Below are 72,089 nucleotides of genomic sequence, written 5' to 3' on the forward strand. Positions count from 1 at the left end.
TGGACTTGAACGCAGCAAAACGGCCAAATCTACCGCATATCCGGGAACCCAAGTGGACAGGAACGCGATCAAAGCTAAAACTCCGCTAATAAGCGCCAACTAGAAAAGATAATAACAGCACCATTTTCGATCCGGGTAAAAGGAACACCCCCCTAGTAACCCTACCTGCAACTACCCCTCAATAAAGAAACAAGGTTCAAGCCCTCTAACACCACAAAAAGACCAAAAAACCACGGCCACAACTTCTCCCTACACATCGCACCTTACTACATATGAGTAAACGTGACTCTACAAAAATCGGAGGAAAAAATAACTCAACCACATTCAAAGAGCTATAACCAGACCTATGGGTCACCTAGAACCCCAACTAAAAATTCTACAGGAACCCACAGATGTCCACTCTATCCTCTACCTTTCCTGGACCCACAGAACCTCACCTCACCTACCAGAGCAGACCGCTCCCAACGCTAACACACAAGTCAATGGTGACACAAAGGTCAAACACACACTTTTTACAGGAGGATCTAACATACTTCTACAAATCACAGGAACTCCACGTATTGCTCCTCTTGACCCCTAGAACGTCTAGTCTTACTTAAAATTACTTAACTTACCACAACCCAAACAGCACCCCAAAAGCAAAGTGTCTACTACTCCTATACAATTCCCCATTGGAATCAACGACGGAGGCCTTTCCATCACATAACAGACTACTAGGCGCCTCTCCCCAAAAACCAAGCGATCTCATTGGACAAGCCACGGCCGTTCCTCTCACATGAACACCGCATGCACACCTCATGCACCAATCGGATTCGACACCTGGCAAAACCACACACCCCTCATTCCCTATAAAAGAGGAGCATCCCTCAGCCTCAGTACCATTCTGCCTGAACATCTTTTGAAGACACTTCACCTGGAGAAGACACAAGCTGGACCTCTACCAAAGAACTGCACCCAAGATGACTACTCCAACTGAAAGACCAGAACCCAGCTCCATGCTACACCATGGATACACCTCACCTGGACCAAGCCGCCAGCTGGTACTCCACACTCCCCACGAATATCCTTCTACTCCTTTTGAACAAAAGGCCCCTAAATAGCTTCATGCTACACCCCAAATCTGGACCACTCCGAGCCGCTTTTAAATCCTTGCGATTCCTCCCCTAATCTAGGTACTCCTACACCACGGAACCCACCTCCCAGAGAATCAACGCCCTTTTTGGCCTTTTTTCAACGGACCTTCATAGATCTCCAAGACCATCGAGCCTCAACTACACATTAACCCACACACACACCCCATTTTCCCTGGTCCAAAATACGGCCTTCTTACCGTACTACGACCAAGTGCACCTATTTTTGCACCTTTCTTTTCTCCTCCCTGCCACCTGATGAAGCCGAGTAAGGCAGAAACGCGTCGTGGCTGGGCTGCCCCTAGATCCGTGTGATGCTGTAAGGAAGGCAGATTCCACACGGACTTCGGGGGTATCTCCTTTTGGCTACCTATTTTCATTTGTACTTTTCTCTTACCCTTATTTTGAGTTTTACACAGGGACACACTACAACGGATGATCTACGAGACAACAAGGGCCCCGGGCACTCTGATGGCAACCCAGACCCCCTACTCCACCTACAAACCGGGCCCAAAAATTTTGACGGGGCATAGATAATCACTTAGACCCTCTACACCTTTAAAAAAGAGACGCTCAGAGGGGCCAGCCGAAAAAAGTTTAGACTGGCAACCTAGTCTCATTGTAGGAACGTCGACTTCGCCTAACATAACGTCTTTTTTTCAGGCTTCAACGAATGGCACAACAGGCTCCCACCACTACAACCCCGACCACACAGGACAACCCGGCCTCACAAACCCAAGACCAACCGGAACCGAGAACAAAGAAACCCTTCTAAAAAAGCGGCCAAACCCCCACCATACCAGAGGACCCAGAGACCCGGTCATACCCTCACAAGGTTGACATAGGGAAGGGCTCCTTTTGGGCAACACAAACCCTCCTAACCTTCCCCCACATCATACCCTGACCAGGGTGATTGAGGGAACGGAGCAGAGGCAGAGTGTTAAGGTGGCCTCTGCATTTTCATCTCCATCTCATACCCAGACCTGGGTGGTATGGAATGATAATCCGCAGGAACTCCACAACCATCTATCTCCACATACTCTTCCCAGTCAACACCATCATTCATGGGATTGCTGGACAGAACCATTGGATGAAATCCCCAGCAGGCAACCAAACCCACAGCCAATCCAACATGATGGGAATCCAGGACCTTCTAGACACCTAGCCCCTCGAGAAGGACACGCCTCAAACCTGCCAAACAGGTCACCCCTTCAAACAGAATACCACCACCGCTCACCACACCATAGGATGGAGAGATAGGACGTGGACACCCCAGAGGACGGTCCCCCACATAGGACCAGAGGGCACCAGTACCGGACCACCTTTATGAGCACTTAGACTCTGCGGGAAACTCAAAGAACACCAACTTCCTTCACCCCAACAGAAGCTATCCATTCTTGGACCCTGACTCCGTGCTTTGTCCCCCTCCAGAAACTCCACGGACCGGATTAACCCACCCACTCCATCAAAACAGCAAACCCAGCCAAAAGGCGAAGCCCTCACCAATCCAGTGGAGAGATAGGATGTGGACACCCCAGAGGACGGTCCCCCACACAGGACCAGAGGGCCCCAAAACCAAACCACCTTTACAAACACTAAAGACGCTGCAGGAAATTCCAAAAACACCATAAACTTCCTACAAACCAACAGAAGCTATTGATTTGTGGACCCTGACCCCGTGCTCTGTCCCCCTCCAGAAACTCCACGGACCGGATCAACCCACCTGCTCCATCCAGCAGCAAAACCCAGCGAAAGGCAAAGCCCTCACCGATTCAGTACCGCAGGGTTAATACCTCCACAGGTGGTACAATACCACAGCAAAATATAAGAAACCGTTTGGAACACCAGACCCCCACCACTACCACTCTGAAAAACACGGGACAACCTGGTCTCACCAACCCAAGATCCACAAGAACCAATGTTAAAGGAACTCTCCCAAGATAGAGGCCTAACCCGACCACACCCGATGGCCGACTTCCACCATACAACTCACCAAACTACCGGGTGGCGACCCACATCCAGAAGAGACTTCGGCCAAAATAACTACTCCCTCTTCACACACACCGATCCTGGCCTCCCAAATGAATAACAAAAAAAACCTCAAGGATTCCTTGGTATACAACCACCTCTAAAGACCACAACAAAGGTACCAAAGAATCTCACCGGGACCCACGGACCAAGGATGGACCTCCCAAACCCCTCGAGGACCAACACCACTTCCCACGGGAACCGATGTCTAAAGAACTCTCCCTAGAAGCGGATCAACCCCACCATACCTGATGGCCTACCCCCACCATACAACTCACCCAGCTTCCGAGTGGCTACTCGCATCCCCCCAAAAAATGATGTCTCAAATCCAAAAAACGACTCTCTCTTCAAAGGGAACACAAAAAACACCCCAAGGATTCCTTGGTCAGCAGCCACCTCCAAAATAAAACCACAACGTAGACATCAAAGAATCCCACCGAGACTCACGGACCAAGGATGGACCTCCCAAAAATAACCCTCCAGGACCAACACCACTACCACGGGCTGGATCACCACTGAGGCTTCCAGTACAGCGGAGGAACATCTGGACATACACTGCACCTGCACCTTACACACCCCACATCCCATACAAAAGACAGGGAGTCATTAAGACCACAAAAACAGACCTCCAATAGCACCAGAGAGTTACCATGACCATGGACTCTCAATATAACTTTCCTGTAGCTACTTTACTAGCACCATAGAGTTACCATGACCATGGACTCTCAATAACACTTTCCTTGAGCCACTTTACCAAACACTATAGAGTTACCGTGACCGTTTACCGTTACCGTAAAAAAATTTTTTTTTTTTAAATGTTTTTAAAAATTATATCTATATGATTTTTTCTTTTTTCTTTTTTTGTTTCTGGAAGTAAGGGTTACCATGACCATGGACCCTTGACGGAAAGAAACAATAAAATAGAACACAAATAGACCAAATTTAAACAAAAAACCTTCACCAACCTACCATCCTTCTAAAGTATTTTTTGGAGACACCCACCCCCCCAACGGACGAGAACCTTTTTTCTCCAACTACTCTGGGGACCCCGACCTTGGCGACTCCCCCGCAGCGATTACACCCTAAGCAATTGGGCCCTTCCATACACCAAGCAAGAAGACAGGAGGATATGGATAGACCGAACTCCTTCGGGACCTCTCGGGGTTCTGTTGGCAGACCAATCGGCTCAACCCTCCCAGCCCCTTTACACACGGGAGACTCACGTAACGCGCTGGACGACTATCTACCCCAGTTTAGAATTGGATTGGCAGTATGTTCAGTAGCGTGTGGGTGGTCCTAGCGGGTTGGGGCAGTTAAGTCCTCGAAAAGAGGGGCTTTTGGGTCAGGCGCTGCGGCTGGAGGACTCGCATTGGCCGTGTAATCCCTGGGGTGCCCAGATAATGTCTGGCGGAGAATTGGATCCCACTGAATAATTTCCCATGCGGGGATTCCTTACCCCGCCGTACTTAGCCTGGACAACCGATCCAATTTTTTTACATGGACTACAAACAAATTCACTGTCTAGGGAAGATATACCTCTGGAAACGTTACAATCCTGGAAGGGAGTAACTCCACTGGTCACTATCACCCAAAACCACTGAATCACTTACGACTGAGATGGTGGGGATAGAAACACCCAATTAACTTCTACTACTGCCGGACGTTTCATACGTAAGCCAGAGAAGGTTTGCCGGTTCCTAAACCCTCCATACACCTACCGAAACACAGGACGAAACTCCAAGGGCGGATGCATGACAACCCTATAGAGGGCTCGCCTTTCTGGGTTTTTGTCTGCTCAAACCACTGGTAGTTTAAAGACTGACCACTTGACAGGGACACATGGCAACCGACTGAGGTCCGGACCTGCACAAGGTACGCAACTCGATGGTTTTGCCTGATCCTACGCCGAGTATACCCATACAGACCAGCTGGATTTGACTAGACATGGGTTAATTTGGAATTAGGATCCTGGAAGGGAATAACTCCTAATTACACACATGATTGAAAACATCCAGGACCAAAGACTGACGAACACTGAAGTAAATACATAGACAACATGGAGCTTAAAAAGAAGGATCCGAAAGAGAGTAAAACTCCTAGGTTGCACTATGCTTTCCACTTCCGTTGACATAGCGGACCCAGACATCATGACCATACCACTCGACATGGACACATGGCAACCAACCGAGGACCGGACCTGCATAAGGTACGCAACTCATGGGTTTTGCCTGATCCTAAGTTGAGTTGACAGACCTACCTAAACCTAACCTTAACTATACCTTACCCTAACCCTAACCCTAACCTTAACCATTCCAAAACCCATACTTAAACCTAAACCCTAACCTTAACCCTTCTAAAAAACTATACCTTACCCTAACCCTAAGCTCTACCATCCTAAAAATCTATACCTTACCCCAACCTTAAACCCTAACCTTAACTATTTTCAAAAACCATACCTAACCCTAACCCTACAGACAGACAGTCCTTTAACCCAACCAACGGGTTAATCTACAAGTAGGCAACCATGGGGCCTACAACTTTAGCCGGCCGCGCCCGTACCCTCCGGCCCGCGCGTATATGATGTGGAGTGCAACCCCCCCCTTCCCCCCTCCGGTTTCCACGTGTCAGAGATGGAAGTGGATCAACCGACTCAAAACTAGAAACCTAACCCTAACCCTAACCCTAACCCTAACCCTACTACTTTGGCCGGCCGCGCCCGGACCCACCCGGACCGCGCGTATATGATGTGGAGTGCACACCCCTCCCTTCCCCCCCTTCGACTTCCACGTGTCAGAGATGGAAGTGGATCAACCGACTCAAAACTAGAAACTAACCCTAACCCTAACCCCTAACCCTAACCCTAACCATTAAAAACAACACATTGGCCGCCCTCCCTCCCATTCATCCAACACTCACAGACCACAGCAAATCATTCACCTCTCTTAACCTTAACCTCAATCCTACTCCTAACCTTAACCCCTCCCCAAACCTCATGCCTAACCTTAACTTTTCCCTTAACCCCACACCTAACCTTAACCTTTCCCCAAACCCCACGCCTAATCCTAACCTCTCCCCAAACCTCACGCCTAACCTTAACCTTTCCCCTAACCCCACACCTAACCTTAACCTTTCCCCTAACCCCACACCTAACCCTAACCTTTCCCCAAACCCCACGCCTAATCTTAACCTCTTCCCAAACCTCACGCCTAACCTTAACCTTTCCCTTAACCCCACACCTAACCTTAACCTTTCCCCAAACCCCACGCCTAAGCCTAATGTGTACCATTACCCTAACCAGGGTTCTCATCCTATCTCCCTCCCTTACCCTAATCCTGACTCCCCTATGGAAAGTGATCTGCACCAATCACTAAACCGAAACACTTCCTCTGTCTCTCCTCCCTTGTCATCAATACTCAATCAACAGACAATTATCATCCCCCTAGTAACCACATTTTCACATAGAATTAGACCACTACATCAATCAATCAAACACAACTTCTCTACAGTTCAGCACACTTACATACCACTCAAACCATACAGAATCATTTCAGCATTTAGAAAAAACAAAAACTTAAAAGGACCTCCTCACCAAAGCAAAATTCAGTAGTAAGCCACCACAAGACCTCAAACCTCATCATTTCCATTTTCGACAGATAAAGTTCATTACAAATATACACAGCCACACATCAGCACCAGTACAATAATCCTATTCATTGAACACACATAACACCATTTATATCATTACATGTACACTTTGCAATAAACAATACATTGGAGAAACCAAACACACCATAGAAACCAGACTCAAACAACACCTGTATAACATTAAAAGGGCACACCTACAAACGGAACTCATAACCCACTTCCAGGAGCACCCCATCACTCACCTTACCATATCAGGGTTACAGTCACATATAGGCTGGACCTGTGGGCAGCGAAAGAGGTTAGAACAGGAGTGGATCCAGCACCTACAGACAATAATGCCAAATGGCCTGAACGAGAGGTTTTAGAAAATGGGTTTTAACAGACAGCAAAATGGATGGAGAAGAACATGGTTTTATTCATATTTTATTTTTACTCTCTATATATTTATGGTTTGTTTGGTTTTAGTTTGGCACTTCCTCTTTTAGGTTTTTCCTTTCCTTTAACAAAACAATAAAACCATTTAAATACACAATATGGCGTTTATGTTCATATTTAACAACACTATGGTTGAATGAATCTCTCACCACATTGACTTCTGCACTGCCACCCAGAAAAAGAGGCAACTTGGAGCCTACCTCAGTTTAATTTATGATCCTAAGAGGACATCTACGGGCCTTTTTAAGTACTACACCTATTATATTAGATCATCAGAAATGGGAGGGATAAACAGGAGATAGGCCTGTGCACCGTAAAACTAACTAGTTGAAACGAAACACAATTATATTCAAAACCTAACCCTAACCCTAACTCCTAACCCCTAACCCTAACCCCCTAACCCTAACCCTAACCCTAACCCCTAACCCTAACCCCTAACCCCTAACCCTAACCCTAACCCTAACCCCAGCTGTGGGCCAATATGGGACTAATTGGACGGGGAAGGAGAATTTGACCATAAAGCTCACCTCGTTGTCTCTTTACTTGTGAAAGGTTGTTTGGCTTTATGGGTAGCGCACTTGCCTCACAATCAGACGGTCAGTGGTCGAGACCCGACTGGGTAATCAATTTTTGTTTCCACAGGGGCCTGGTAACCCCAAAAAGGCCCATAGGCCACAAAGCCACTGGCCTGGCCTGGGACAAAAGCCACTGCCCTGGCCTGGTACCTACATATCCCTAGTCGGGTTACATGTTTTTATCTGGGCATGAGAGGAGACAGACAGGCCTAAAGGCCTTACATCCCTACCCGGGTTACATGCCTCTATCTGGGCATCAGAGGACACAAACAGGCCTCAAGGCCTTATAGCCTTAACCGGGTTACATGCCTTTTTCTGGGCATGAGAGGACACAGACAGGCATAAAGGTCAGGACTCTCTCTCATGGGATGAAGGGACAGACAGGCCTAAAGGCCTTACATCCCTACCCGGGTTAAATGCCTCTATCTGGGCATCAGAGGACACAAACAGGCCTCAAGGCCTTATAGCCTTAACCGGGTTACATGCCTTTTTCTGGGCATGAGAGGACACAGACAGGCATAAAGGTCAGGACTCTCTCTCATGGGATGAAGGGACAGACAGTCCTAAAGGCCTTACATCCCTACCCGGGTTACATGCCTCTATCTGGGCATCAGAGGACACAAACAGGCCTCAAGGCCTTATAGCCTTAACCGGGTTACATGCCTTTTTCTGGGCATGAGAGGACACAGACAGGCATAAAGGTCAGGACTCTCTCTCATGGGATGAAGGGACAGACAGGCCTAAAGGCCTTACATCCCTACCCGGGTTACATGCCTTTTTCTGGGCATGAGAGGACACTTTAAGATATTACGATGGATGCAGATTGTGATTGTTGTGCAACTGGGAACCCAAAAAGGACCATGTGCATCTGGTAACCCAAAAAATAAAATATGGTTCTAAATGCATTTACCGGTCATTCTATTATTATAGCCCGCTATGGGAGCACCCCACTACGGCCTTCTCTCAGTCGGGGCCGTCCTGAGTGCTTTATGGACAGTTTAAGATATGACGATGGATGCAGATTGTGATTGTTGTGCAACTGGGAACCCAAAAAGGCCTGTGTGCATCTGGTAACCCAAAAAATAAAATACTGTTCACAATGCATTTAAAGGTACTCCTGTCATTCATGCCCGCTATGGGAGCACCCCACTACGGCCCTCTCTCCGTCGGGGCCGTCCTGAGTGCTTTATGGACAGTTTAAGATATGACGATGGATGCAGATTGTGATTGTTGTGCAACTGGGAACCCAAAAAGGCCCATGTGCATCTGGTAACCAAAAAATAAAATACTGTTCAAAATGCAAAAATTCATGAATGGAAAATTCACTGGAGGGCGCCAAAGGTACATCTATTTTAGAATCCTCCATATATTGTACCTTTGGCGCCATCCAGTGAATTTTCTCCAGTAGTGGGGCTTCATAGTGGGCAGTAATATTAGGAGTCCAGGTAAATGTATTTTGAAACACATTTTTTATCATTTTAATGCATAATGACACAAATACAAGGGTGAATTTCAAACAAATATGCTTTATTTAATCAGTTAATCATGGATTGATTTGTCCCTCAATCAGTGTCCGGGCCCAGCTGGCATTTTTGGGCAAATTATGGTACCGGTAGTGGCGTGCCTGCGTTTCCAGAGAGTGACACATATGGTCAGCCACAGTTCCTTGGTCTGTATCCGAGCCTTGGTTAAAGTTCAATGTGGCAACACTGCGTCGAATTGTACCGAAGGTCACTTTACTTCCAATGCCAAACTCTGCAAAGATTTGCCCCGCATACTCACACAGATTACCGTAAGGTTGACCGCAGGATGTGAAAAAGAAGAGTTCTATTTCTGAGGTCATTCCACTCAGATGAGGCCTGATTTGATGGAATCGTTTAAGCCAAGTGTATTCCTCCTGACATAGAACAATTCTGCACTCCCCGAAGCTATAGTTTGTTTTGTGGCTCGCTACGCACATCTGATAACCCCCACCTTCCGGGGTTACTTCAGTGAAATCACTCTCACTAAACATGGTGACTGGGGATCGTCGAGTGCCATTAAATATGGCCAACCGGCTGGACATGAGAGCTGCAAACCTACGCCTGTCAGAGCAGGTGGCACGGACCTCCAGCCTACTGAGAATTGAAGGAATGGCTTGATTGCTTAGCTCAACAAAGCGTTTTAACTCCGCAGCGCTGAGCACCTCGTCCCTGCAGCGTTGGCGGAATTTTGCCCTGTGTGTTGCCTGGCTCTGCCGCGAGTCCCTGTCCATCTTCGCCAAGCAGAGTAACATCTTTCGAATTCCAACGACCTTAGCTTGCATACCATTTGGCCGGAACTGAATAAGATAATTCAGGAAACCTCGAACATCGGCTCGGTACATTTTTAACGTGGATGGTGCCAAACCACGGTCATCACATTGACCATACCACTCAGACACACGTCTGTAGTTCCAGAAAACACAGTCCTTCATCGGCCTTGCCCTCTGACATAATGCGGAGGAATTCCCGTACTCGGGATATACTGGTGCGACTATTGTCAATTCGTTTAACTAAAGGGTGTATACCCGTAATATAGTGTTCATATTGAGTCAAAATTGCATTACTCCAAACCTCAATTCTGGACGGCATGCCGCCGTCTTCATCACTCTCGCTCTCCGTGGAAGTCGCCACGACACAGCCTTGCTCCCTCGGATCCGAGCACAGTTCACTACCGACCTGACTGATTGGCTACACCGCCGCCGACGCACCTGCCGTCTGATCACCCTCGTCCACCAGCTGCTGCTCCACGGACAACTCACTTTCAAAACACTGCAAAATCACAGGGTCCTCCGGCCGCGGTTCAACACCGTTGTCAGGCTGCATATACTGCCCTGATTCGGGCTGCTGTCTCTCACTCGAAAACCGAGTTTTCGAGTGAGAAACATTGCATAGCATTCGTCCATTCCATAGTACCGGACTTAAGTGCATGTACAGACTTGAAATGTCGGTCTAGCCGCACGATATTATGTTTACAACAAAGTCCACAGTCGCGTCTTGGTCTGCTGCTCATAGCTTCTCTCTCCTGCCTTCCTCCGTGTCTCTTTGTTTGCTCCACCAAACAACCTAACCCTAACCAATACACATCATCCGTCGATTACGATTAAATACAACGTTCAGCCGGAACGAATAGAATTTTTGGACACCGAGGTATTTTTTGTAGAGGGGAGTGATAACCTGAAGCAATTAGCAACAAAGGTTTATTTTAAACCCACGGACACTCCCTCTTACATAAATCCAGTTTTCACCCAAAACACACCTACAGAGGGTTGATAAAGTCGCAGTTTATAAGATTTCATAGGATTTGTACACAGGAAAAACATGTAAATGAGGCTATAGGAATTCTTTTTAAGGCTCTTAGACCCAGAGGATACTCAAAACGTTTCCTCCGCACTATAAGAGCGGAGGTGAACCCTATGGTGGCAACTGAACCTATACATGGGAGGACTAACAATGATGGATGTATTATCCCATTTGTCACCACGTATTCACAGTCTTCTATGAAGTTTAATTCCATAGTGAAGGATCATTTTAAGCAGACAAGGGAGGATGGGGACACCCTCCAACAGTTCAGAGTAATATCAGCATATCGGCGAAATAAAAATTTGAAAGATGTGCTGGTACACTCTGGATTCAAGGAGAAGCTGGTGCGGCGGGGACCACACTTTAGACAAGTTAAATACAGTGCCTTGCGAAAGTATTCGGCCCCCTTGAACTTTGCGACCTTTTGCCACATTTCAGGCTTCAAACATAAAGATATAAAACTGTATTTTTTTGTGAAGAATCAACAACAAGTGGGACACAATCATGAAGTGGAACGACATTTATTGGATATTTCAAACTTTTTTAACAAATCAAAAACTGAAAAATTGGGCGTGCAAAATTATTCAGCCCCTTTACTTTCAGTGCAGCAAACTCTCTCCAGAAGTTCAGTGAGGATCTCTGAATGATCCAATGTTGACCTAAATGACTAATGATGATAAATACAATCCACCTGTGTGTAATCAAGTCTCCGTATAAATGCACCTGCACTGTGATAGTCTCAGAGGTCCGTTAAAAGCGCAGAGAGCATCATGAAGAACAAGGAACACACCAGGCAGGTCCGAGATACTGTTGTGAAGAAGTTTAAAGCCGGATTTGGATACAAAAAGATTTCCCAAGCTTTAAACATCCCAAGGAGCACTGTGCAAGCGATAATATTGAAATGGAAGGAGTATCAGACCACTGCAAATCTACCAAGACCTGGCCGTCCCTCTAAACTTTCAGCTCATACAAGGAGAAGACTGATCAGAGATGCAGCCAAGAGGCCCATGATCACTCTGGATGAACTGCAGAGATCTACAGCTGAGGTGGGAGACTCTGTCCATAGGACAACAATCAGTCGTATATTGCACAAATCTGGCCTTTATGGAAGAGTGGCAAGAAGAAAGCCATTTCTTAAAGATATCCATAAAAAGTGTTGTTTAAAGTTTAAAGTTTAAAACATTAAAACATGTGGAAGAAGGTGCTCTGGTCAGATGAAACCAAAATTGAACTTTTTGGCAACAATGCAAAATGTTATGTTTGGCGTAAAAGCAACACAGCTCATCACCCTGAACACACCATCCCCACTGTCAAACATGGTGGTGGCAGCATCATGGTTTGGGCCTGCTTTTCTTCAGCAGGGACAGGGAAGATGGTTAAAATTGATGGGAAGATGGATGGAGCCAAATACAGGACCATTCTGGAAGAAAACCTGATGGAGTCTGCAAAAGACCTGAGACTGGGACGGAGATTTGTCTTCCAACAAGACAATGATCCAAAACATAAAGCAAAATCTACAATGGAATGAACATATCCAGGTGTTAGAATGGCCAAGTCAAAGTCCAGACCTGAATCCAATCGAGAATCTGTGGAAAGAACTGAAAACTGCTGTTCACAAATGCTCTCCATCCAACCTCACTGAGCTTGAGCTGTTTTGCAAGGAGGAATGGGAAAAAATGTCAGTCTCTCGATGTGCAAAACTACCCCAAGCGACTTACAGCTGTAATCGCAGCAAATCGCTACAAAGTATTAACTTAAGGTGGCTGAATAATTTTGCACGCCCATTTTTTCAGTTTTTGATTTGTTAAAAAAGTTTTTTAAATGTCTTAAATGATTGTGTCCCACTTGTTGTTGATTCTTCACAAAAAAAATACAGTTTTATATCTTCATGTTTGAAGCCTGAAATGTGGCAAAAGGTCGCAAAGTTCAAGGGGGCCGAATACTTTCGCAAGGCACTGTATATTCAGAATAAATGGTCGGGTCTAGGGGCCCCAGTATGGGAGGGATTCCAATTGAAGACCACCAACATTGTATATGGAATTGAGTGTCTGAAATGTGGGAAATTGTATATTGGAGAAACTAGGAATTCCCTGGAAGCCAGACTCAAACAACATCTATATCATATAAGTAAAGAGTCAGTTAAAACCACATTATACACCCACTTTAGATCTCATCCAGTAGCCCAGTTAAGAATAGCAGGGTTGGAATCTAACCAAGGGTGGTCGCTAAAACAGAGACAGATCAAGGAGCGAAGTTGGATCAAAAAATTGGGTACTTGTAATCCCACAGGTCTTAATGAAAAGTATTAGAGACCCTAACCCTCCCAACCTTGATCTGAACATTAAACCTGAACCATCCTAATCCCAGATTACCCTAACCTTAATTTGAGCAATCTCACTCCAAACCCTAGCCCAGTATCACATTCCTAATCTTAACCACAATCTTAACCTTAAGTCTATTTCAATCCATAACCCCTAAACCCCAAACTTCGGCCCCAATACCGAACCTAATTTCAACCCCAGCCTCAAATTTAGGTCTAATTTGGACCCCAAGCCTAACCCCTTGGCTCACCCTAACTTTAAACCTAAACCTAAGCTTAAAACCTAATTTTAATTCTGACTATAACCCTGACCCTAACCCTGACCTTAACCTCACCCTTAACCGTAGCAATCCCCACCCTAGCTCTAACCTTAACCCCGATCCTAAATTTAACCTCAGCCCTGACAATAACCTCAGGTCTCACCCTGACCCTAAATATAATCCTAATTTTAACCCCACCTTAATAAACCCTAATCCCAGGGCAATTTTTTCCTAACCCTAATCCTAAACCCTAACTCTAACCCTAACCTTAACCCTATAAGCCTAAACCTAATCCTAAAACCTAATTTTGACTATAACCCTGACCCTAACCCTGACCTTAACCTCACCCTTAACCGCAGCAATCCCCACCCTAGCTCTAACCTTAACCCCAATCCTGAATTTAACCTCAGCCCTGACAATAACCTCAGATCTAATCCTGACCCTGAACATAATCCTGAGATTAACCCCATCTCAAGATCTAATCCCTAATCCTGAACCTTGACCTAGATTCTGACTTGAATTCGAACCCAAGCCTTTTAAACTAACCCTAACCCTAACCCTTGGACTCAAAACGTGGACATAAGGAATCCCTTCAGGCCTGATAGAGATTAACCAGCCTAACCCTAAACCGGATCCTTAAACTTGAACTCGGGCTCCATAAAGAGGCATCCTGAAGAGCCTGGGAATTAGGGAGCAGGGGTCGATGCATTGCCTGGGGGTTTATCCTCTTGGAGGAAAAGGTTAATTTCATTTGCTTTCCTTCCGGTATGAACCATAACCCCTGCTCTTGGGGAATACCTCCTAATTTCCCATAGAACAATTATGTATCCTTAGGAGCAATAGAATTAGAGAACAGGTGCCCGTGTATTTGGTCCTCTTGAAGGGCAATTTTCTCCTAAACCTAACCCTAACCCCTAACCCTCTAACCCTAACCCTAACCCTCTAACCCTAACCCTAACCCCTAACCCCTAACTCTCTAACCCTAACCCTAGCCCCTAACCCTAACCCCTCCCTTCCCCCCTCCGGTTTCCACGTGTCAGAGATGGAAGTGGATCAACCGACTCAAAACTAGAAACCCAACCCTAACCCTAACCCCAACCCCTAACCCCAACCCCTAACCCTAACCCCCAACCCCTAACCCCTAACACTAACCCTATGTAATGCTTTGTAGGTTATCAGTAAAACCTTGAAATCAGCCCTTGCCTTGACAGGAAGCCAGTGTAGGGAGGCTAGCACTGGAGTAATATGATACTTTTTTTTTGGTTCTAGTCAGGATTCTAGCAGCCGTATTTAGCACTAACTGAAGTTTATTTAGTGCTTTATCCGGGTAGCCGGAAAGTAGAGCATTGCAGTAGTCTAACCTAGAAGTGACAAAAGCATGGATTAATTTTTCTGCAACATTTTTGGACAGAAAGTTTCTGATTTTTGCAATGTTACGTAGATGGAAAGGGTTTGGATTAGGGTTAACCCTTTGCACACCAGTATCTCTACTTGCACATCATCATCTGCTCATTTATCACTCCAGTGTTAATTTGCTAAATTGTAATTAATTCGCTACTATGGCCTATTTATTGCCTTACCTCATGTAATTTGCACACACTATATATAGACTTAATTTTTTTATATTCTGTTATTGACTGTACGCGTGTTAATTCCATGTGTAACTCTGTGTTGTTTGTGTCGAACTGCTTTGCTTTATCTTGGCCAGGTCGCAGTTGTAAATGATAACTTGTTCTCAACTAACCTGTTTAAATAAAGGTTAAATATATATATATTTTTTAAATCACCCCAACATGATGCTGCCACCCCGTGCTTCACGGTTGGGATGGTATTCTTCGGCTTGCAAGCATCCCCCTTTTTCCTTCAAACATAATAATGGTCATTATGGCCAAACAGTTCTATTTTTGTTTCATCAGACCAGAGGACATTTCTCCAAAAAGTACAAACTTTGTCCCCATGTGCAGTTGCAAACCGTAGTTTGTCTTTTTTATGGCGGTTTTGGAGCAGGGGCTTCTTCCTTGCTGAACGGCCTTTCAGATTATGTCGATATACAGTCGGGCAAAAAAGTATTTAGTCAGCCACCAATTGTGCAAGTTCTCCCACTTAAAAAGATGAGAGGCCTGTAATTTTCATCATAGGTACACTTCAACTATGACAGACAATTGAGAAAAATTCCAGAAAATCACATTGTAGGATTTTTAATAAATTTATTTGCAAATTATGGTGGAAAATAAGTACTTTTTTGCCCCACTGTAGGACTCGTTTTACTGTGGATATAGATACTTTTGTACCCGTTTCCTCCAGCATCTTCACAGGGTCCTTTGCTGTTGTTCTGGGATTGATTTGCACTTTTCGCACCAAAGTATGTTAATCTCTAGAAGACAGAATGCATCTCCTTCCTGAGCAGTATGATGGCTGCTTGGTCCCATGATGTTTATACTTGCGTACTATTGTTCATTCAGATAAACGTGGTACCGTCAGGCATTTGGAAATTGCTCCCAAGGATGAACCAGATTTGTGGAGGTCTACAATTTTTGTTCTGAGGTCTTGGATGATTTCTTTTGATTTTCCCATGATGTCAAGCAGAGGTTCTGAGTTTGAAGGTAGGCTGTGAAATACATCCACAGGTACACCTCCAACTGACTCAAATGATGTCAATTAGCATATCAGAAGCTTCTAAAGCCATGACATTATTTTCTGGAATTTTCCAAGCTGTTTAAAAGGCAAAGTCAACTTAGTGTATGTAAACTTCTGACCCACTGGAATTGTGATAGTGATTAAAAGTGAAATAATCTGTCTGTAAACAATTGTTGGAAAAATTAGTTGTGTCATGCACAAAGTAGATGTCCTAACCGACTTGTCAAAACTATAGTTTGTTAACAAGAAATTTGTGGAGTGGTTGAAAAACGAGTTTTATTGACTCCAACCTAAGTGTATGTATACTTCCGACTTCAACTGTACAGTATATAACATTCTATCGGTTGCAAGAATTTTGTATAATAATTTCAATCCGGCGTCGTTTTGTGTATCAGTTCATAAACCATGTAATCAGTACGAAAATCTCCTCCCAACTATTTTGCAACATGTATGGCACAGCTGTCAATTTAAAAAAATTAAACTGGTGTACTTCATTCATCACAATTATCTTTAGCCAATTTTGGTCTTTAATGCAGGGCCGACAGAAGTTCCTTACCTTCTCCCCTTTCCTTCTCAATTTTTGCAGTAATGCTGCAATCAGTTGGTTGTAATTTTAGATTGAGCAGACATTTCCACCCAGGTTTCATTGAAATGAATAGGAGCGTCTCACGCTCAGCAAGTCTAGTGTAGCAGGACATTAAGTTACGCCTCAACTGGGGAGGGGGGCATTGGAAAACACTTAATTGTTTAAAAAAAGAAGTCAGACACCAGAGGGCCATTGGAAAACACTTCATTGTTTAAAAAAATTCAAATAAAAACTACAATCATGAAAATAAACAGAGCAGATTGCTTGACAGAGGTGGCCTTGTTGTGAGGCAACGCAGCGGTCCCCATGGATGATAACAGTGTGGTCGGCTGGAGGGCAGGGGTCCCTCAGGTCAAGTCCACGGATGACTCAATGGCTCGGTCTGGTTCTATTCTCATCAGAGCAGCTCAGATAGTCACTTAACCGTAGGAGGCGTGTAGTGGGTCCGGCACCGTTCACTGAACACCTGAGGAAGGAACAGCACAGGAGGTCATTGAAGTGCATATATCTGTGTCTGTGTGAGAGATCCTGGGAGTGTGCTTGAGAGGTCAAACAGGCCATGAGATGAGAGGTCAGAGTGATGTTCTTACCTTCAGACTTCTGTCATTAACAACCTCTTCAACATTCAGCTCCGACCGCATGAGTTTTAACTGGAGGAGAAAAGACCGACAGACACTCAGACACACTACAACAAGGTAACACTGAACCCTGCTTCTAATACAGTCAAATACTGCCAACAACAGAAACCTGGAGACTATTGAGGACTAGTGTTAAGAATTCTAGCTCCTAGTTAGCAGTTTTAACAACCCTGAACTGGTAGTTTGTTCTGCTTGTCCATCACTCCTTATTTTCTTATTAGTGGTACCTACAAGTCACCTCACTTGTATCAGCCAATCACAGTTCGCCATTCCCAGTGTGCCTCACTGAACCTCGCTGCTGCCGTCAGAGTGAGATCGTGGACAGAATGGACTGACTTTTTGACCTGTGTTTTAGGGCATCGAAGTGTCAGTACTGTTATTGCTTCTTTAGGTCATTACTTCATTGCTGTTAAGGGAGCCATTGTTATGGCGAACTTTACCATGTTAATAATGTTTACAAGGTATTTTCCTGTTCCATGTGCGTCATGTCATTTCTAGCCTGCTAGCCAAGATGTTAGCCAGCCATGCTAGCTCATTTATGCTGTGTGACACATGCCTCGTTTAAGATATATATTATTCTGTTTGGTTAAGTTTATAGCCATTTATAACCTTTGTGACGCCTCAATCTACTGTGTAAAGTATTTAGCATGTAGCCTCACTTAGCCTGTGTCTTTCCTCGTGTGTCTTTTCCACATTAGTCATGGTCTGGTGTTGGCATTTTAGCTAACATCTGCTGTATCCAAAATAGGGATTTTGCAAGGATCAAAAGCAAATAATCTTAGCGACTGTTCAATAATGAAAACAAAATGGTATGCATATATAATTTAGTTGTTTTTATCTATAAAATATGTAGAGAATCTTATAAACCTAGCCTGGCTAGCTGGCTTCAACATAGTGTTGCACCGAATACCTGTTTTGCCCTATTGGTTAGAGTCTGTAAGTAAGTAAGTCACTGTAAGGTTATATTCAGCGTACGTGATAAATAAACTTGTGTTGTCAAAAAAATGGTAGCGGTCTACCGACATTACCATGGAGGGGTGTAGCAGCGGGAAGATGTTTGGGGGTGGGGGCAGCTACGTGAAGGGCTGTAGCTTAGTATAGTGTAGTATAGGTAATGTATTACCTTGGTACAGTGTGGTGTGGATCATAGTGTAGTATAGGTAATGTATTACCTTGGTCTGTTCCTTCCTGAGTAGTTTGACAGTTGTCATGTCTCCGTCCTTGGCCCTCTGCTCTCTCAGCTGGCCCACCACCTCAGAGGTCTGGGCTATACACGTCTTAATGGCTCGGTCTCTGCTCAGGTGGGCCTCCATCAGCTGCAACACAACACCACAAACACATCAGCAAACATAACAAACACAACATACACAAAAACACCAAACATGACACCACATATACACAACATCAAATACAACAAACACCACATACAGTTGAAGTCGGAAGTTTACCTACACCTTAGCCAAATACATTTAAACTCAGTTTCAAAATTCCTGACATTTACTCCTAGTAAAAGTTCCCTGTCTTGGGTTAGTTAGAATCACCACTTTAATTTAAGAATGTGAAATGTCAGAATAGTAGTAGAGAGAATTATTTATTCAGCTTTTCTTTCTTTCATCACATTCTCAGTGGGTCAGAAGTTTACATACACTCAATTAGTATTTCGTAGCATTGCCTTTAAATTGTTTAACTTGGGTCAAACGTTTCGAGTAGCCTTCCACAAGCTTCCCACAATAAGTTGGGTGAATTTTGGGCCATTCCCTCTGACAAAGCTGGTGTAACAGTCAGGTTTGTCGGCCTCCTTGAACACACACACAATTTCAGTTCTGCCCACATATTTTCCATAGAACTAAGGTCAGGGCTTTGTGATAGCCACTCCAATACCTTGACTTTGTTGTCCTTAAGCCATTTTGCCACAACTTTGGAAGTATGCTTTGGGTCATTGTCCATTTGGAGGACCCATTTGCGACCAAGCTTTAACTTCCTGACTGATGTCTTGAGATGTTGCTTCAATATATCCACATAATTTTCCATCCTCATGAAGCCATCTATTTTGTGAAGTGCACCAGTCCCTCCTGCAGCAAAGCACCCCCACAACATGATGCTGCCACCCCCGTGCTTCACGGTTGGGATGGTGATCTTCAGCTTGCAAGCCTCCCCCTTTTTCCTCCAAACATAACAATGGTCATTATGGCCAAATAGTTATATTTTTGTTTCATCAGACCAGAGGACATTTCTCCAAAAAGTATTATCTTTGTCCCCATGTGCAGTTGCAAACCGTAGTCTGGCTTTTTTATTCAGTTTTAGAGCAGTTGCTTCTTCCTTGCTGAGCGGTCTTTCAGGTTATGTCGATATAGGACTCGTTTTACTGTGGATATCGATACTTTTGTACCTGTTTCCTCCAGAATCTTCACAAGGTCCTTTGCTGTTGTTCTGGGATTGATTTGCACTTTTCGCACCATAGTACGTTAATCTCTAGGAAACGGAATGCGTCTCCTTCCTGAGTGGTATGACGGCTGCGTGGTCCCATGGTGTTTATACTTGCATAGTATTGTTTGTACAGATGAATGTGGTACCTTCAGGCATTTGGAAATTGCTCTAAAGGATGAACTAGACTTGTGGAGGTCTATAATTGTTTTTCTGAGGTCTCGGCTGATTTATTTTGATTTTCCCATGTTGTCAAGCAAAGAGGCACTATCATAAGCTTCTAATGCCATGACATTATTTTCTGTTTAAAAGCACAGTCAACTCAGTGTATGTAAACTTGTAACCTATTAGAATTGTGATACAGTGAATTATAAGTGAAATAAATCTGTCTGTAAACAATTGTTGGAAAATTGTCATAACAAACTATAGTTTTGGCAAGTCGGTTTACAATAAATTTGTGGAGTGGTTGAAAAACGAGTTTTAATGACTCCAACCTAAGTAAGTGTATGTAAACTTCTGACTTCAACTGTACACAACACCACAAATACACAACAAACACAAAACACAAAAATCACACCTCCACAAACACAGCACCACAGACCGCCAACACCACAACAAACCAGGGGTCGACCGATTAATCGGAATGGCCGATTAATTAGGGCTGATTTCAAGTTCTCATAACAATCGGTAATCTGCATTTTTGGACACCGATCATGGCCGATTACATTGCACTCCACGAGGAGACTGCATGGCAGGCTGACTACATGTTATGCGAGTGCAGCAAGGAGCCAAGGTAAGGTGCTAGCTAGCATTAAACTTATCTTATAAAAAACTATCAATCTTAACATAATCACTAGTTAACTACACATGGTTGATGATATTACTAGTTTATCTAGCTTGTCCTCGTTGCATATAATCGATGCGGTGCCTGTTAATTTATCATTGAATCATGCCTACTTCGCCAAACGGGAGATTTAACAAGCGCATTCGCGAAAAAAACACTGTACTTGCACCAATGTGTACCTACCAAACATCAACGCCTTTCTTAAAAATCAATACATAATTATATATTTTTAAACCTGCATATTTAGTTAATATTGCCTGCTAACATTAATTTATTTTAACTAGGGAAATGTTGTTACTTCTCTTGCATTCTGTGCAACAGAGTCAGGGTATATGCAGCAGTTTGGGCTGCCTGGCTCGTTGCGAACTGTGAAGACTATTTCTTCCTGACAAAGACAGCCAGCTTCTCCAAATGGGGGATGATTTAACAGAAGCGCATTTGCGAAAAAAGCATAATCGTTGCACGAATGTACCTAACCATAAACATCAATGACTTTCTTAAAATCAATACACAGAAGTATATACTTTTTTAAACCTGCATATTAAGTTAAAATAAATTAATGTTAGCAGGCAATATTAAACTAAGGAAATTGTGTCACTTCTCTTGCTTTCATTGCACGCAGAGTCAGGAAATATGCAACAGTTTGGGCCGCCTGGCTCGTTGTGAACTAATTTGCCAGAATTTTACGTAATTATGACATAACATTGAAAGTTGTGCAATGTAACAGGAATATTTAGACTTATGGCTGCCACCCGTTAGATAAAATACGGAACGGTTCCGTATTTCACTGAAAGAAAAAACATTTGTTTTTGAAATTATAGTTTCCGGATTTGACCATATTAATTTCCTGCCTAGCAACAGAGATGTATTGGCTAGTTGACTCCACCCAGTAGAGGGTATAAATATATATACACTTGTGGAAACATATCTTTGTCTTTTCAGCTGTTTGACACAGTAGGTGAATAAACTTGGTTTGAGCTTTTCTTAGTCGTCCGTGAGTTTTACTCTGTTTATTTAGAATCTAGCACTATCCAATGCAAAGGCTACAGCATGCCAGATATCACAGGCTTAAGGTATACTGGTGTGAAGGAGAGGTTAAAGGTATACTGTGTGGAGGGGGAGGTTAAAGGTTAAAGCTGTGACTCACAGACTCATAGAGCTGTCTGCATGTCTGGGAGGCGTCCACTCTGCCTGAGAAGGAGACAGTCGGCACGGTGGTGTTGAGAGAATGGACAATACGGTCATCTATGTTACGCATCACCTTCAGAACATCCTGGGGGTTAGGGAGGGACAGACAGATCGTTACTGACAGACAGACCAGACAGTTTATTGACAGAGTTTACTGACAAAATAGACACAGTCTACTGACAATATAGAAGAGTGCAGATCTTCTGAGAGGCCAACTGAGGCAGAGACACTGTCCTTAGACCCAGGGGCGGACTGGCCATCTGGTACTTCGGGCATCTTTAGCTCAGTGGGCCTGTATAAAAAAATTGTTGTTGTTGTGCAAAATCATTATTTTCTGAAAAAAAAAATTGGGGCTTCAAAGAAAAAAAAAGTTGTGTTAGGGCTGATTTTTGGTCCCAGTCCACCCCTGCTTAGACCACAAGCAAAAGGTTGTCAAGCGCTAACTACATATGGGGTGTGAAACATCCATTGACCCTAGCTATCTCTTCTTTAAAAGCATGAATGAATGTGTAGAACTCATAGCTAACTGACATAGACATTAGGCTACATATTTAGCTAGCTAACTGTAACACAGTATTACGTGCATAAATAATAGGTGTCACCTGACCATTCTGTTATGCACGTTGCACAATCTAAGCCAGGGGAAATAGTATGATTGCTAAAACAGCAGAGTGCATTCAGCATTCAATGCAAGTGAAGATGTTGCCTGACATCAGACTGTGATACCTCTGGTTTATGCATTTCTGGTTCACAGTCAAATTAATGCCATACATTATTTTGCAAAATTTCCTCTCAAGCTCTAGAAGCCAGAATGTAGAATAAAATTACATTTTAACTTACTTTACGGGTTGTCCGTGTGGTTGGTCCTTTTGCAGGTAAGAAAATATCCACAGGAAAGTATAATTAAATAACCTGGTAGTGCATTCAGATTTCTAACACCTAAAGCATGTGCGGAACCATGTAAACACGTGCACCAGCTCGTCAAGTATGTGTGCATGTCCTGCATGTATTAAAAATCTGAACACACAACCAGCGCTTTGAAAAGTTGATGTAATTATACATTCCTGTGGATATACAGTATTGTCTCACATTCCTACCTGCATAAGGACCAACCACACAGACAACCGGTAAAGTACGTTAAAATATAATTTTCTTCAACGTTCAGGTTTGTAGAGGTCGTGAATTAAATTCAAGTCAGGTATTCAGGCTATGGAAGAAGCAGAGTGAATTTGGCGTCACTAGCTAGGTTTCCATCCAATCCGTGACAGATTTTCATGTGAGTATTCTAAAATCAACATAAAGAAAATATGCAAATTTTCCCAACAGTGGTGTGTTTCCACCAAACTGACTTGTGGATAAAAATCAGTGCGCGATGATGCACACATTTTCTTATTTGCTTTTTTGCTCCAGTTTTCATGTACCGAATAACAATCTAAAGTTCAATGTGTTTCCATCGCCGACAGTAGTCACCTGAAATCCATTCCAGATCACTACCTCATGAAGCTGGTTGAGAGAATGCCAAGAGTGTGCAAAGCTGTCATCAAGGCAGAGTGTGGCTACTTTGAAGAATGTCAAATATTAAATATTTTGATTTGTTTAACACTTTTTTGGTTACTATATGATTCCATATGTGTTATTTCATAGTTTTGATGTTTTCACTATTATTCTGCAATCTGGTCTGAACACCAGTTCGTAAGCAATACGACGATACGAAAGAGAGGTTGAACAGGTTGGTAATAGAGGTTGCGACAATGGCGGCGGATAGTTTCAGAAATAGAGGGTCCAGATTGTCAAGCCCAGCTGATTTGTATGGGTCCAGGTTTTGCAGCTCTTTCAGAACATCTGCTGTCTGGATTTGGGTAAAGGAAAAGCTGGGGAGGCTTGGGCGAGTAGCTGCGGGGGGGGGGGGGGGGGGGGGGGGGTGGAGTTGAACCAAGGGCTATATCTGTTCTTAGTTCTGCATTTTTTGAACGGAGCATGCTTATCTAAGATGGTGAGGAAGTTACTTTTAAAGAATGACCAGGCATCCTCAACTGACAGGATGAGGTCAATATCCTTCCAGGATACCCGGGCCAGGTCGATTAGAATGGCCTGCTCACAGAAGTGTTTTAGGGAGCGTTTGACAGTGATGAGGGGTGGTCGTTTGACCGCGGACTCGTAGCGGATACAGGCAATGATGCAGTGATCGCTGAGATTCTGATTGAAGACAGCGGAGGTGTATTTGGAAGGCAAGTTGGTCAGGATAATGTCTGAGGGTGCCCATGTTTACGGATTTAGGGTTGTACCTGGTGGGTTCCTTGATAATTTGTGTGAGATTGAGGGCACTACAAAGGGAAGCACAGCCATGAGCTGCCCAGTGACAAGCCTAGCAGACGAGCTAAATGACTTCTATGCTCGCTTCGAGGCAAGCAACATTGAGGCATGCATGAGAGCACCAGCTGTTCTAGACGACTGTGTGATCATGCTTGCTAATTTGAGTAAGACCTTTAAACAGGTTATCATTCACAAGGCCGCAGGGCCAAATGGAGTACCAGGACGTGGACTCTGAGCATGCGCCGACCATCTGTCAAATGTCTTCACTGACATTTTCAACATGTCCCTGACCGAGTCTCTAATACCTACATGTTTCAAGCAGACCACCACAGTCCCTGTGCCCAGGAACACCAAGGTAACCTGCCTAAATGACTTTCAACCCGTAGCACTCACGTCTGTAGCCATGAAGTGCTTTGAAAGGCTGGTCATGGCTCACAACACTATCATCCCAGAAACCCTAGACCCATTCCAATTTGCATACCGCCCTAACAGATCCTCAACACGGTGGCCCCTCAGGGGTGCGTGCTTAGTACCCTCCTGCACTCCCTGTTCACCCATGACTGCATGACCAAGCACGACTCATTAAGTTTGTAGACAACAACAGTGGTAGGCCTGATCACTGACAATGATGAGACCGCCTCTAGGGAGGAGGTCAGAGGCCTGGAAGTGTGGTGCCAAGACAACAACCTCTCCCACAACGTGATCAAGACATAGGAGAGGATTGTGGACTACAGGAAAAGGAAGGCCGAGCACGCCCCCATTCTCATCAACGGGGATGTAGTGGAGCAGGTTGAGATCTTCAAGTTCCTTGGTGTCCACATCACCAACAAATCATCATGGTCCAAACACACCAAGACAGTCGTGAAGAGGGCACAACAAAGCCTATTCCCCCTCAGGAAACTGAAGAGATCTGGAATGGGTCCTCAGATCCCCAAAACGTTTGACAGCTGCACCATCGAGAGCATCCTGACTGGTTGCATCACCACCTGGTATGGCAACTGCTCGGCCTCCGACCGCTACAGAGGGTAGAGTGTAGGGCCCAGTACATCACTGGGGCCTCTATACCAGTTGGTGTCAGAGGAAGTCCCTAAAAATTGCCAAAGACTACAGCCACCCAAGTCATAGACTGTTCTATCTGCTACCACACGGCAAGCGGTACCGGAGTGCCAAGTCTAGGTCCAAAATAATTCTGATGAGCTTCTACCCGCAAACCGTAATACTGCTGAACAGCTAATCAAATGGCAACCCAAACTATCTGCATTAACCCCAACCCTTTTTTTTTTGCATGCTGCTGCTACTCGCTGTTTTATCTTTGCATAGTCACTTTACCCCTACCTACGTGTACATATTACCTCAGTTACCTCGACTAACCTGTATCCCCGCACATTGACTTGGTACTGGTACCCCCTGTATATAGCCTCCTTATTGTTATTTGAACTCTTCATTTTCATTTTTAAAACGGCACTCTTGGTTAAGGGCTTGTAAGTAAGCATTTGACGGTATTCGACACATGTGAGAAATAAAATTTGATTTGATTGTTGTCAAGCTTTACTGTATCAAAATTGGAGTTGTCTGTCCGGGGCAGGGATGGCTATCCACCGGGCTGCCAAGGTTAGTCAGGTGGACATGTTCATGTACCAAGCCATGGAGGACAGCAGGGCAGGGTTGTTTTTTGTTTTTAGGAGAATACCACAAGTATTTCTATTCTTATCTACCAAGGTGCATGGTGTACCTCGGCAGACCCTGGTGGACAGGCTGAGTGGCCAGGAGACCAATGGTTGTCGCAGTGGATCCCCCACATTGCTTGCACCAGAGGAGGCAAATTCTGTTGCAGCACTGTATCTAGCGACCGGAACAGGTAGAAGAAGGTGCTGGCTCTCAAGGGCACAAAACATGCAGCACAGAAAAGGAAAAAACCCACCAGCAACCTGTCACGCCACCACCCTCAGGTACGTTAATATTTGTATTCAGTATAGTAAACACTTCGGAGACGAGGTTAGTCTCTCTTTTTTTTAAACAATTAAATAGATATTGTAATTGAACACAGTTGTATGGTGGCCAATAACTGGGGACCGTATGCCGATACGGGATGTATTTTATTTGCTAAACCACTAATCAAAACAGCTGATAATATTAGTATTTCCACTGAAATGTCAAGCATGCTAATTGCTAACATTTTTTTGATCGCAGGATAATACCGTTGAAAATAATATATTTCTTAAACGTTGTTGAATATACCGATAATACGGGGTTGCACAAGTTTGAGAGCTAGGTCCATACAGGTGTCACTCATTCAATCCGATCACGACACAGAGCTTCACAATTATCCGTGTTTATCGGTTGTCGTGAATGTCATACTAAAATGCTATTCATGGAATACAAAAAGATGACACCAGTATTACCTGAAACATTGAAAAGTCCTCACAGTTTAAAGTTCCGTCGGGCGCCGCCATTGTGGACTACAAGGTCCTCCCGCGGGTCCTACATGCGCAACACGTGAAATACGTGCCCTGTCCGACTGCCTGAACATAATAAGCAAATCCAAATGATAAAAACGATATTTACTGAAATAACAAACCAATTAACATACATATGATAAAGAAATGTCCGTTCATAATTTTGAACCAAAGATTCGCCGAATTAACATGGCATTTAATTCTGAAAGGTGCCTCTTTCAAGCCCCATGTCAATGTACAGTACAGGTAGAACCGTGATTAAAAATAAGTGGCAAGAGTTGTGGAACAGGGAGAGTAAGTGAAGACACCTGTATTGAAAGTGGTCACTGTAAATGCACCTTGAAGTTGGTTGCCAACAGCCATATAAAATCCACAGAAGAAGAAGAACAGAACAGGTACTAAGTTACCAGCTGAGCTCTGTCTGAAGTACCATCAAAGACACTGAATAGCATTTTTTAATTTTTATAACACTTCTGAAATATGTATTGTAATGAAACAGGCAGGGAGCAGGCCTCGAATCCTCGACCTAAGCCCGAAGTCCAGCGCGCTGTCGACTGTGCCGCAAAAGCAGCAGAGTCGATATCCGCGCTTATAAACCCAGGGTCCTTACAATATCTTTGTATAACATGTTTTATTGAGCAGGCGATAGTAAGGCCCCCTGCGCTCATGTAGGGTCCTTCTTATTTCCCTGCGACGCATTTGTCCCTAGTTACCACAGCCACAAAGTCCAAATTGGCAATATCGTAAAACTTCATGAAAACTAACATTTGCTTTTTGGTCTACGTTGGGCATAATGTTAGCAGTGTGGTTATGTTTAGGGTTAGGTTTAAAATCAGGTTTTAAAGAGATACATTGTAGAAATAAGCGTGGTTTAGACATAATTCCCACTTTGTGGTAACTAGTGAAGAGCCTTCTCCACCCCCTTCGCAGTCGCAGTTATATATCTTGGGTCGTACATGTATTGTGCTGCGTGACTTTCAACAGCTGAAGGGAACTGTCGAATAACATTTTTGTTACGTTTTCATGGCATAAAAAGGTCGCATCTTATTTAAGACCTTTTAACATGAACTTCATCAGACCCTACAATGCCATTGGCACGACCATAGGTGAGTATGGCATGTCGGTGTTTGAAACGTTCTATATCTGGTTTGAAGAACATTGTGGGACAACTATCACGTACGACAGACGGTCGAGAACCGTGATAGTTGGTTTGAGATTCGATATTCACCAGACATTTGGAGTTTCAAACTTAAATAGCTCGTAAACGATTTGAAGTACAGTATTCAGGTTAGGAAAAATGTATTCAGGTTAGGAAAAATGGTGTACAACATTGGACATTTCTTATTTTCCCTATTCCGACTTGAGTGTCAGTATCACACGGCATGGAGTAGGCAGCCTGGCCCACGGTCTAATGCAACTAGTTAGGTACCGTCAACAAATTGCATAATTAAAATATTCAAATTTCAATCACTCTGACCACCTCGAGAAAATTCAAACAACTTTAAACTGTTCAGAAGGGAGGGACACATGCTGCACACCTTTTCGTTTTCCCATAAAGCAATTACACAATTATATCTGGAACTTTTTACAATTTCGGTATTCAAAATTTCACTTCAGCCATGTGATCTCGCAACCTCAGTGTGTTGCGCACCCCTTTTTAATCTCCTTGACCATGTGACACACCCAAACTAACTTTGAACTGTTCAAATGGTAGGAACAAACATCACACAACCTTTGGTTTTCTGAAAAATGCATGAATTTCTTTGACCCTTAATTTTGTTAGTTTTAGTTTGACTAATTTCAATAGCTTCTTGATCACATGACCTAGGCACATCAAACCAACATTAGATTGTTCACAGTGTAGGGAAACCCATTGCACACCCTTCGGTTTTCCCATAAAGCACTTGCACACTTTTATATAAATATTTGAAACATTACAATTTCATTAGCTCTTCTAATCTCTTACTTATTTATACCACGATATTGTTGAATACTAATTTCTGATTGGCTGGAAGGGAATTCTAGAATGGACATTATAACCAGATATTGGGGCACCTTGCAATCATGATACAATAATATACCAAAAGATGAAAGTATGAAATTTGCTTATAAATTAAGATGTCAGCGAAAATACATTTCTACCGTTAAATGTGTGCTTTCATATTGTTTTCTTTGGCAGCTGTAGTATAAGCGGGATAAATGCCTCAGTTCTGTACATTACCATGGAAAAATTAACTCCGCAAAGGGAGTAGAATGTTTGTGATTATCTCTTAGATAAGGAGGCAAGTTGCGCACAATTTAGTCTGCACAGAAAATTATTCCAACATTTGTGTGTATACATACATGCATACCGGTCAAAAGCTTTAGAACACCTACTCATTCAAGGGTTTTCCTTTTATTTGTACTATTTTCTACATTGTAGAATAATAGTGAAGACATCAAAACTATGAATTAACACCTATGGAATCATAGTAACCAAAAAAGTGTTAAACAAATCTAAATATATTTGAGATTCTTCAGAGTAGCCAACCTTTGACTTGATGACAGCTTTGTACACTCTTGGCTTTCTGTCAACCAGCTTCACCTGTAATGCTTTTCCAACAGTTTCTAGAAGGCGTTCCCACATATGCGGAGCACTTGTTGGCTGCTTTTCCTTCACTCTGCGGCCCAACTCATCCCAAACCATCTCAATTTGGTTGAGGTTGGTGGATTGTGGAGGCAAGGTCATCTGATGCAGCACTCATCACTCTCCTTTGTCAAATGGCCCTTACACAGCCTTGGAGGTGTGTTTGGGTCATTGTCCTGTTGAAAAACAAATGATACCCCCACGAAGCGCAAACCAGATGGAATCGCGTATCGCTGCAGAATACTGTGGTAGCCATGCTGGTTAAGTGTGCATTGAATTCTAAATAAATCAGACCTTGTCACCAGCAGAGCACCCCCACACCATCACAACCACGCATGCGGAGATCATATGTTCACCTATTCTGCGTCTAACAAAGACACGGCGGTTGGAACCAAAAATCTCCAATTGTGCCTCCAGACCAAAGGACAAATTTCCAACGGTCCATTGCTTGTGTTTCTTGGCCCAAGGAAGTCTCTTTATTGGTGTCCTTTCTTTGCAGTAATTTTACCATGAAGGCCTGATTCACACCTGAACAGTTGATGTGTCTGTTTACTTGAACGCTGAAGCATTTATTTGGGCTGCAATTTGAGGCTGTTAACTCTATAATTAGTCAGGATCGAGGGGAACGGTGAAAGAAGAGAAAAAGTACAGAGATCCTTGATGATAACCTGCTCCAGACCACTCAGCCCTAGTCTGAATTCCTAAGGTTCACCTTCCAACAGGACAACGACCCCAAGCACACAGCCAAGACAATGTCGGAGTGGCTTCAGTTCCAGACAGGGCAGGTCAGAGAAGGTTGAAAACAGCAGGGATCTAGACAGCCACCGACCCGAGACAATCCTCAGGCCCAGCCTCAAGGGCTAACCGCGTTGCGGGCTGTGTTCATGCCATCAAGAAAACCCTGCTAGGGTGATGGGCAGCTAGCCTAGCATCTATGCCAAATAGCTCCTCAGACCCGGACTTAGTTGTTTGCGAGCTATTAAGATGGGAATATCGGATCTCAAAGCAACTTAACTGTGCAAGAGGGCGGTAAACTAGTGAACACAGAGTGAGTAGCGCAGTATAAATATGACACAATTTGTGGTTTGGGTATGTTGTCACCTGCTGTTCCTAGCTAATACCTGATTTAACTATTTAAAAAAAAAAAAAAAAAAAAAGTAATCCGGGCCTCCTGAGTGGCGCTGCGGTCTAAGGCAGTGCTGAGGCATCACTCAGGAGGACTGGTATTGGTTGTCAATTCGGCAGTGTTTCCTCCGATCTTGTCTCTTCGCTGCAACTCTCCCAACGGGCTCGGGAGAGGTGAAGGTCGAGTCGTGCGTCCTCCGAAACATGACCCACCAAACCGCGCTTCTTAACACTAGCCCGCTTAACCCGGAAGCCAGCTACACCAATGTGTCGGAGTAAACACCGCTCAACTGATGACTGAAGTCTGCCTGCTGGCGCCCAGCCCGCCACAAGGAGTAGCTGGAGTGCGTTGGGCCCAGTAAAGCCTCCTGGCCAAACCCTCCCTTAATCCAGACAACCCTGGGCCAATTGTGCGCTGCCCTATAGGACTCCTGGTGAAGGGAGGTTGTGACACAGCCTGGGCTCGAACTGGGTTCTGTAGTGATGAAGTGCCTTAGACTGCTGAGCTACTCGAGACTTAGACTGTTCTCATTGAAGCTGATGCTGCTCTCTTTCTGTTGTGGAGGTTAAAGGTCTCTTCTGACTGATGTGGTGGTCTCTCACAGGTCAATGGTGCAGACAGGTGGGACTGATGGGGGGACGGAGCAGAGCTCTGGCTGAGCTGGGGGGACTGAGGAGGATGTGCAGTAAACCTCAGACAGGAAACGCAGAACCACCGCCTGCAGTCCCAGCACATGGTAGGAACACACACCTGATTTCCTGGTAAGGGAGGAGTTCAGCTGATTTAATTATCCTGATCCTGTTCTCCACCCTCTGACCCTGTCTGTTTTGTTCTCCAGCCTTTGGCTGTGTGCTCAGTCAGGAAGTAATTCCAGAGTATTTTTGTTCCCAGTGGACCCACAGTACATAACAAAAATAAATACTTATGTGGCGGAAGAGGTTCCTCCAAAAGATGGCACAGCTAGTCATGTCAACATCAGCTGTGTACTGGAGTTACCTGTTAGTAAATCACTGAGCCAACTCTTCATTCATATCTCAGTAATAATATTCATTAATCATCTGATCTCAGTCTAGTCTTAAGCCACAGAGGTGCCTGACATTTAGTAGCCATAGAAACTGGGAGAAAGTTCACTCCTGAGAATGAGGGAAGGGATGTAACCATGTAGGTCGACGCTAACAGCCGGAGCGTGTGAAATTCAATGATTCCTAAATCTGAGTCTTAACTGTCTCTATTAGAGGTTGAATGATTAATCGGCATGGCCGACTCAAATTAGGGCCGATGTAATGAAAATTTGAAAATCGGTAATCAGCATTTTTGGATGCCCATTATGGACGATTACATTGCACGCCACAAGGAGACTACGTGGCAGGCTGACCACCTGTTACGTGAGTGCAGCAAGGAACCAAGTTAAGTTGCTAGCTAGCATTAAACATATCTTATAACAATCAATCTTAACATAATCATTAGTTAACTACACATGGTTGATATTACTAGTTTTACTAGCTTGTCCCTCGTTGCAAATGATCAATGCTGTGCCTGATAATTTATTATCGAATCACAGCCTACCGCCAAACGGGGGATGATTTAACAAGCGCATTCGCAAAAAAAGCACTGTCATTTTACCTGACCATAAACATTAATGCCTTTCTTAAAATCAATACGCAAGTATATATTTTTAACTTGCATGTTAGGTTAAAATAAATTAATGTTAGCAGGCAATATTAACTAGAGAAATTGTCACTTCTTTTGCGTTCTGTGCAAACAGAGTCAGGGTATATGCAGTAGTTTAGGCCGCCTGGCTCATTGCGAACTGTGAAGACCATTTCTTCCTAACAAAGACCGTTATTAATTTGCCAGAATTTTACATAATTATGACACAACATTGAAGGTTGTGTAATGTAACAGCAATATTTAGACGTATGGATGCCACCCGTTCGCTAAAATATGGAACTGTTCCATATTTCACTGAAAGAATATACATTTTGTTTTCAGAGTGATAGTTTCTGGATTTGACCATATTAATTACCAAAGGCTCGTATTTCTGTGCTTATTATAATTAAGTCTATGATTTGATAGAGGAGTCTGACTGAGCGGTGGTAGGCAGCAGCAGGCTCGTAAGCATCCATTCAAACAGCACTTGCCTGCGTTTGCCAGCAGCTCTTTGCAATGCTTGCTTCACAGCGCTGTTTGACTTCAAGTCTATCAACTCCTGAGATTAGGCTGGCAATACTATTGTGCCTATAAGAACATCTAATAGTCAAAGGTATATGAAATACAAAGGGTATAGAGAGAGATAGTCCTATAATAACTACACCCTAAAACTTCTTAACTGGAATATAGAAGACTCGTGTTAAAAGAAACCACCAGCTTTCACATGTTCTCATGTTCTGAGCAAGGAACTTAAACATTAGCTTTTTACATGGCACATATTGATTTGATTTGACATATTGGACTTTTACTTTCAACACTTTTTGCATTATTTTAAACTAAAATTGAACATTTATTTGAGGCTAAATAGATTTTTATTTATGTATTAAGTTAAAATAAGTGTTCATTCAGTGTTGTAATTGTCATTATTACATATAGATAGATAGGCCGGTTTAATAGGTATGGGCTTTTTTTGGTCCTCCAATAAACGGAATCTGCGTTGAAAAGGGGGTGTACATACAGTACATCAAGCTGACTTGCTACAGAAACAGGTTATGGGGTCCTGTCCTATGGGCTGCTCTGGCTCGGACAGGGCTTCCGGAGAATGGATTAAACTATTTACCCATTTAATAACCAGACCTTCATTCAAACTTGCTATGCTGAATTAATGATGCACAACCAAACTGCTGAAATAGACTGCTTGGTTGGGGCAAACCAGACAAGGTTGGTTTAGATAGATGACACGTAAACTACATTTCTTCAATGTTTATTGAAACATGAATACATTTGCATAATGAGTGCATTTTAGCCATATTGGCATAGACATCAGTTAAACACCTCAAAACAAGACATGGTATCAACAAGCTAAAACGAGCCACCTAGATTCCTCACGTGGCAGTTTCTTTTCATTGTTGCTCGCTATCTGGCCATCCAGGATCACATGGTTTTCGTGACCTTGTCTGTGCATTGATTGTTGTGTCCTTTCCCAGATCCCCGTCCAGCCTTTAAACTCCCTGGCTACAGACCCTCTCCCATGGACCGGAGGATCCTGGTCTGGTCTGGACGCTTCAAGACCCCTGACCAGATCCCAGAGCAAGTGTCGTAAGTGGACACTTCCTGTTTACAAACAGACCTCCCAACACACCCGCCCCTGATTGGCTCTTAATAGTTCAAATGAGGTCTCGCTGCCTCTCACTCTTTCAGGTGTGTGTCTCTGTAGCAGGTAATGTTTTAAGTAATTGCTGTGGTTCGGGTTCCTGACATCTGAGAAATGATCTGCTGGTTTGATATGAAGCAGAAGTAGCACACTGGCACGTACGCACGCACACACACCCCTCTGTCCAATACACTTAATCACCCTCACAAGGATCCCTCTTTAACATGGTCACTCCAACAGGAAAACTCGTGTAGAGTTTTGAAATGTTCTTTCTGGTTTTATATATATATTCCCCCCCCCCCCAAGCAGACACATTGATGGCCCTGAACAAACTTTATTTGACTCTATGTAAACTGGAAACCACATATCCTGAGGCTGCATTCATTGTAGCTGGGGATTTTAACAAGGCTAATCTGAAAACAAGACTCCCTAAATTGTATCAGCATATAGATTGCGCAACCAGGGCTGGTAAAACCCTGGATCAAGACTTCGGTGTCTGCGACGTGGTTTTCCCTTGGTAGTCCATCATAGTACAGAGACAAACATTGTGCCTGTTTGATTGTCTTGCGGAAGGAATAGCTACACTGTTTATATTCAACCATATTCCCAGTCACCTTGCTGGGGTTAAATGCTGTGGTTCGCCCTCTGTTTTGCTCAAATGTTTTTTTTTTTTTTTTTCAATAGTCTGTGGGGACAACCTCCCCATATACACTTCATGATTAATTCAGTCACTGTGTCTATATTTGTTTTTGTGTGTTGCAGGTTTGAGATGCTAGATGCAGCCAGGAACAGGGTGAGAGTGAAAGCGTGTTACGGGATGATGATTGCCACCATTGCAGCCTGCCTGTTAACTGTCATCCTGGGGAAGAGGGTGAGTATCATTAGAGCCTGCCTGTTCACTGTCATCCTGGGGAAGAATGGGTATAAACCGAAGGTTGGTGATTTACTGCCCCCTGGAGTTACCAATGTTTGCTCAGCAGTATAATTCATTGGCTGATCCCTCCTGATGACCTGGATGGCATCATGTGATCCTTCCTTAACCCATAGGAAGTCCCACCCAGTTGTCTACTTCAGCCCATGCTAAAAATACTTTTGGTCACTAGAATCCTATATACATCTATATGGTGGGACATATAGCCCGGAATTCAATCCAATGCGATCGGATAATCTAATTGGCATTCACATAACTCTTAAATATGTTCCACGTGGACGGGGGATATTGGAAATGTAATCAAAGTTAAAAAATAAGTTGTCCTCCTTTTTTTCAGTATAATATAGGTTCAGAAAATCCCGTTATTGTTTGGGATACCTTTTTAAATAAATGTACCTTCAGGGGTCATTCAATATTCATCAATAATAAAAAAAGCAGTTTCTGGCTAAAGAAACAAGACTAACAAGGGAAATCCATGAACTAATAGTGCAGGTAGATGGCAAAAGTTAGAGGAAAAACAAAACTTGAGTAACTTATTCAAGAACGATCTAATGTAATCTATTACAAAAATAAAGCAAACTGGATGGAATATGGAGAAAAATGCACAAAATTTCTTCCTGAATCTCCAATACAGGAACGCTAACAAAAATAATTTGCAGATACTCGTTACTGAAGACGGAGTCATCTATGATTCTCAGAATTATATTTTAAAAGAGGAAGCTAATTATTTTAGGGAGATCTTTCATCCTCTCCCACTGAATGAAGATTACGGTCAGGAATTCTTTCCAAATAATATTTTTTTTTAAAATTGAAAATCAACTAAAATGTACAGAAAGATCAATGCGAAGGCCAAATTAGAGGAATAACTTCTTGAGGCTATTAAATCCTTTCAGTCTGGGGGAAAAAAAACAGGGCTTGATGGTATATCAAGTGTTTTTTTTTTTATATACTGTTTTAACTACGCCTATAGAAATGATAGTCTCAGGTACTCAGCAGGCTGGTCTGATTTCACTATTAAAACAAGACCCAGATGGAAAATATAAAGACCCAATCTATCTAAAAACTGGAGGTCCCTTACACGTCAATGTTGTGATGCTAAAATACTAGCAAAATGAATAGCACTCAGAATTAAAATGATTTTTACCAAGTATTGTTCATCCTGATCTGACATGTTTTTACATGGCCGATACATTGGAGATAATATACGTACGTATAAGAAGCCAGGAATGGTATTTATAGTGGATTTTGAAAAGGCATTTGATAACGTAAGACTGGATGTTAAAACCTGATTTTTAATTTAGGTAATTATCTTTTAAAAATGGGTATTTATAATGTATAGCAATCCCAGGTGTAAAATAGTAAATAACGGCTACTTCAGTTTTGAATTGTCAAGAGGAGTTAAACAAGGGTGTCCGCTGTCATCATATCTATTCGTTATGGCCATCAAAATGATAGCTATTAAAATCAGATCCAATAACATTAGAGGATTTGAAATCCAAGGCTTAAACAAAGGTGTCCATGTATGCCGATGACTCTAGTTTTATATTAAGTCTGCAAGCTAGATCCCTGCAATGTCTCATTGAAGATCTAGATAACTTTTCTGTACTTTTCTGTACTCTCTGGACTATAACCGGATTATGATAAGTATTGGATCCTTAAAATACCCTCCAGTTTAACTATAAAATGGGCTGATGGTGAAGTAGACATACTTGGTATTCATAACACAAAATGTATAAATAAGCTCTCCACAATGAATTTCAAAACAAAACTTGTAAAAATAGACAAGATCCTGCAACCATGGAGAGGTTAATACCTGGATTTGGGTTTATCATTGAAGGAATGAGCATTACACTCTGTACTCTGGAGCGGGATCGAGGTGGAGGGTCCTTCATGGTCGGGGGCAGTGTTTCACAGCATCATCGGACTGAGCTTGTTGTCATTTCAGGCAATCTCAACACTGCGTTACAGGGAAGACATCCTCCTCCCTCACGTGGTAACCTTCCTGTAGGCTCATCCTGACATGACCCTCCAGAGTGACAATGCCATACTGCTAGTCCTGTGCGGGATTTCCTGCAAGACAGGAACCTCAGTGTTCTACCACGGCCAGCGACGAGGCCGGATCTCAATCCCATTGAGCACGTCTGGGACATGTTGGATCGGAGGGTGAGGGCTAGTGCCATTCCCCCCAGAAATGTCAGAACTTGCAGGTTCCTTGGTGGAGGAGGGGGGTAACCTCTCACAGCAATAACTGTTACATCTGGTGCAGTCCATGAGGAGGAGATGCACTGCAGTACTTAATGCAGCTGGTGGCCACACCAGATACTGACTGTTACTTTTGATTTTGACCCCCCTCTTAGTTCAGGGACACATTATTCCATTTCTGTTAGTCACATGTCTGTGGAACTTGTTCAGTTTGGCTTTTGTTGAAACCTCTGTTCATACAAATATTTACACATGTCAAGTGAATAAAATAAATGCAGTTGACAGTGAGGACTTTTTTTTGATGAGTTTGGTAATTCACAAGTGATAGGTTATTGTCACCATCAGACAAGTAAAAAAACAAGTTTTATTTATTCTTGTCTTTACATACTAAATAATGTGACATTTGTTTTGATTTTAAAATGGACCATTATGCACCTGTATCGAAATGGGCAGCGGGGAAAAAATCCATGTCATCTTAAATAGAGATGTTGTGCAACATGGGCTCTCATGAAGTGTTTGATTAGGTTTTCGTTTACATTTGAATTGATGTCAAAGTGATTAGAGGGACGGTATAGTGCGGAGTACCAGAAAGTTTGGTAGGCTACAAATGCCCATCAGCAGCATCCGCGCTTGGAGAAACCTAATTACTGTGACTAAAAGGTCATGTGGCATTTTACTGCCTTCATGACTCGTGACTGCCAGTGTGGCGGTAATATGGTTACTGCAACAGCCCTAATCCGTAATAAATACACTGGACAGCCAGCAATGCCCCTTTTTTAAAAGTAATTTCCCTTACGTTCACGGAGTTCACATTCACAGGAAAATGCTGTGCATGTCACAGCCTGGTTCCTCTCTAGGTTTCTTCCTAGGTTTTGGCCTTTCTAGGGAGTTTTTCCTAGCCACCGTGCTTCTACACCTGCATTGCTTGCTGTTTGGGGTTTTAGGCTGGGTTTCTGTACAGCACTTTGAGATATCAGCTGATGTACGAAGGGCTATATAAACACATTTGATTTGATGTCGGCTCAAGCATAAATTGTCTGCTATAATGCGCCTGGAATTGAATCCCGGCAATCGTTTCGCTGCCCCAGGTGTGTGTGTGGTGAGAAGGATCGACTGACCAATTTTGTGTGTGTGTTCCCCAGGCTGCCGGCAGGCATGAGTCTCTAACCGCTCAGAACATGGAAAAGAAAGCAAGATGGAGGCAGGAGGCCAAGATGGAGAGGGAGGAGGCTGCTGCTGTTGAGAAGACTTCTTGAGGAAGACACCCTCCTGTGTCACACTGGAAAAGCTCCCGCACTTGACTCTTCCTGTCTGTCACACTCGGTAGAGAGAGGACTCCTCATGGATAAAACCCATTTTAGCATGGACATTGCCATAGAGGGCTTACACCATTTTAAAGTAGTCAACTGAGTGGAGAGCAATTGGCCAATAAGAAAATGTACTACTTTAAAATGGATATGGACTCAATGGCACTGCTCATTCTGTCACATACGCTATAATGGCATAGATACAAAGATGAGTCCTCTATCTACCTCTATGGTCACACTATAAGAACTCCCCGACTGGACCAACAGTGTTTCTGCAGCTGCTGTACCCAGCTACTCAACCTCGATCTCTAGTACCATAGGACTTTTTCCTCCAATCAGGAAGTAGGATTTCAGTACAGTAATTAACAGCCCATATTGCTCGCAGCTGTATTTCTTTCATATGTCTGGTTCTTTGTTTTCTTAAGATAACCTCCAACCGAAAAGTTGTTTTCCTTTTAAATTAATGGATTAAATATCAAAATGTCTCATTTAACTGGTGTCCTGTGTTTTTAGGGAGCCCGATCTGTACTGTTAGGAGATGGAAGGAACTGCACACTGGGTCTATGGACACTAAAGTCTATATTTAATAGAAGCTGCACTTGGGTAAGAGGGTCTCGCACACACCGGAGAGAGATTCTGGATGACTTTCCAACCCATTATACAATAGAATGTACCTGCAAGTTGTTTTCTTGATCTAAATGCATCAGCGTGTCAACAGTGTCTTGACCAATGGTTGGTCAGGATGAGAACTCCTCTCCTCTGGGTCCTTTCAAACAGACGGACCTGTCCGAACCATGTCGCATACCCATATTTTGCAGGTGCAGCGAAATGCCTGTTTTTATTTTTTAGCTCCAATAGTGCAGTAATACTTAACAATACACACAAATACCAAGAGATATCAGAATGAGAAATCAGTTTCCAGAATATAAATTATATATGGTGTGTGTGTGTATAGACTAGTTCTATAAGCTTGTGTGTGTAGACAGTAGTTTATTTAGGATGGTGTTGGGTTCTGAGAATAGGATATCTACTTATTCATGTCACTGATGGAGTGCTGAGGTTTAGAGGGTCTACACCAGAATTTAATGGTTATCTGCAGGGGCCAAATGGCTTTGGAATGTATTGGGTGGGTGGGAGGAAGTCGCAGGATTGCTAGAGGGGATACGGGTGGAGGTCTTTGGAATAGGCATCAAGGGGGTTGCGGTCAGGTCCGATCTCCTTAGGCTAATAATCTTCATGTCACCATGAAACCTGTAAGGATTGGAGTGCCTAAGGATAGGAGTGCCTAAATTGGGGAGAAAAAGTATGATACACTGCCGATTTTGCAGGTTTTCCTACTTACAAAGCATGTAGAGGTCTTATTTTTATCATAGGTACACTTCAACTGTGAGATGGAATCTAAAACAAAAATCCAGAAAATCACGTATGATTTTTAATTAATTTGCTTTTTATTGCATGACATAGTATTTGATACATCAGAAAGGCAGAACTTAATATTTGGTACAGAAACCTTTGTTTGCAATTACAGAGATCATGTGTTTCCTGTAGTTCTTGACCAGGTTTGCACACACTGCAGCAGGGATTTTGGCCCACTCCTCCATACAGACCCTCCAGATCCTTCAGGTTTCGGGGCTGTCGCTGGACAATAGACTTTCATCTCCCTCCAAAGATTTTCTATTAGGTTCAGGTCTGGAGACTGGCTAGGCCACTCCAGGATCTTGAGAATATTCTTACGGAGCTACTCCTTAGTTGCCCTGGCTGTGTGTTTCGGGGCGTTGTCATGCTGGAAGACCCAGCCACGACCCATCTTCAATGCTCTTACTGAGGGAAGTATGTTGTTGGCCAAGATCTCACGATACATGGTCCCATCCATCCTCCCCTCAATACGGTGCAGTCGTCCTGTCACCTTTGCAGAAAAGCATCCACAAATTCACGGTTGGGATGGTTTTCTTGGGGTTGTACTCATCCTTCTTCCTTAACACGGCGAGTGGAGTTTAGACCAAAAAGCTCTATTTTTGTCTCATCAGACCACATGACCTTCTCCCATTCCTCCTCTGGATCATTCAGATGGTCATTGGCAAACTTCAGACGGGCCTGGACATGTGCTGGCTTGAGCAGGGGGACCTTGCGTGCGCTGCAGGATTTTAATCCATGACGGCGTAGTGTGTTACTAATGGTTTTCTTTGAGACTGTGGTCCCAGCTCTCTTCAGGTCATTGACCAGGTCCTGCCGTGTAGTTCTGGGCTGATCCCTCACCTTCCTCATGATCATTAATGCCCCACGAGGTGAGATCTTGCATGGAGCCCCAGACCGAGGGTGATTGACCATCATCTTGAACTTCTTCCATTTTCTAATAATTGTGCCAACAGTTGTTGCCTTCTCACCAAGCTGCTTGCCTATTGTCCTGTAGCCCATCCCAGCCTTGTGCAGGTCTACAATTTTATCCCTGATGTCCTTACACAGCTCTCTGGTCTTGGCCATTGTGGAAAGGTTGGAGTCTGTTTGATTGAGTGTGTGGACAGGTGTCTTTTATACAGGTAACGAGTTCAAACAGGTGCAGTTAATGGAGTGGAGAACAGGCGGGCTTCTTAAAGAAAAACTAACAGGTCTGTGAGAGCCGGAATTCTTACTGGTTGGTAGATGATCAAATACTTATGTCATGCAATAAAATGCAAATTAATTAGGTAAAAATCATACAACGTGATATTCTGGATTTTCGTTTTAGATTCCGTCTCTCACAGTTGAAGTGTACCTATGATATAAATTACAGACTTCAACATGCTTTGTAAGTAGGAAAACCTGCAAAATCGGCAGTGTATGAAATACTTGTTTTCCCCACTGTATATACTTGTGGTGGTGGAAACATGTTTTGTCTAATGCAGCTGTATTGATCCTCGGAGCAGAATAAACTTTGTTACGCTTTCATCTTGTCTGTAGAGTTTTTTAAATATTTATTATATTTTTTTTACTCATAATTAGAAACTAACAATGGACAGTAGTTATTTAGGATGGTGTGTATAGACAGTTATATAGGATGGTGTGTGTATAGACAGTTATATACACTGCTCAAAAAAATAAAGGGAACATTAAAATAACACATCCTAGATCTGAATGAAATATTCTTATTAAATACTTTTTTCTTTACATAGTTGAATGTGCTAACAAAATCAAACAAATTATCAATGGAAATGAAATTTATCAACCCATGGAGGTCTGGATTTGGAGTCACACTGGAAAAAAGTGGAAAACTACACTACAGGCTGATCCAACTTTGATGTAATGTCCTTAAAACAAGTCAAAATGAGGCTCAGTAGTGTGTGTGGCCTCCACCTGCCTGTATGACCTCCCTACAACGCCTGGGCATGCTCCTGATGAGGTGGCGGATGGTCTCCTGAGGGATCTCCTCCCAGACCTGGACTAAAGCATCTGACAACTCCTGGACAGTCTGGTGCAACGTGGCATTGGTGGATGGAGCGAGACATGTCTCAGATGTGCTCAATTGGATTCAGTTCTGGGGAACGGGCGGGCCAGTCCATAGCATCAATGCCTTCCTCTTGCAGGAACTGCTGACACACTCCTGCCACATGAGGTCTAGCATTGTCTTGCATTAGGAGGAACCCAGGGCCAACCACACCAGCATATGGTCTCACAAGGGGTCTGAGGATCTCATCTCGGTACCTAATGGCAGTCAGGCTACCTCTGGCGAGCACATGGAGGGCTGTGCGGCCCCCCAAAGAAATGCCATCTCACACCATGACTGACCCACTGCCAAACCGGTCATGCTGGAGGATGTTGCAGGCAGCAGAACGTTCTCCACGGCGTCTCCAGACTCTGTCACATGTGCTCAGTGTGAACCTGCTTTCATCTGTGAAGAGCACAGGGCTCCAGTGGCGAATTCGCCAATCTTGGTGTTCGCTGGCAAATGCCAAACGTCCTGCACGGTGTTGGGCTGTAAGCACAACTCCCACCTGTGGACGTCGGGCCCTCATACCACCCTCATGGAGTCTGTTTCTGACCGATTGAGCAGACACATGCACATTTGTGGCCTGCTGGAGGTCATTTTGCAGGGCTCTGGCAGTGCTCCTCCTTGCACAAAGGCGGAGGTAGCGGTCCTGCTGCTGGGTTGTTGCCCTCCTACGGCCTCCTCCACGTCTCCTGATGTACTGGCCTGTCTCCTGGTAGCGCCTCCATGCTCTGGACTCTACGCTGACAGACACAGCAAACCTTCTTGCCACAGCCCGCAATGATGTCTCATCCTGGATGAGCTGCACTACTTGAGCCACTTGTGTGGGTTGTAGACTCCGCCTCATGCTACCACTAGAGTGAAAGCACCGCCAGCATTCAAAAGTGACCAAAACATCAGCCAGGAAGCATAGGAACTGAGAAGTGGTCTGTGGTCACCACCTGCAGAACCACTCCTTTATTGGGGGTGTCTTGCTAATTGCCTATAATTTCCACCTGTTGTCTATTCCATTTGCACAACAGCATGTGAAATGTATTGTCAATCAGTGTTGCTTCCTAAGTGGACAGTTTGAATTCACAGAAGTGTGATTGACTTGGAGTTACATTGTGTTGTTTAAGTGTTCCCTTTATTTTTTTGAGCAGTGTAGAATGGTGTGTGTGTGTGGACAGTAGTTATATAGGGAAAGTGGGATAACCTAGTCAGTTGTACAACTGAATGCCTTCAACTGAAATGTGTCTTCTGCATTTAACCCAGGGGGCTGCCTTAATCAACATCCACACCATCCTATATAACTACTGTTAACTGTCTTGCTCAGGGGCAGAATGACAGATTTTTACCTTGTCAGCTTGGGGATTCAATCCAGCGACCTTTCGGTTATTTGCCCAACGCTCTAACCACTAGGCTACCTGCCACCCCTGTTGAGCATAGACAGGATGGTGTGTGTGTATAGACCGTAGTTTTTAGGGTTGTGTGTGTGTGTGTACACACAATCTTGAAGCATAGATTGGTCAGACCAACATTGAACAGTCCTTACCACAGGTGCTTCCTGTTTTGAATTTCTGCCTATAGGAGGGGAGAAACCAAATGGAGGCATGATTAGGACTGTGGCCGTCCTGAAATTTTGTCAGCCGGTTATTGTCACGCAAAATTCTGCCGGATTCACGGTAATTGACAGTTAATTAACAAACCCGTTTTAGCATCTCCAGGCATACAGGTGCCTTTTGGAACATATTTTTTTTAAAGTCAATATAATATCCACCATCACAAATCATTTTCTTTATTTTAGTCCGGTTTAAAGAAACATGATATGAAGAAAATTAATTTCAGAAGAACAGAATGAGTTGGCCAACTATGTTATCTGGCAATGCTTCATGCTGTAGGCTTGTTCATTTAGCTGACAAGATATGTTTATAAGTCCTGTGCCATTATTTTATATGATTTAATAGTAAGAATATAAATTTACTTAGCAGAATAAAATAGTGATGGGTACTGACTTCCAAAATTGAAATATGAAATGTCCTTATTCACATGAGGGAGAGAGGGGAATGCAGAGAGTTTACATTATGTCAGAACATTGAGGAGGGAGGAATTTGGGCTGAGGTCAGGTCAGATGAAGTGAGAGAACAGGAATCACTAAAGTCTTGTCCAGCAACAGAGATGTAGTGGCTGTCCAGATGTGGAAGGAGGAGACTGCATATGAGGAAGGTTTAAGTACCAGTGCTTGTGTAAATATATGTTTGTCTTTGCAGCTGTTTGACGCAGTAGGTGAATAAACTTGGTTTGAGCTTTTCCTAGTTTTCCGTTAGATTCTAAATAAACAGAGTAACATCTAAAAAGAGAAAGGATATGTTTCCCATTACGGAGCGCATATGAAGTGGCTATGTTGAGTGTAAAAGTGATAATCTGAAACCAGTCCTTATACTTGATTTATAATTGTTTGGCAACTTTAGTTGTGAATGACACAAACCTAGGAATGTGTTACAAATCAAAACATATATGTGCTGCGTGGTGTGACTATATCCTGCATTGGTGTGACTATATCCTGCATTGGTGTGACTATATCCTGCATTGGTGTGACTATATCCTGCGTGGTGTGACTATATCCTGCATGGTGTGACTATATCCTGCATTGGTGTGACTATATCCTGCATGGTGTGACTATATCCTGCATTGGTGTGACTATATCCTGCATTGGTGTGACTATATCCTGCATTGGTGTGACTATATCCTGCATTGGTGTGACTATATCCTGCATGGTGTGACTATATCCTGCATGGTGTGACTATATCCTGCATGGTGTGACTATATCCTGCATGGTGTGACTATATCCTGCATGGTGTGACTATATCCTGCATGGTGTGACTATATCCTGCATTGGTGTGACTATATCCTGCATGGTGTGACTATATCCTGCATGGTGTGACTATATCCTGCATTGGTGTGACTATATCCTGCATGGTGTGACTATATCCTGCATTGGTGTGACTATATCCTGCATTGGTGTGACTATATCCTGCATTGGTGTGACTATATCCTGCATGGTGTGACTATATCCTGCATTGGTGTGACTATATCCTGCATGGTGTGACTATATCCTGCATGGTGTGACTATATCCTGCATTGGTGTGACTATATCCTGCATTGGTGTGACTATATCCTGCATTGGTGTGACTATATCCTGCATTGGTGTGACTATATCCTGCATGGTGTGACTATATCCTGCATTGGTGTGACTATATCCTGCATTGGTGTGACTATATCCTGCATTGGTGTGACTATATCCTGCATGGTGTGACTATATCCTGCATTGGTGTGACTATATCCTGCGTGGTGTGACTATATCCTGCGTGGTGTGACTATATCCTGCGTGGTGTGACTATATCCTGCGTGGTGTGACTATATCCTGCGTGGTGTGACTATATCCTGCGTGGTGTGACTATATCCTGCGTGGTGTGACTATATCCTGCATGGTGTGACTATATCCTGCATGGTGTGACTATATCCTGCATGGTGTGACTATATCCTGCATGGTGTGACTATATCCTGCATTGGTGTGACTATATCCTGCATGGTGTGACTATATCCTGCATGGTGTGACTATATCCTGCATTGGTGTGACTATATCCTGCATGGTGTGACTATATCCTGCATTGGTGTGACTATATCCTGCATTGGTGTGACTATATCCTGCATTGGTGTGACTATATCCTGCATTGGTGTGACTATATCCTGCATTGGTGTGACTATATCCTGCATGGTGTGACTATATCCTGCATTGGTGTGACTATATCCTGCATTGGTGTGACTATATCCTGCATTGGTGTGACTATATCCTGCATTGGTGTGACTATATCCTGCATTGGTGTGACTATATCCTGCATTGGTGTGACTATATCCTGCATTGGTGTGACTATATCCTGCATTGGTGTGACTATATCCTGCATTGGTGTGACTATATCCTGCATTGGTGTGACTATATCCTGCGTGGTGTGACTATATCCTGCATGGTGTGACTATATCCTGCATTGGTGTGACTATATCCTGCATGGTGTGACTATATCCTGCATTGGTGTGACTATATCCTGCATGGTGTGACTATATCCTGCATGGTGTGACTATATCCTGCATTGGTGTGACTATATCCTGCATTGGTGTGACTATATCCTGCATTGGTGTGACTATATCCTGCATGGTGTGACTATATCCTGCATTGGTGTGACTATATCCTGCATTGGTGTGACTATATCCTGCATTGGTGTGACTATATCCTGCATTGGTGTGACTATATCCTGCATGGTGTGACTATATCCTGCATTGGTGTGACTATATCCTGCATTGGTGTGACTATATCCTGCATTGGTGTGACTATATCCTGCATGGTGTGACTATATCCTGCATGGTGTGACTATATCCTGCATTGGTGTGACTATATCCTGCATTGGTGTGACTATATCCTGCATGGTGTGATATATCCTGCGTGGTGTGACTATATCCTGCGTGGTGTGACTATATCCTGCGTGGTGTGACTATATCCTGCGTGGTGTGACTATATCCTGCGTGGTGTGACTATATCCTGCGTGGTGTGACTATATCCTGCATTGGTGTGACTATATCCTGCATGGTGTGACTATATCCTGCATTGGTGTGACTATATCCTGCATTGGTGTGACTATATCCTGCGTGGTGTGACCTTATCCTGCGTGGTGTGATATATCCTGCGTGGTGTGACTATATCCTGCGTGGTGTGACTATATCCTGCATGGTGTGACTATATCCTGCATGGTGTGACTATATCCTGCTTGGTGTGACTATATCCTGCATTGGTGTGACTATAAGCTATTGATCTGAGAAAATTGCATGTAAAGCTTGTCATCTGTTCATTACCTCAGGCTGCACAGCTGTTCTCTCATCATATGAGCATATTTTCACCCATCAGACTATTCTCAATTGAATCATGTCTTTACTATGTCAAATTAGTTTCAATTTAGAATGGCCCATTATCAAATGGACAGGGGCAGGGGAAAAATGTAATGTGTATGCGCTCGAATAGCGAATGGAGGCTGTGCTCTTCCCAATGGTCCGTTTTGTAGGCTACTTTGGTTTTATAGTGGAACGCGTTTATGAGCAGCTGAGAAAATAAATACAATAACACTTATTTAACTCCATGGATCAACAGAGTGGCGATTTTAGCATGTAAATCTTGGTTGGCATACTCCCAATTTTTTTTTAGATGCATGCCAGCAAAACCACTAAACAATACAGTGTCACCATTATAGTGCGATTAAACAGTACCCAGGGGCCTAATAAACCTGTCCCAACTGCAGAGTCCCAACACCTTACCACTGCTACACCTGGCTATCAGCGGAGCCTTGTCTGGCAATTGTCGCGGTAGGGGATTTTGCTATAGGACCGTTAAGGTACCCCGTCGAGAGTGATACAAGTTCTTATGTCACCCGGCTAACAGCTGACTCACAGGCCCGCCGGACTGGCCTGGTTACAGTGGGGCAAAAAAGTATTTTGTCAGCCACCAATTGTGCAAGTTCTCCCACTTAAAAAGATGAGAGGCCTGTAATTTTCATCATAGGTACACTTCAACTATGACAGACAAAATGAGGGGGAAAAATCCAGAAAATCACATTGTAGGATTTTTAATGAATTTATTTGCAAATTATGGTGTAAAATAAGTATTTGGTCACCTACAAACAAGCAAGATTTCTGGCTCTCACAGACCTGTAACTTCTTCTTTAAGAGGTTCCTCTGTCCTCCACTCGTTACCTGTATTAATGGCACCTGTTTGAACTTGTTATCAGTATAAAAGACACCTGTCCACAACCTCAAACAGTTACACTCCAAACTCCACTATGGCCAAGACCAAAGAGCTGTCAAAGGACACCAGAAACAAAATTGTAGACCTGCACCAGGCTGGGAAGACTGAATCTGCAATAGGTAAGCAGCTTGGTTTGAAGAAATCAACTGTGGGAGCAATAATTAGGAAATGGAAGACATACAAAACCACTGATAATCTCCCTCGATCTGGGGCTCCACGCAAGATCTCACCCCGTGGGGTCAAAATGATCACAAGAACGGTGAGCAAAAATCCCAGAACCACACGGGGACCTAGTGAATGACCTGCAGAGAGTTGGGACCAAAGTAACAAAGCCTACCATCAGTAACACACTACGCCACCAGGGACTCAAATCCTGCAGTGCCAGACGTGTCCCCCTGCTTAAGCCAGTACATGTCCAGGCCCGTCTGAAGTTTGCTAGAGAGCATTTGGATGATCCAGAAGAAGATTGGTCAGATGAAACCAAAATATAACTTTTTGGCAAAAACTCAACTCGTCGTGTTTGGAGGACAAAGAATGCTGAGTTGCATCCAAAGAACACCATAGCTACTGTGAAACATGGGGGTGGAAACATCATGCTTTGGGGCTGTTTTTCTGCAAAGGGACCAGGACGACTGATCCGTGTAAAGGAAAGAATGAATGTATTGTGAGATTTTGAGTGAAAACCTCCTTCCATCAGCAAGGGCATTGAAGATGAAACGTGGCTGGGTCTTTCAGCATGACAATGATCCCAAACACACCGCCCGGGCAACGAAGGAGTGGCTTCGTAAGAAGCATTTCAAGGTCCTGGAGTGGCCTAGCCAGATCTCAACCCCATAGAAAATCTTTGGAGGGAGTTGAAAGTCCGTGTTGCCCAGCAACAGCCCCAAAACATCACTGCTCTAGAGGAGATCTGCATGGAGTAATGGGCCAAAATACCAGCAACAGTGTGTGAAAACCTTGTGAAGACTTACAGAAAACGTTTGACCTCTGTCATTGCCAACAAAGGGTATATAACAAAGTATTGAGAAACTTTTGTTATTGACCAAATACTTATTTTCCACCATAATTTGCAAATAAATTCATTAAAAATCCTACAATGTGATTTTCTGGATTTTTTTTTCTCATTTTGTCTGTCATAGTTGAAGTGTACCTATGATGAGAATTACACAATTGGTGGCTGACTAAATACTTTTTTCCCCCTCTGTGTGTATCCTGCCCTTTTATTCTGAGATTAGCCTTGTGTGATGCCGCTAGGCTTGTTTCTGGATCTTAGATAATATCAATCAGGCTTAGAGTACCTCTGGCTTTACTTTCACTTTCCCTTTGTATGCTCTTATATCTAGACTCACACAAGCTATACCTTAGTTACGATTTACAGTGTCCGTCGACTAATACTATTTGAGTATTAATATAGAGGATACCTGTTACAATAAAATTATTATTCTGTCCAAACCATCATATTGTCTTTAGTGTAGAAACTAGACTTGTTCCCCTAGATTAGGAGTGTCAGAGGTGTTCTCTCCCCTAGGGTTTTGGGTCTAGTTTCTACTTTTTATTCAACGTTTGCAATTCACATAGTTGTACACGCTATTACAGTTTATTTTTGGTCCTTAATCTATAACATCAACAATCATCAAAATACTTACTACTAATGCCTTATATATGTATTACAACAAGCGGTTAATTACCTTAGCGCAGGTTGACCTGATTGGTCCCCAAAGAGTATGTTCTTCCACTCACAATTTCTCCAGAGGCTTATCCAGTCACTCAGTATCTGTTTCTCCTACTAGAAGTTGAACTATGATTCGCTGAATCTTGTTAAAAGGCTGTGTTGAGATCAAGACCCTTCGTATCTCCACTGATGCTGTGTATCTCCTCCAGTTACGGGGTGGATTATGTAGGCAATAGGAATGTACTGGGTAATGAGCTCTGTTCGTCTCTTTACAAGATCCAGAAATCAAAAGTTACGATTGTTCTAGAGTATGAAAGTCAGATATTACCTTTTAGGTTGATGATAGTTGAAGCATTGCGTACTGTCTGCCAGTGATAAGTCAAGTAGCACTATCACACCTTTCCATTGAAAGCATGCTTCCTATATACTCTTTCTTCAGGACCAAGTCAACCCATGCTCTGAGGCACATTCTAATCTTGCGGCTAGCTATTCCTGGAAAAGGGTCAGTTTGACATGTCACTGGCACATCACACCGACACATTTTTAGATGCGGCAAGCTGTCACTGGGAAAATGTCACTGTGAAATGTCACTGTGAAACTATCAACAGTGACAGTGTCTATGCATCCTTTAAGCCCAAATCTTGCATCAGGTTAACCCAATCAAATTCTACTGTTGGTTTAGCTTTTTCTTGTTTTGTCGATGGCTCGCCTTCTTTCTCATCTGGGTGCGGTACTTGAACGTAAGGTATCTCATCGAACCAGTTATTTTGCTCCCACTTAAGAGGCGGAGCCGGTGGTGAAGGTGTGTACGGACCCAGCAAAGGAGGTGTCCTCAGAGTCCTTTTTGTGCTACCGCATCACAATGAAACAGTTAATTCAGACTAATTTGTATTTATTCTGGATCCTCATTAGCTGCTGCCAAAGCAGCAACTATCCTTCCTGGTGTCCAGCAAAATTAGGTTATACAATTTTAAAACATTTCAATACATTCACAGATGTACAGCTCACTGTGTGCCTTCAGGCCCCTACTCCACCACTAACACAGATCTACAGAACTAAATCCATGTCTATGTATTGTGCGTATGTTATCGTGTGTGTCTGTGCCAATGTTTGTGTTGCTTCACAGGTGTTTTTTATTATCTGTTTTTGAAATATTTCACTGCTTGCGTCAGTTATTTGATGTGGAATAGAGTTCCATCTAGTCATGGCTCTATGTAGTACTGTGTGCCTCCCATAGTCCTGACAATTGATATGTACAAACTACGGCATGAGGGAATCCGTAATTTTAAAATAAGACATTAATTAGCGAGCCTGGACTGACGTAGTCAATATAACTATTTGTTCAGCACTTTTGAAATGTACAGGGACATAATTCAGATCATGGGCCTTTTTTACAGTATTCTCACTGTACACCAAGTCAGAACCGTAGGATAAATAAAGGGGGCATATAAGCAGACAATGAAAGCTCTTACAATATTCTATGACATTTCTCTAAAACAGGCTACAGGCTACATGTGCACCACCAAGTCAGAACAGTAGGCTAAGTTAGGAGAGGAAAAGGGACCAAATTATTTGGGTAAAGCACATGGGCTACGAACAGCTTACTACACAAAATACTTAGTATTACTTTCTTAGCTACATTATCCATATCGCCCTGGCATATTACATCATTTATACAGCAGCGTACAAGACATTTTTGGACTTTGTGGGCAAATTTTGTCATCAATCTTTGACATCAAAGTCTGACATTCTCTGGATTTATGGTGCTTTCAAGACAACTGGGAACTCGGGGAAAAAAACATGGACGAATCAGGACGTCAGTGATCTTCAGGTCGGAGCTCTAGAAAGAGGCCCAAGTTCCTGACTTGGAATTCTGAGTTGGATGACCGTTCAAAACTTATTTTCCCAGTCGGGGCTCGTTTTGTTCGGAGTTTCCACTTGTCAAGAACTCACTGAAGTCTGATATTTCCCATTTCTGAATTTCCACGACAGAAGTCATGCTGGATTGACAGCATGGCCAATGTTGATTGTCTATCCTTTTTAAGCTTGGAAAAGAAACCCTTAAACGCAGACTTGGACCACACACCCACTCCACTGAATAGCAAGCAGGCTAGTGCTTGCATTGCAATGCTTGCAGTTAGCCACTGATTCCTTCCAAACCACTCATTGTTGAATTTGCAATTTCCAACTTGTGTAATGTTTATGGCTGATGAGCACCGGTACGTTTTATCTATATTTTCTCTATATATGACAAGGATTGAAAATTATTTGCCAGTAGATTGGCGACTTGATTCATGATGATGATGTCGATATAGGACTCGCTTTACTGTGGATATAGATACTTTTGTACCCGTTTCCTCCAGCATCTTCACAATGTCCTTTGCTGTTGTTCTGGGATTGATATGCACTTTTTGCACCAAAGTAGGTTCATCTCTAGGAGACCGAACGCGTCTCCTTCCTGAGCGGTAGCGTGGTCCCATGGTGTTTATACTTGCATACTATTGTTTGTACAGATGAACGTGGTACCTTCAGGAGTTTGGAAATTACTCCCAAGGATGAACCAGACTTGTGGAGGTCTACAATTTTTTTCCTGAGGTCTTGGCTAATTTCTTTTGATTTTCCCATGATGTCAAGCAAAGAGGCACTGAGTTTGAAGGTAGGCCTTGAAATACATCCACAGGTACACTTCCTATTGACTCAAATGATGTCAATTAGCCTACCTATGCAATGACATCATTTTCTGGAATTTTCCAAGCTGTTTAAAGGCTCAGTCAACTGATTGTATGTAAACTGCTGAAATTGTGATACAGTGAAATAATCTGTCTGTAAACAATTGTTGGAAAAGTGACTTGTGTCATGCACAAAGTAGATGTCCTAACCGACTTGCCTAAACTATAGTTTAATAACAAGAAATATGTGGATTGGTTGAAAAACTAGTTTTAATGACTTCAACCTAAGTGCATATAAACTTCCAACTTCAACTGTAGGTCTTGGATGGCAGGAAGCTTGGCCCCAGTGATTTACTGGGCCATTCGCAATACCCTCTGTAGCGGCTTACGGTCAGATGCCGAGCAGTTGCCATACCAGGTGGTGATGCAACCGGTCACGATGCTCTCGATGGTGCAGATGTAGAACCTTCTGAGGACCCATGCCAAATATTTTCAGTCTCCTTAGGGGGAAAGGGGTTTTGTTGTGCTCTCTTCAAGACTGTCTTGGTATGTTTGGACCACGAGAGTTCGTTGATGTGGACACCAAGGAACTTGAAACTCTCGGCCCGCTCCACTACAGCCCGTTGCTGTTAATGGGGCCTGTTTGGCCTGCCTTTTCCTGTAGTCCACGATCAGCTCCTTTCTCTTGCTCACATTGAGGGAGAGGTTGTTGGTCCTGGCACCACACTGCCAGTCAGTGATCAGGCCTACCATGTTGTGTCATCGGCAAACTTAATGATGGTGTTGGAGTCGTGTTTGGCCACACAGTCGTGGGTGAACAGGGAATACAGGAGGCTTTGTTTACGCTTTTATGATGGTTAGACTGAGGGAATAGCGGGATTTCTTATAAGCGTCCGGATTAGTCTCCCGCTCCTTGAAAGCGGCAGCTCTAGCCTTTAGCTCGATGCGGATGTTGCCTGTAGTCCATGGCTTCTGGTTGGGATATGTACGTACAGTCACTGTGGGGACGACGTCATCGATGCACTTATTGATGAAGCCGATGACTGAGGTGGTGTATTCCTCAATGCCATTGGATGAATCCTGGAACATATTCCAGTCTGTGCAAGCAAAATAGTCCTGTAGTGTAGCATCTGCGTCATCTGACCACTTCCGTATTGAGCAAGTCACTGGTACTTCCTGCTTTAGTTTTTTCTTGTAAGCAGGAATCAGAAGGATATAATTATGATCAGACTTGCCAATTGGAGGTAGGAGGAAAGCTTTGTATGCATCTCTGTGTGTGGAGTAAAGATGGTCTAGGATTTTTCCTGGTTGCACATGTGACATGCTGGTAAAAATTTGGTAAAACTGATTTAAGTTTGCCTGAATTAAAGTCCCCGGCCACTAGGAGCACCGCTTCTGGGTGAGAATTTTCTTCTTTGCTTATGGCCTTATAGAGTTGGTTGAGAGCAGTCTTAGTGCCAGCTTCGCTTTGTGGTGGTAAATAGATGGCTACGAATAATACAGATGAGAACTCTCTTGGTAGATAGTGTGGTCTACAGCTTATCATAAGGTATTCTATCTCAGGCGAGCAATACCTCAATACTTCTTTAATATTAGACAACACGCACCAACTGTTATTGACAAAAAGACACACAACCCAACCCCTCGTCTTACCAGAGGTAGTGTCTCTGTTCTGCCAGTGCATGGAAAATTCCACCAGCTCTATATTGCCCGTTTCTTCGTTCAGCCACTTCTCGGTGAAACATAAAATGTTACAGTTTTTAATATCCCGTTGGTAGGATAATCTTAATAGTAGTTCATCAATTTTATTTTCCAACGGTTGCACATTAGCAAGGAGAATGGAAGGCATTGGGACTTTGCTCACTTGCCTCCGGATTCTCAGAAGAATCACCGATCTGCTTCCTTTTCCGGCGTCTTTTCTTCACTCAAAGGGTGTAGATCTGGGCCTGTTCCTGTGATAGTAGGATATTCTTCTTGTCGGACTCGTTAAAGGAAAAAGTTTCTTCCAGTCTGCGGTGAGCAAATACTTTTCTGATGTCCAGAAGTTATTTTTGGTCATTAGAGACGGTAGCAGCAACATTATGTAGACAATAGGTATATAAAAAAAAACAAGTTACACAAAACGCCCCCCAATTTATTTATTTTTTTGCACAATTAGTTGGTAAAACGTCAGCCATGTTCTTTGGCGGCATCTTATTATGCCGATGTCACAAAGTGCTGTACAGAAACCCAGCCTAAATCCCCAAACAGCAAGCAATGCAGATGTAGAAGCACGGTGGCGAGGAAAAACTCGAGAAAGGCCAAAACCTAGGATGAAACCTAGAGAGGAACCAAGCTCTGAGGGGTGGCCAGTCCTCTTCTGGTTGGGCCGGGTGTAGATTATAACAGTACATGGCCAAGATGTTCAAAAGTTCACAGATGACAGGCAGGGTCAGATCATAATAATCACAGTGGTTGTAGAGGGTGCAACAGGTCAGCACCTCAGGAGTAAATGTCAGTTGGCTTTTCATAGCTGATCATTCAGAGTTAGAGACAGGAGGTGCGGTAGAGGGAGAGTCCAAAACAGCAGGTCCGATTAACACGCCGAATAGCCACAGGCAGAACAGTTGAAAATGGAGCATCGGGTTAGGGTTAGGGTTAGGGTTAGGTCAGGTAGTCTTGAGGCATGGTCCTAGGGCTTAGGTCCTCTGAGAGAGAGAAGGAGAAATGTAAAGAGAAAAAGGGAGAGATAATTAGAGGGAGCATGCTTAACTTCACACAGGAACCGGATAAGACAGGAGAAATACTCCAGATATAACAGACTGACCCTAGCCCCCCGACACAAACTATCTTAACTTCCGGCGCCGACAGAGATGGCCGCCTCGCTTCGCGTTCCTAGGAAACTATGCAGTTTTTTGTTTTTTGACGTGTTATTTCTTACATTAGTACCCCAGGTCATCTTAGGTTTCATTACATACAGTCGAGAAGAACTACTGAATATAAGATCAGCATCAACTCACCATCAGTACTACCAAGAATATGTTTTTCGCGACGCGGATCCTGTGTTCTGCCTTACAAACAGGACAACGGAGTGGATTCCATGCAGCGACCCAAAAAAAAAAACAACTCCGAAAAAGAGGGAAACGAGGCGGTCTTCTGGTCAGACTCCGGAGACGGGCACACCGTGCACCACTCCCTAGCATTCTTCTTGCCAATGTCCAGTCTCTTGACAACAAGGTTGATGAAATCCGAGCAAGGGTAGCATTCCAGAGGGACATCAGAGACTGTAACGTTCTTTGCTTCACGGAAACTTGGCTCACTGGAGAGACTCTATCCGAAGCGGTGCAGCCAACGGGTTTCTCCACGCATCGCGCAGACAGAAACAAACATCTTTCTGGTAAGAAGAGGGGCGGGGGCGTATGCCTTATGACTAACGCGACATGGTGTGATGAAAGAAACATACAGGAACTCAAATCCTTCTGTTCACCTGATTTAGAATTCCTCACAATCAAATGTAGACCGCATTATCTACCAAGAGAATTCTCTTCGATTATAATCACAGCCGTATATATCCCCCCCCAAGCAGACACATCGATGGCTCTGAACGAACTTTATTTAACTCTTTGCAAACTGGAAACCATTCATCCGGAGGCTGCATTCATTGTAGCTGGGGATTTTAACAAGGCTAATCTGAAAACAAGACTCCCTAAATTTTATCAGCATATCGATTGCGCAACCAGGGGTGGAAAGACCTTGGATCATTGTTACTCTAACTTCCGCGACGCATATAAGGCCCTGCCTCGCCCCCCTTTCGGAAAAGCTGACCACGACTCCATTTTGTTGATCCCTGCCTACAGACAGAAACTAAAACAAGAGGCTCCCACGCTGAGGTCTGTCCAACGCTGGTCCGACCAAGCTGACTCCACACTCCAAGACTGCTTCCACCACGTGGACTGGGACATGTTTCGTATTGCGTCAGACAACAACATTGACGAATACGCTGATTCGGTGTGTGAGTTCATTAGAACGTGCGTTGAAGATGTCGTTCCCATAGCAACGATTAAAACATTCCCTAACCAGAAACCATGGATTGATGGCAGCATTCGCGTGAAACTGAAAGCACGAACCACTGCTTTTAATCAGGGCAAGGTGTCTGGTAACATGACCGAATACAAACAGTGCAGCTATTCCCTCCGCAAGGCTATCAAACAAGCTAAGCGTCAGTACAGAGACAAAGTAGAATCTCAATTCAACGGCTCAGACACAAGAGGCATGTGGCAGGGTCTACAGTCAATCACGGACTACAGGAAGAAATCCAGCCCAGTCACGGACCAGGATGTCCTGCTCCCAGGCAGACTAAATAACTTTTTTGCCCGCTTTGAGGACAATACAGTGCCACTGACACGGCCTGCAACGAAAACATGCGGTCTCTCCTTCACTGCAGCCGAGGTGAGTAAGACATTTAAACGTGTTAACCCTCGCAAGGCTGCAGGCCCAGACGGCATCCCCAGCCGCGCCCTCAGAGCATGCGCAGACCAGCTGGCCGGTGTGTTTACGGACATATTCAATCAATCCCTATACCAGTCTGCTGTTCCCACATGCTTCAAGAGGGCCACCATTGTTCCTGTTCCCAAGAAAGCTAAGGTAACTGAGCTAAACGACTACCGCCCCGTAGCACTCACTTCCGTCATCATGAAGTGCTTTGAGAGACTAGTCAAGGACCATATCACCTCCACCCTACCTGACACCCTAGACCCACTCCAATTTGCTTACCGCCCAAATAGGGCCACAGACGATGCAATCTCAACCGCACTGCACACCGCCCTAACCCATCTGGACAAGAGGAATACCTATGTGAGAATGCTGTTCATTGACTACAGCTCGGCATTCAACACCATAATACCCTCCAAGCTCGTCATCACGCTCGAGACCCTGGGTCTCGACCCCGCCCTGTGCAACTGGGTACTGGACTTCCTGACGGGCCGCCCCCAGGTGGTGAGGGTAGGCAACAACATCTCCTCCCCGCTGATCCTCAACACTGGGGCCCCACAAGGGTGCGTTCTGAGCCCTCTCCTGTACTCCCTGTTCACCCACGACTGCGTGGCCACGCACGCCTCCAACTCAATCATCAAGTTTGCGGACGACACAACAGTGGTAGGCTTGATTACCAACAACGACGAGACGGCCTACAGGGAGGAGGTGAGGGCCCTCGGAGTGTGGTGTCAGGAAAATAACCTCACACTCAACGTCAACAAAACTAAGGAGATGATTGTGGACCTCAGGAAACAGCAGAGGGAACACCCCCCTATCCACATCGATGGAACAGTAGTGGAGAGGGTAGCAAGTTTTAAGTTCCTCGACATACACATCACAGACAAACTGAATTGGTCCACTCACACAGACAGCATTGTGAAGAAGGCGCAGCAGCGCCTCTTCAACCTCAGGAGGCTGAAGAAATTCGGCTTGTCACCAAAAGCACTCACAAACTTCTACAGATGCACAATCGAGAGCATCCTGGCGGGCTGTATCACCGCCTGGTACGGCAACTGCTCCGCCCTCAACCGTAAGGCTCTCCAGAGGGTGGTGAGGTCTGCACAACGCATCACCGGGGGCAAACTACCTGCCCTCCAGGACACCTACACCACCCGATGTCACAGGAAGGCCATAAAGATCAAGGACATCAACCACCCGAGCCACTGCCTGTTCACCCCGCTATCATCCAGAAGGCGAGGTCAGTACAGGTGCATCAAAGCTGGGACCGAGAGACTGAAAAACAGCTTCTATCTCAAGGCCATCAGACTGTTAAACAGCCACCACTAACATTGAGTGGCTGCTGCCAACACACTGACACTGACTCAACTCCAGCCACTTTAATAATGGGAATTGATGGGAAATGATGTAAATATATCACTAGCCACTTTAAACAATGCTACCTTATATAATGTTACTTACCCTACATTATTCATCTCATAGGCATACGTATATACTGTACTCTATATCATCGACTGTATCCTTATGTAATACATGTATCACTAGCCACTTTAACTATGCCACTTTGTTTACATACTCATCTCATATGTATATACTGTACTCGATACCATCTACTGTATCTTGCCTATGCTGCTCTGTACCATCACTCATTCATATATCCTTATGTACATATTCTTTATCCCCTTACACTGTGTACAAGACAGTAGTTTTTTAATTGTTAGTTAGATTACTTGTTGGTTATTACTGCATTGTCGGAACTAGAAGCACAAGCATTTCGCTACACTCGCATTAATATCTGCTAACCATGTGTATGTGACAAATAAAATTTGATTTGATTGATTTGATTTGCAGCTTAAACACTGGAGGCTGAGACGGGAGGGGTCGGGAGACTATGTGGCCCTGTGGCCCTAACCCCGGACAGGGCCAAACAGGCAGGATATAACCCCACCCACTTTGCCAAAGCACAGCCCCCGCACTACTAGAGGGAAATCTTCAACCACCAACTTACAACCCTGTGACAAGGCCGAGTATAGCCCACGAAGATCTCCCCCCTGGCACGAACACGAGGGGGGCGCCAACCCGGACAGGAAGATCACGTCAGTGACTCAACCCACTCAAGTGATGCACCCCTCCTAGGGACGGCATGGAAGAGCACTAGTAAGCCGGTGACTCAGCCCCAGTAATGGGGTTAGAGGCGGAGAATCCCAGTGGAAAGAGGGGAACCGGCCAGGCAGAGACAGAAGGGCAGCTCATCGCTCCAGTGCCGTTATGTTCACCTTCACACTCCTGGGCCAGACTACACTCAATCATATGACCCACTGAAGAGACGGGTCTTCAGTAAAGACTTAAAGGTTGAGACCGAGTCTGCGTCTCTCACAAGGATAAACAGACCGTTCCATAAAAAAATTGAGCATTATAGGAGAAAGCCCTGTCTCCAGCTGTTTGCTTCGAAATTCTAGGGACAGTAAGGAGGCCTGTGTCTTGTGACCATAGCGTACGTGTAGGTATGTACGGCAGGACCAAATCGTAAAGATGGGTAGAAGCAAGCCCATGTAATGCTTTGTAAGTTAGCAGTAAAACCTTGAAATCAGCCCTAGCCTTAACAGGAAGCCAGTGTAGAAAGGCTAGCACTGGAGTAATATGATCACATTTTTTGGTTCTAGTCAAGATTCTAGCAGCCATGTTTAGCACTAACTATATTTTATTTAGTGCTTTATCCGGGTAGCCAGAAAGTAGTGCATTGCAGTAGTCTCATCTAGAAGTGACAAAAGCATGGATACATTTTTCTGCATAATTTTTGGACAGAAAGTTTCAGATTTTTGCAATGTTACGAATATGTAAAAAAAAAGCTGTCCTTTAAATATTCTTGATATGTTCGTCTAAAGAGAGATCAGGGTCCAGAGTAACGCCGAGGTCCTTCACAGTTTTATTTGTGACGACTGTACAACCATCAAGATTAATTGTCAGATCTAACAGAAGATATCTTTGTTTTTTGGGACCTAGAACTAGCATCGCTGTTTTGTCAGAGTTTAAAAGTATAACATTTGCCGCTTTCCACTTCCTTATGTCTGAAACACAGGCTTCCAGGGAGGGCAATTTTGGGGCTTCACCATGTTTCATCGAAATGTACAGCTGTGTATCGTCCGCATAGCAGTGAAAGTTAACATTATGTTTTCGAATGACATCACCAAGAGGTAGAATATATAGTGAAAACAATAATGGTCCTAAAACGGAACCTTGAGGAACACCGAAATTTACAGTTGATTTGTCAGAGAACAAACCATCCATAGAGACAAACTGATATCTTTCCGACAGATAAGATCTATACCAGACCAGTACTTGTCCGTGTCGACCAATTTGGGCTTCCAATCTCTCCAAAAGAGTGTGGTTATTGATGGTATCAAAAGCAGCACTAAGGTCTAGGAGCACGAGGACAGATGCAGAGCCTCGGTCTGACGCCATTAAAAGGTAATTTACCACCTTCACGAGTACAGTCTCAGTACTATGATGGGCGTCTAAAACCAGACTGAAGCGTTTTGTATGCATTGTTTTTAGGAAGGCAGCTGCGCAACAGCTTTTTCAAAGATTTTTGAGAGGAATAGGAGATTTGATATAGGCCAATCGTTTTTTTAAATATTTTCAATGTTTGGCTTTTTCAAGAGAGGCTTTATTACTGCCACTTTTAGTGAGTTTGACACATCCAGTGGATAGGGAGCCGTTTATTTTGTTCAACATAGGAGGGCCAATCACAGGAAGCAGCTCTTTCAGTAGTTTAGTTGGAATAAGCTCTCGTATGCAGCTTGAAGGTTTAGAGGCTAAGACTGTTTTCATCAATGTGTCTAGTGGTCTAGTATTTAAAAACTTGAGTGTCACCCTTGATCCTAGGTCCTGGCAGTGTTGTGCTAAGCTTTGGAGAAATATGCAGATTTAAAGAGGAGTCCATAATTTGCTTTCTAATGATCATGATCTTTCCGTCAAAGAATTTCGTGAATTTATCACTGCTGAAGTGAAAACCATCCTCTCTTGGGGAATGCTGCTTTTTAGTTAGCTTTGCGACAGTATCAAAAATAAAATGTTGTATTGTTCTTTATTCTCCTCAACTAAGTTGGAAAAATAGGATGAGCGAGCAGCAGTGAGGGCTCTTCGATACTGCACGGTACTGTCTTTCCAAGATCGTCGGAAGACATCCAGTTTGGTGTAGCACCATTTCTGTTTCAATTTTCTGGAAGCTTGCTTCAGAGCTCGGGTATTTTCTGTATACCAGGGAGCTAGTTTCTTATAACAAATGTTTTTTGTTTTTAGGGGTGCGACTGCATCTACGGTATTGCGCAAGGTTAAATTGATTTCCTCAGTTAGGTGGTTAACTGATTTTTGTACTCTGACGTCCTTCGGTAGGTGGAGATAATGACAGGAGAGACAGCAAATGGGTATTAGTTAGGGAACATTGAGAAAGAAGTGAATAGAACCATAGGGAAGTGGGGTAGGTTTATTCAGGCTCATATACCTCAAGCTGGCAGAGCAAAATCAGAGTACCACTGCACAATGCAATATGACCCCTACCAAGACCATTTGTTAGAACAACTTTGGATAATGAATGCAAATGGAAAGTCAGTAACTGTCCCACCCTGACCTTAGAGCTTTTTATGTCTCTATTTTGGGTTTGGTCAGGGTGTGATTTGGGTGGGCATTCTATGTTCTATTTTCTATGTTTTTGTATTTCTTTGTTTTGGCCGGGTATGGTTCTCAATCAGGGACAGCTGTCTATCGTTGTCTCTGATTGGGAACCATACTTAGGTAGCCCTTTCCCTACTTTCAGTGTGGGAAGTTGTCTTTGTTTGTGTCACTTTTGCCCTTAAGCTTCACGGTCGTTTTGTATGGTTTATTGTTTTGTTGGCGTCATTTTAAATTAAGGAAAAATGTACGCTCACCACACTGCTTTCGACGGCCGTGACAGAACTTCCCACCACCAAAGGACCAAGCAGCGTGGTGAAAGGGACTCTGGAGACAGGCTGGGGAGTATCACCGTCCAAGGGAAGAACTGGAGGCAGCTAAAGCAGAGCGGCGATGATATGAGGAGGCAAGTCAGCGAAGCAGGCATGAAGACAAGCTTCAGGGCTCGGGTTTTTTCTGTATACCAGGGAGCTAGTCATATTGCTCTAGCCCCAACTTCTCTCCTAGACTTTTGTCAACAGTCGGTTGCTTTTACCTCACTATTCAAACGAGCCCAATGTCTTAAGAAGTTAAACATGTTATTACTCTAACGTCGTGAAAGAGATAAACTGACACGTTTTAATTTGTCAAAAACGACTTGATATGGAACAAGTGATTTTGATGGCCTGCACATGCGCAGTTTGGTGTGAGACGACCGTTAGACCCGATGATGTGTTTCTGCACATGAGATTAGCTATCCAACTTTGCCTATTGGTGCTTTCAAGACAACTGGGGAAAAAAACGAGTTGAGTTGGATGACTGTTCAAAACGATTTTTCCCAGTCTGAGCAAATTTTTCCCCTCAAGTTCCCAATTGTCCAAAAGTTGGAAGTTGAAGATTTCAAAGTTCCCAGTTGTTTTGAATGTGGCAACGGCTAGCTAAACTCATGCACAGAAACAGTCATCTTGCACCAAATTGCGAATGTATGGGCCGTCAAATCAAAGGCACTCCGATATACAGTATAGTTGTTTTTAACAACAACTAAAAAAGTGTCACTTTCACAAGGTTGGAGTAATAACATGTTCAACTACTTAAGACATTTGACGCATTTGACATTGCACCTGACTTTAAAGGCGAGTTGAGACTCACTGATATTCAAATGACCTTGCTTCCTAAATAACTACTCAATATTATTTGTAGATCAGTCAGTCACTCGCCAATTGGCTCAAATCTAGGTTATGCATTTACATTTTCAGATTTTTTAAAATGTACTTCTCTCAATGGGCTTGCTCGACATTACAGCCGACATTGCAGGTGACTGACGATCTATAAATAACTTTGGATCATAAATAAATATTCATTATTATTTGTAGATGCTTATCATGTATTTGATGCTCTCAAACACGGCTATTGGCTTCCCAAACCTCAGCCAAGTCTGCTTGGTCTGTTTCACAAGAGTTCCCGGAAGTTTCGTGACTTTTTGCCTCTGGGTTTAGAAACTCTGTGGTAGTCGCGTGGTAAATAAAATAAAATAAAAAACACTGCTTGATCAAAACCATCTAACCTATAGAGCCCCACAGTGGAGGTGTCATGAAACCTAGCGGTCAAACAGGGAAATTGTTCCAATCGTTTTTCCCATAGGGAATGTTAGAAACACTTAAAACAAGGGCTGTGTTTTGTGTAGGCTCTACTCTGATTCGAAAATACTAATTAGCATCAAAGTACGCATCATGCAAGACTACAAATCCCTGCCAGCTCCTGCATGTTATATCTTGCTGACACCTTTGCTAACAGGTATTGTGTCAATTTAAAGCATGCACAATACAGTTCATAGAATTGCCAATTCAAAGACATTTAGTCAATTTATTAATTACTAAATTTAGCTAACATTAGTGAATCCAGAGATTACCTTTGCCTAGTGTACACAAAACATAGCTTTTATTTAATGTTTCTAAAATCCCCTATGGAAAAAAATGAATGGTGGAAAAACGATTAGAACCATTTCCTTGTTTGACTGCTAGAGCCTGTTCCACACACCCACAACTTTTCACACGCTCACTATTTTCTGTTCGACACACCCACTCACCCACACTCTGGCTGCTGCTACCATAAACTCAATGCTTCAATGTTTACACAAATCATACAGTATATAAACCCTGGATTGCTGATGCTATGTATTGGCCATTGAGAGGCTTTGAACCCACATGTCGGCCATATTGGCACTCCCCATAGGAATGAATGGAATTCTACAGTATTTCAGTGTTTCACTGACAAAATTACATGTATTTAAGTTTTTTTTGTAGTGGGGCCAGTAACATTACTAATGTCAAAAAATGTTAAGAAAATGTTTTGATGTTTTTTATTTTTATGTTTAGCTCACATAATATGTCAAAGTATTGTAACGACCCTGGGTTTATAAACGCGGAAATCGACCCTGCCGCACGAGCACGCTTTTGCGGCACAGTCGATAGCGCCCCGGACCTCAAGCTAGAAGGTTGAGGGTTCGAGGCCTGCTCCCTGCTGTTTCATTACAGTATGCATTAAGGTGTCTATAATATAATACACATGGTATAAAACAAATGTAGGCATTAATTAATGCATTTCTATAGCTTCCAAAATATTATATACAACGGTGAGGGAGTGCCAAGATGGAGGCACTACAGCTTCAACATTAGCGCCCCCTATTTGTCATCTAGTGTGTATATAAATGCTTTTACAGCAAGGGGCCAGGGTTTCAGTCTCGAAGCAAGCACAGTTTCGACTGATCCTACAGTTTTGCTTTGGTACTGCCGTTTAACTGACGCCCGGCCCAGAAAGCCAATTTCCATAGAGAAGTCAGATTTGGATAATTCCTAAGAACACACTTTAGTCATCACCTTTGTGCTCAAAACATAAATTAAATGATTCAAATAATTGCTGCGGAGCAGAGGATTTTTATTTATTTAATGACTCACAGTTAGGAGGATATTAACATTTTATATTCAACCAATGTTTGCCATGTTTTTGGATGACGTCATCACTGCTCCCTGAGTACACATGTGAAGTTGGCATGTGTACACCGGCTGCAACCTGGATGTAGACAGTCCATGAATGGTGTATGCAAGCGCGAGTAGATCACCTTAAACAATGGTCAGACATCTTGGACGCATTATTTAGTTATTTTTATACTGTACTTCAGTAGTTTACAGTGCTTCCTCTGAGACTTTTATTCCAAAGGCTGGTAGCCGCTTTGATTGATTTGTTATTTTCTATTGTGAAGAGTTGGGTTCCTACGGGATCTATTGATGGGTCGTTCGCGAACGAACGGCTCTTTTTTAAATGATATTTTTGGTTAAAGTCGGGAACCGAATTTCGTCGGTCAAATAGCCGTTCATTTGGCTCCCTGATTTGCATACCACTAGTACTGCTTTCTGAGTTCAGAACAACGTTTTTCTGCAGATAAGTTACACAGTAACTATCTAAAGAAAGAATAAATGGTGGGGAGAGCACCTCAATCTCGTCCACGCTGATTTTTTTTTGTGTGTGTGCGTTTCTGTATTATTATTTTATATTAATTTGGCCAGGTAAAAATGTATTTGTATTTTTTCACGATCTGACATCATGGTAGCCCACCTTCTGTGTTTAACATTTGAGATTTGCAATTTTGTTCATGGTTCTAGGTCGATTTTGAAGCATTTTTAACTAAGACCCTGCTCTTTAATGTGAACTAACCAAATGAGCCGGCTCACAAATACTCGAAAGGCTCATCCCTAACGAACTCGAGCGGGAAATACATCTTATTTTAGCTGCATTCACCATACAGTGTTAGAAGGCATCGAAACGGCTGCAGGGTGTCATGTAAAAAGTTACAACATGCCGTCACGATCTGAACGCCTCGGAACTAATTTCACGCTGGGAAGATTTTTAGCACGGACCTTTTTAACATGACACAGTCGATTGACTGATCTACAAATCACCTTGCATCAAATAACAGCTCATTATTTGTTGATCAGTCAGACAAATTACCCATGATACATTGCAGTTTTGATCCTCGCACACGGCTGTTGCATTCATACAACGCCCAGCTACGGTGCGCAGATCACAGGTAGGTAAAGCCTGCGTAGGTTGCTTCATCGAAACGATATTGTTTATTATTGTTTATTTTTTTATTAACGGTGGCATCTTGTCAACCTCTGGGAATCAATAAACAACCGATGTTGTTTGTTTAGCTCAACAAACGGCCTGGACATCGCAAGGTTAGCTGGCTTGCTAACTAACGTGTTAAATTGAGATTGCTAACGTTAGCTAGCTAATGTACGTGTGCTAGTACGGAGTAAACCAGCTTGATAAAACACATTCGTATCGTGCCTTTCCAAGAGAGCTAGATTGTAACAAACTGTGACAAACGCCATGGAGTCAGTCAACAACAACAGTCAGATCAGTCAACAACAGCAGCCAGATCAGTCAACAACAGCAGCCAGATAGCCAGATCACAGCCAAGTAAACATTGCATATCAAGTCACGGCGGATATGTCGATTTAGCAGGCATACTATGTGCTGGTACTATAATTGTTCAAACTCCAACACAAATGAACCTCGCAACCATGGCTCAGTACTTCGCAGTAGCTACAGACAATATCCTAACTGAAAGTGAAAGTAGGTCAACAATGGGCGCGACTGTAACTATCTTTAGTGTTTAATGAAGATGGTATTTTCCGGTCGTTGAGTTGAGTGCCTCAACGCTTGCTCTAAATCTAAACGCATCGCTCGCGTTACGGTTTTGGAAACAAGGAACATGTCGTTGATATTAGCGAGAACTAATAAAAACAAAGTTTAGTTATTGCAGCTTTTTACGGGGTTGGGGTTCCCACACGGCCATATTTTCATGTTATACAGCGCTTGTTCACGGAAAACAGACGGTAATTAACATCTGCATCTCTGAACACATGTGTGTAAGCGGAAGATGGATGCCACAAATGCGTTGTCACTGAAGTACCGTCTGCTCCAAATGTTAAATCCATGTACAGTAAATGTATTTTGCGTTTGTGAAATTATTTTTTGATACAATATGAAAGTAGAGGGCTTCATGAACCTTAAAGCAATTGAGAATTCATTCGTGTTTAGATGGCGTTTTGGGCTGCCAAAGGAGCCTAACGTTACTCCTTAATTGGGCTAGGGTCGACAATTTGATCAAAAACATTTGCCCAGTTCAAAAAGAGCCTATGGTGTCATGTAACTTGGCAAAGTGTTTTCCCTACCAATCTAGCAGACTTTCAATAGGATATGGACTAGTTAAATACAATAAAGTAGACACTGGGTCCTCCCTGGTATTCAAATCAATTTCCTTGTCCTCAAACCCTGCCCATTTTGGGTGGGGTGTCACTCTGTGTCCCGGTCAATCATGTTAAAAAATGTGAGCTAAACAGCCAAGCTGGTGTTGTGTTCTGTGTCCCTTACAGTGGGGGTCCCCCACATTTAATTTTCCTCTGCCAATAAGAAAAGTAACAAATGGCAAAATCACTAACCTATGCATAGGCTGTGTGAGTTTCAAGTTTGGGGAAGCACATTTTCACCATAACAATGCACCTTTATAATAAAGCAGTCCATGCATCATTGCGTTTGCAGACCTATGTAAGATAGCCTACTATTCATACTGTGATGAGTAGATTGGATAGTCATGATTTAGACTAACGCAATCACTGTTTTGCAAAAATACCGTTCAATGCATGGGTTTCAACTGCGGACTGGATTAAACTGTTTCCTTTAACGAGTCCGACGAGAAGGATATCCTGCTTTCACTGGAACAGGCCCAGATAGATCCACACCTTTTGTGTGAAGAAAATACGCAGGAAAAGGGGCCACAGATGGGACAGCCTTCTGAGAATCCGTAGAGTAACCTCGCACTGCCATCAGTTCTTCTTGCTAACGTGCAATCATTGGAAAATAAAATTGATGCTCTATGATTAAGATTATCCTACCAACGGGACATCAAAAATTGTAACGTCCTAACATCTTATGTTTTACCGAGATGTGGCTGAACGACGATACGAACAATATAGAGCTAGCAGTATTTTCCATGCATCGGCAGAACAGAGACACTACCTCTGGTAAGATGAGGGGTGGGGGGTGTGTGTCTATTTGTCATAACAGCCGGTGTGCGTTATCTAATATTAAAGAAGTCTTGACATACTGAGGTAGAGTACCGTATGATAAGCTGTAGACCACACTATCTACCAAGTGCTCTCATCTATATTATTCGTAGTCGTCTATTTACCACCACAGAACGAAGCTGGCACTAAGACCACTCTCAACCAACTCTATAAGGTCATAAGCAAAGAAGAAAATGCTCACCCAGAAGCAGCGTGTCTAGTGGCCGGGGACTTTAATGCAGGCAAACTTGAATCAGTTTTACTAATAATTGAGACAGTAGATCTAGCTGGTCTGTCATTATATAATAGAGACAGTAGATCTAGCTGTCATATTACAGTTCGTAGAAACATGTCAGACGATGTATAGAATCAATCTTTAGGATGTTTTTATCATAAATCTTCAATAATGTTCCAACCAGAGATTTCCTTTGTCTTCAGAAATGCAATGGAACACAAGCTAACTCTCTCGTGAACGCGCGTGACCAGCTCATGCCACTCTGGCAGACCTCTGACTCATTCAGCTCCCATTCCCCCCTCCTCCACAATAGAAGCATCAAACAAAGTTCTAAAGACTGTTGACATCTAGTGGAAGCCGTATAAAGTGCAATTTGACCCCATAGACACTGTATTTTTGATAGAAATAAGTTGAAAAACTACAAACCTCAGATTTCCCACTTCCTGGTTTGATTTTTCTCAGGTTTTCGCTTGCCATATGAGTTCTGTTGTACTCACAGACATCATTCAGTCTTAGAAACTTCAGTGTTTTCTACCCAAATCTACTAATAATATGCATATATTAGCAACGGTGCCTGAGTAGCAGGCATTTTACTCTGGGCACGCTTTTCATCCAAACGTGAAAATGCTGCCCCCTATCCCAAACAGGTTAAGGGATTGGCACCTTGCTTCATTGATATTTGACAGTGTAAGGACTATGCTCTGCATGAAAAATAATTACTGTGGATCAGGGTTGGTTGTATGTTTCCCATCATCACGTGAAAGATGCGTGATAAACGGCTGCCATGTCTTAACCTCTCTGGGATATGTGGGACGCTAGCACCTGGCCAAAAGCCAGTGAAAATGCAGAGCGCCAAATTCAAATAAATTACTATAAAAATCAAACATTCATGAAATCACACATGCAAGACACCAAATTAAAGCTGCACTTGTTGTGAATCCAGCCAACCTGTCAGATTTCAAAAAGGCTTTTCGGCGAAAGCAAACAATGCTATTATCTGAGCATAGCACCATAGTAAACAAAGAGAGAGAAGCATATTTCAACCCTGCAGGCGCGACACAAAACACAGAAATAAAAATATAATTCATGCCTTACCTTTGACGAGCTTCTTTTATTGGCACTCCAATATGTCCCATAAACATCACAAATGGTCCTTTTTGTTCGATTAATTCCGTCTATATATCCAAAATGTCCATTTATTTGGCACGTTTGATCCAGAAAAACACTGGTTCCAACTTGAGCAACGTGACTACAAAATATCTCAAAAGTTACCTGTAAACTTTGCCAAAACATTTCAAGCTACTTTTGTAATACAACTTTAGGTATTTTTTAACGTAAATAATCGATAAAATTGAAGACGGGAGGATTTGTGTTCAATACAGGAAGAAAACAAACTGTAGCTAGCTTTCTGGTCACGCGCCTCTATCTAACAGTACACTTCAAGTTACCCTCGTTCTGGATGGCCGTACTTCTTCATTACACAAAGAAAAACCTCAACCAATTTCTAAAGACTGTTGACATCCAGTGGAAGCAGTAGGAACTGCAAGAAGGTCCCTTAGAAATCTGGATTCCAATTGAAAAGAGAGTGACCTCAAAAACAAAAAACATCTGAATGGTTTGTCCTCTGGGTTTTGCCTGCTACATAAGTTCTGTTATACTCACAGACATGATTCAAACAGTTTTAGAAACTTCAGAGTGTTTTACTAATTTGCATATCTTATCTTCTGGGGATGAGTAGCAAGCAGTTGAATTTGTATCATTGAACGCGAAGACCAACAACCGCCGAAACATCTATTCTATAACAACATTGCTGAATGTTATTCTGAACAATCCATTCTAACCACGGCAGAGAGCTAGAGGGCGGACAAACTCTCCAACAGAAACAAACTTTCCAACAGAGATCACGACGACGCACTGAGCGTAAATATATATATTGATTGCAATTATTCCTGAATGAGTGAGTGTTCATGGACAAAGGATTAGCATTCAATTGTTATAATTATCACTTGGTAGTGTCTTGTATCTCAGTCGACCCCCACTTCCCTTTTGTCCACCAAGCCGCGATACTGGTTTTTCCCACCAGGGAACCTCCGCTATCATTTCCTTTTAACCATATCTACTGTTTGTTTATGCATTTCTGTGATTGATTGATTATTTAGTTAGTAAATAAATGATTTAAGACAATTGATGTATCGATAACTCATAGTGAAGACTGGGATCGTGCAGATAACCAACAATTTACGACGTTTGGAATGAGACTAACGTGAGGTAAAGAATAATTTATTAATTAGAAGATTAATTGATTGATATTAAAATATTTGAAAGTTTTATATTAGAAAAATTATAACTTTAATCTGAATATTTTCCTTGGTGCCCCAACTTCCTAGTTAATTACAATTACATAATTAAGTCAGTTCAATCACGTAATAATAATTACAGAGAATTTTTGATAAAAATAAGTCTTCAGTTTAATGATTCCAAAGACACGACAGGAGTCTGTGAGTCACTTTGTATTGAATAAGTTGGTGTCGGGAGCACAAGTGAATATCTCGAAGGCAATCAGCCCAACAGTCATCAGTTATCTCCATACCATGGTCTTCCTCCCAGGTCTCCTTCAAATGTTGTATTGATACAGAGTCATATGCTGTAAAGAGATCAAACTCTTGGAGCCAGGGGCGAGGTACATGAAAATATACAATTCGCGTGCAGGTGTAATTGCCTCAGTGGCACATAGTTTCGGAAGATGTAAAAGAAAGTTAGATGCGGGGAGATCGTACATTTCCCTCAACTGTGCAAATGTGGCAAAAATATTATTGACGTAAAGGTCTGCCTATAGTAGTAATGCCCTTTCTCTCGCTCCCTCCCCCTTTTCTCGCTCGCTCACTCCCCCCTTCTCTCGCTCTCTGCCTTGCAGGTGTCCCAGTCTGCTCTGTGGTCAGGATGGGGGTGAAGGAGCGTCCTCAGTGCTACTTTGATGTGGAGATCAACAGAGAACCAGGTAAGACGCGTCAACAACCACCCGGTGATGGCTCACTGCCAGACTAAGAAAACGCTGAGACAGGACTTTGCTGCTCTGACATTCTCATTCACGTTTTACATGTAGCCTGGGCTAGGCTTGTTGCACTATTGAAAGCTGAGACCAGATTTTTTTTTACCTAGTCTTTCGGTGACAGGCCCAACACTCTTATTTGAAATGCAATAGGATATTAAATCATAAAGCCAGAGCTTTAAATATCAACAGTAACTGTTTTATTGTGCTCCAGATTGGATGCGTGCCCTATTTACTGTTTTACTGTACAACCTACTGCATACAGTAACACTATATATACAGGGCGAGCTGGGTGGGTGTTTCCATACTCTGGGGAGGATGCTAGGCAGGTGTTGACATGATGTCCAGGGTGTTGACATGATGTCCAGGGTGTTGACATGATGTCCAGGATGTTGACATGATGTCCAGGGTGTTGACATGATGTCCAGGGTGTTGACATGATGTCCAGGGTGTTGACATGATGTCCCAGGGTGTCGACATGATGTCCCAGGGTGTCGACATGATGTCCCAGGGTGTCGACATGATGTCCCAGGGTGTCGACATGATGTCCCAGGGTGTCGACATGATGTCCCAGGGTGTCGACATGATGTCCCAGGGTGTCGACATGCGGTCCCAGGGTGTCGACATGCGGTCCCAGGGTGTTGACATGATGTCGACATGGTGTCCCAGGGTGTCGACATGGTGTCCCAGGGTGTCGACATGGTGTCCCAGGGTGTCGACATGGTGTCGACATGGTGTCCCAGGGTGTCGACATGGTGTCCCAGGGTGTTGACATGGTGTCCCAGGGTGTTGACATGGGGTCCAGGGTGTTGACATGGTGTCCAGGGTGTTGAGAATGGTAGTGACAACTAGGGCCGGGACCATACCAGTATCGCCATACTCGTTAGTATCATAGCAAAGAAACAAAACAGGAAGCGGATTGAACTTTTTTAGGAAAGCAGCCCCAAAGGTAGGAACTAGCAGGTTGTCACCCAGAGTCAAATGTATTTATTTTCCAAGCTAATCCATATACAATATTTTACATACAGCAGGTTTTAAAGGACCAAAGAGTGGTTTTATGTATTCAGTTTTGCCATGGAAAAAATTGTGCGATACTGGTATCGTCCCAGCCCTAGTGATAACTGCGATGTTGAGATGATTGGTCAGGTGCCATACTGCCATTAAAAATATTTATTGGCCAGAGAGACCTGTCAGCCCAGGATATGTTTCAGATTGATTCCTCAGTCAGGCCTAACAAATTGTTCTGTCTTTTTCAGTTGGACGTATAGTCTATCAACTGTTCTCCGATGTCTGTCCCAAGACTAGCAAAAACTTCCTCAGTTTGTGCACTGGTGAGTATTGACCAGACACAGCAGGTCTGGATGTTTCATCCTGTCTATGTATCCCCCACAGAGCAGAGTTCCAACTCAGTATTACATGAAGCCGATCTTAACCTCCACGTATGAGATGTATTAAATGTACCTAGTCTATAATGAACATCCAGTTAGACATCCAATACCTCCAATACCATGAAGACGTCTCTCCTTGGAGGAAAAGCTGCTGCAGGATGTGGTGAAACATCACTGTACTGAGACAGTAACAGCTGCAGCACTTCTGCCTGGAGGAAAAGCTGCTGCAGGATATGGTGA

The 72,089-nt window shown here is 43.3% G+C and overlaps 3 protein-coding genes across 6 annotated transcripts in view; 2 read left to right on the top strand and 1 right to left on the bottom strand.

Annotated features, from left to right (window-relative positions):
• Nucleotides 1-17,127: 17,127 nt before the first annotated feature.
• On the bottom strand, nucleotides 17,128-26,809 carry mix23 (mitochondrial matrix import factor 23). The gene is given in 5 exon segments (NM_001165134.2): nucleotides 17,128-17,405; nucleotides 17,530-17,589; nucleotides 18,750-18,893; nucleotides 21,993-22,118; nucleotides 26,749-26,809. Coding segments are annotated over 5 exon segments (432 nt in total). The 5' UTR covers nucleotides 26,800-26,809; the 3' UTR covers nucleotides 17,128-17,354.
• Nucleotides 26,810-27,730: 921 nt separating this feature from the next.
• fam162a (family with sequence similarity 162 member A) lies at nucleotides 27,731-38,791 on the top strand. The gene is made up of 5 exons (XM_021620025.3): nucleotides 27,731-27,908; nucleotides 31,159-31,290; nucleotides 33,692-33,803; nucleotides 34,621-34,729; nucleotides 38,134-38,791. The coding sequence occupies exons 1-5, from the start codon at nucleotides 27,866-27,868 to the stop codon at nucleotides 38,245-38,247; spliced, it is 510 nt and encodes a 169-aa protein (XP_021475700.2). The 5' UTR covers nucleotides 27,731-27,865; the 3' UTR covers nucleotides 38,248-38,791.
• A 26,134-nt stretch (nucleotides 38,792-64,925) lies between these two features.
• The window catches only part of nktr (natural killer cell triggering receptor), an 87,198-nt gene continuing 80,034 nt past the window's right edge, over nucleotides 64,926-72,089 (top strand). Inside the window, exons 1-3 of one of the 4 annotated variants that reach the window (XM_036934656.2) lie at nucleotides 64,926-65,133; nucleotides 70,327-70,410; nucleotides 71,718-71,792. In XM_036934656.2, coding sequence (XP_036790551.2) covers nucleotides 70,353-70,410; nucleotides 71,718-71,792 — 133 coding nt within the window. In that variant the 5' untranslated portion in view covers nucleotides 64,926-65,133; nucleotides 70,327-70,352. Of the gene's footprint in view, nucleotides 65,285-70,326; nucleotides 70,411-71,717; nucleotides 71,793-72,089 lie in introns of all 4 variants that reach the window. The other 3 variants (XM_090189200.1, XM_090189199.1, XM_090189201.1) reach the window with 3 other exon arrangements.

The sequence above is a fragment of the Oncorhynchus mykiss genome, chromosome 11 (assembly GCF_057628025.1).
Source record: "Oncorhynchus mykiss isolate SJ-2025 chromosome 11, ASM5762802v1, whole genome shotgun sequence".
Classification (NCBI taxonomy): domain Eukaryota; kingdom Metazoa; phylum Chordata; class Actinopteri; order Salmoniformes; family Salmonidae; genus Oncorhynchus; species Oncorhynchus mykiss.

What these genes read in the sequence shown, in the direction of transcription:
- fam162a (XM_021620025.3), top strand. Translation starts at nt 27,866, where the DNA reads ATGAACTTCATCAGACCCTACAATGCCATTGGCACGACCATAG. An exon ending in TGCCATTGGCACGACCATAG is followed by an intron (nt 27,909 to 31,158) that starts GTGAGTATGGCA and finishes GGTCTCTCACAG; the next exon opens with GTCAATGGTGCAGACAGGTG. An exon ending in CAGATCCCAGAGCAAGTGTC is followed by an intron (nt 33,804 to 34,620) that starts GTAAGTGGACAC and finishes TGTGTGTTGCAG; the next exon opens with GTTTGAGATGCTAGATGCAG.